At 45.6% G+C, this 54403-nt stretch overlaps 5 protein-coding genes and 1 long non-coding RNA gene across 6 annotated transcripts; 1 reads left to right on the top strand and 5 right to left on the bottom strand.

The window, feature by feature from the left end:
* Positions 1–2197: 2197 nt before the first annotated feature.
* LOC112558127 (neural cell adhesion molecule 2-like) lies at positions 2198–4099 on the bottom strand. Its single transcript, XM_025228344.1, has 5 exons — positions 4090–4099; positions 3553–3753; positions 3205–3333; positions 2842–2957; positions 2198–2347 (listed from the first exon to the last, which is right to left on the bottom strand). The coding sequence occupies exons 1-5, from the start codon at positions 4097–4099 to the stop codon at positions 2198–2200; spliced, it is 606 nt and encodes a 201-aa protein (XP_025084129.1).
* On the bottom strand, positions 3532–9229 carry LOC112556582 (collagen alpha-1(III) chain-like). The gene is made up of 10 exons (XM_025225730.1): positions 9091–9229; positions 8730–8918; positions 8179–8394; positions 7710–7761; positions 7234–7368; positions 6836–6952; positions 5178–5903; positions 4603–4761; positions 3943–4202; positions 3532–3753 (listed from the first exon to the last, which is right to left on the bottom strand). The coding sequence occupies exons 1-9, from the start codon at positions 9094–9096 to the stop codon at positions 4138–4140; spliced, it is 1665 nt and encodes a 554-aa protein (XP_025081515.1). The 5' UTR covers positions 9097–9229; the 3' UTR covers positions 3532–3753; positions 3943–4137.
* A 2936-nt stretch (positions 9230–12165) lies between these two features.
* On the top strand, positions 12166–13218 carry LOC112558116. Its single transcript, XM_025228326.1, is given in 4 exon segments — positions 12166–12289; positions 12292–12377; positions 12379–12402; positions 13022–13218. Coding segments are annotated over 4 exon segments (402 nt in total). The 3' UTR covers positions 13190–13218.
* A 23-nt stretch (positions 13219–13241) lies between these two features.
* On the bottom strand, positions 13242–16148 carry LOC112556593. Its single transcript, XM_025225744.1, has 6 exons — positions 15926–16148; positions 15315–15461; positions 14948–15119; positions 14527–14600; positions 14046–14132; positions 13242–13733 (listed from the first exon to the last, which is right to left on the bottom strand). The coding sequence occupies exons 3-6, from the start codon at positions 15002–15004 to the stop codon at positions 13637–13639; spliced, it is 315 nt and encodes a 104-aa protein (XP_025081529.1). The 5' UTR covers positions 15005–15119; positions 15315–15461; positions 15926–16148; the 3' UTR covers positions 13242–13636.
* An 8800-nt stretch (positions 16149–24948) lies between these two features.
* On the bottom strand, positions 24949–25781 carry LOC112556594. Its single transcript, XR_003097779.1, has 2 exons — positions 25516–25781; positions 24949–25311 (listed from the first exon to the last, which is right to left on the bottom strand). It is a non-coding gene; the product is annotated as an uncharacterized LOC112556594 (long non-coding RNA).
* Positions 25782–35489: 9708 nt separating this feature from the next.
* Positions 35490–43571, bottom strand: LOC112558115 (putative uncharacterized protein FLJ46204; the record flags this gene model as incomplete). The annotated part of the gene is made up of 4 exons (XM_025228325.1): positions 35490–35549; positions 35886–36017; positions 40774–40838; positions 43499–43571. Coding segments are annotated over 4 exons (330 nt in total), but the record flags the coding sequence as incomplete, so codon positions are not given.
* Positions 43572–54403: the final 10832 nt, after the last annotated feature.

The following is a 54403-nucleotide window of genomic DNA, read 5'->3' as shown; positions in this document are numbered from 1 at the left end:
CAAAACTCATGAATGCAACAGAAGCAGAGAGTTTTCGTCTTTAGTGGTTCTGAGACATGGGCTTCACAGGCAGCATCCGTCTGGAGTTATAAGCGGGTACTTTTATGAGTTAAGGTCATTCTATCTACAGCTCTGATCAGTAAGAGTTGTACATATGTAGCAGACATGTGCTGTACATTCACAGACTGGCTTCTGCCAGCAGCACGAGGTCAGCATGAGGTCAGGTAACATGCGAGATGGAAAACAAGAAAGTGGAAGAACTCACGACACTGTAGAACTTGTTTCCGTAGACAGACTCATCGCTTGTAGTACAGTTGTCTGGACAGGTGGCGCTGTAATGACATGCCATGGTATAAGAAAAAGACTATTATAAGACTATTATAAGTATGGAAATATTACGTGGCACATAAGCCCATGATCGCACTAAATCCTTTCTTACAAAGTCCATTTACTTCATCAGGGCAATGGAATCAACTTGTTGACGGAGATGTTCCCCACAGCGCGCATATATGTACAGAAGAAATCCGCATTTATTGCGTTTACGCATAGTGTGAACGGTTTATTGCGTTTATCTAAAGGAGAAATGCATACTTGTGTAAGACCAGACACACAGAAAACCCTTATTGTGTTAGACAGGTGCTGTGCGTTTCTTTCCACTTCAAAACAGTGATTTGGTTTTGTTTTTTAGGAATCGTCAGTGGTTGAAGCTTAAACATCTTCCACCAAATCTGGCTAGCTGAAGGTACATGATAAAAGTACTTCCCTCACCATGACGGTGTAGAGGAGTGAAGTTGACGTGAGATGTTCGAGTCCTCACTTTCTCATTTCTATCTTCTCTAAGGGCGGCACCCATCTTCTCCAGTCGCTGCCTTTACCTCCCTCAACGCTGTACCCGACTAGCGTGCTACCTTCTAAAGTCGCTGTAACCCTCGCCTTATACAAGCAGCTAATCATGTGACAAAGTAAGCTTGTACCTACTGACAGGACTTACCCACAAACGCTGACTGTGCACACAGAGAAGGTGGCGTTGCACGTGACTGTCCCCAAGTTCTTGTACACTGGTGACGAAAATAACAGCCGGAACTAATCATCGACTTGCATTGTTTCCACATTTTAATGATTGTTTCTTGCTAACGTGAAACATAAGTTACCCAGGCATGTGTCTTAAGAAAAATATACACTCGCATCCACACACAGTTTACATGTGATTCAACAAACAAAACCGTTGATGTACCCGAGGTGTCCTGAGACATACTCGCAGCTCTCACCGTAAGTGGCGTCCTCTTGGCTCCCCAAGTAATTAGAGGCCTGACAGCTGTACACCCCGACATCACTTTCACTGGTGGAGGGTATCAGCAGGCGGTGTGAGCCGCTGCTCTCATCCGGGATACGCACGTACTTGCTCACCCTGGAGAAGTCCAATGGAACGCCGTCTTTTGCCCACGTGACATTCAGAGGCTCGTCGCCACGCACGGAACAGTCAAAAAATAACACCGGCGTCAGCGGCGTCAGGTCGGGGACCAGGGTAGACGTGGGGGGCACTGAGAGGGCAAAGATCGGACAGAACGAAGTGGGAGTTAACATCTATTATCTGATTCAACCTTCTAAAGAAAAGCACGAAAATATAGTGTAGGTGTGCACAGTTTTGTTTTGAAAATAACAAAATATATGTGCTGCTCCTTGTTTTCAGTTCTAAACATCTGCATCAAACTTTTCCAAATATTGTGTGAAAGCAATTAAATTTTATTAGAAGACAATAAAAACTGAGTTGTTATAAAATAAAAGTAGCGTTTTGAAAAATTCCATGCAGACACACCTTTCGCTTTTCAACATACATTAATGTAGTCAATTCTATAATTATTTACAACACAGACAATAATGGAGTCATAATTAGCACATACAATGCTGCATTATCTACATGATTGTTTTACACAAATGCCACAGACAAGCCTGAAACTCAGACACGCCATACTAATGAACTCTACGAACATGTAAGTTTCAAGTCTGACAATTAACGATGAAGTCTGTAATTAAAAAAATAATATCAATCCAAGACTGGAAAAAAACGCGTGTGCAATAGTTTGGTGAGCAAATCTCAACACAAATGGTTTGAAGCGAGTTTGTGTGATGTGGTTTTGAGATGTTGAAATCACATGAAGATGCGAGAGATAAGTACGAGTGTGTGTCGGACAAGACATTAATCACCCTGCACGTTGACATGGAGTGTGACCGACGTGTGGCCGAACTTATTGGAGGCGGTACAAGTGTAGTCGCCGCCGTCAACTTTTCTGATGTCCTCGATCTGAAGCTCCTCTCGGCTGTCTTCATACACGTGAGAGTCAATTCTCTAGAATCAGATGAATAATGAAAAATAGTCGAGGGTCATTCAGGACAGTTGTAAACACCAGTTTTATACTGAATTGGGAGAACAGAAGGCGGACAAGAGGTAACAGAACAGGCATTCTTAACGCTGTTGATTATAAATTATATAAATAGTTGCGTTTGTCTAAATCTAGCCAAGGTTATACAGAAACTGGCTTCAGCGGCTGAAGAATACAAAATGGTACCTCATATATAAAATTCTTGCGTAGTTCTGCAGAATGTCCGCTAAGTGGAGGAGATAATGCGAACAAAAGATGATTTAAAGGAGGCGTACAGTGCTTATTGCAACGTGTACAATGTATGAGTAACGAGACAGTATTAACATTTGTTTTTCATCTCTTTTAAGATATAACAAAAGAAATGTTGCTGAGTTTTAAGTTTTCGTTTTGACACAGCTTTAAAGTGCAGCAGCGTGAATTCTATGACATCTATTGAATGGACGAATGAAAAGCTACCTACGTTGTACGCCCAGTGGATCTGGGGCTGGGGAAGGCTGTTGCTACGACACATTAAGGTCACGTTTTGGCCCTCCAGGACCGTGATGTTTCCTGAAGTCTCGGTGATGTAAGGTTTAGCTAAAAACAAAATGGAGCACGGCACGAGAGAGATGAAAGACGAATAAAGTTTAAGTCTGAAACAATGCAAGATTATCTGGAATAGCAGACTCTCTCGATTTATTTCTGTATGGAGTCAGGTCAGCTTTGATGGCAGGCACATATCGTTCACCTAAAAATAGTTTTCGTTTGTCTGTCCTTCCCTGATGATACTGACATAACTGTAATAGTAAACAGTTTTATTTATCTCCCTTCCATCTTTATTTACGTCCCTTTCCACGTCCTTCAGCATGCGTCAATTCGGCTGACGTCATCTTCCCAGTGACGTCACTTTTAATGACGTCGGCTGAACTCTGACCTACTACTACAGAAATGTCACTGATGACAATGTTACAGACTAGTGACAGAAATGAGACTATGACCACTGAAACAGAACTGTCACTGGTGACACTGACACAGAGCTGACACTGATGACACTGACACAAAACAGAGACTGATGACACTGACAAAAGAACTAAGACTGGTGACACTCACACAAAACTGTCAGCTGCTCTTCATACGTCTCCGTCTCAATGCCGTTAGTGCCCTCGCAGATGTACTTCCCGGCATCGCCCACCCGCGCCTTGTCCTTGTCGAGGATAGAAAGACCGCTTGTCTCCCGTCACCCCTGACGTCACGACCTGGCGTATGCCGTTGTTAGACACGTAGTACCAGGTGATGGATGGTGGCGGATCGCTGCTGAAGCGACATTCCAGTCGGAAAGGACTTCCCTCTATCACCGTCAGGTTCTTGGGCGCTGAGGCGATGATCAGGTGCTCTGCAGAAAATAGAAACAAGTCTCTCAGAGCACTGGCGAGGTTCTGCTTGAAATGATGAGATGCTGCAGTCTGTCGATGTGTGGATGCACAACTGTAAAGAATATATACACTGCACATACAATGAAGTCATGAGAGATGATGTACAAAGTACACGCAGACTAAATAAAGTGTTAGTGTGGTTGGCTTACGCAGTACTCGCAAGTTGAAGGTTTTGGTCGTGGCGCCCAGACGTTGGTTGCAGTGCACGTTACGACACGTGCATCACTCAGTGTGACGTCAGAAATGAGCAGTTGGTTTGTCTGGACAACGAAGCGTGGATCGTTAATAACATCAACCGGTTGCCATGACACTGTGGCAGGAGGGAAGCCGTCAGGTGCGCAGCTTCAAGGCCACGGACTGACCTCCGCCACCTTCACGTCCACGGACAAAGGACTCAGTTCGGGTTTGCCTGTTGGTGGATGAAGCAGACGACAAACTAGTAAACAATGACACATACAAACATATTCATAAAATGCTAAGTATCGTCTGCATTTTGTTGTTATTTAACAGCAGAACAGCAGTAGGAACAGGGTAACATTAGTGTCAACATGATAACAGGACAGAGGACAGGTAGTGTCCAGCAGAACCTGAAATGTCTTGGACCGAAGTGGAGAGAAATGATCACGAGAAGCTTGAAAGTCCACAAGGAGATCGAAAGACTGGTTCTGATCAGGTGGAGTTTCGTAAAATGTGTAATAAAGTATCTGCTTCGTTCCTTCGTATCACAGATAGCCTTACAGTATTGCCGCAGACATGAAAAAGCAGTTTGTTTTTGTACTCAAGATAAGAATGTTGCTTAAGTCACTCACGCAGCGAGGTGCAGCAGCTTTGCATGCCTGGAGACCACACCCCTGCCTCTCCTTTTTCTCCTTTGATACCTGCAGGACCAGGTGGGCCATCCTTTCCCTGAGAACCGGCAACTCCTGGAGTACCGTCTGAACCTTTCTCACCTTTTTCACCGGGATCACCTGATGGCCATAACACATACTTAGTCTGGTTGACTCGAACTGTACTTACTGTCACATACTTACACAACACAGAAATAAGATTGCTGAATACTATTTTTATTTCTCATCACCTAATCAAGTATCCCTTACTTTTGCGTTGATTGGGCATATACTAAATTCTTAAATTCAAATACAGAAACAAACAAGCAACGAGTAAGCGTGTGAGTAAAGGATGTTACAATTACAAAGTCTCTTTACCGCTTTCACCTTCATAATGACAACAATGCTAGTTTTAACTGTTACTGTTAATAAAGATGTTCAAGAAAATTATAATAATATTGTTTACAACTGCATAATTTTAATAACTGACGGATGCACATACATTTACTTCATCTTAATTATAAAAAAAAAGAAATCGTAGCACCAATGCTTCTCACCTGTACTGCCCTTTGCACCCGGGATTCCCACATCGCCCGTTTCTCCCTTTGCACCTGCAGGACCAGATGGTCCCATTGGACCAACATCTCCCCGTTCACCTTTCTGTCCAGCAAGTCCATCGGCGCCAGTCTCTCCTTTAGCTCCTGCAGGTCCATCTGGGCCAATAGGTCCCGCACTACCGGGATCACCTTTTGCCTGCAGTGCCGGGATTTCCCCTGTCTCCTTTTCACCTGTCGGTCCGACTTGGCCTGTAGGACCTGCTTCTCCAGGATCACCTTTCTGTCCTTGGGTTCCATCAGCGCCCTTATCTCCATTGTCACCAGATGGCCCCTGGGGACCTGTTTGTCCGACGTCACCTTTCTGCCCTTCGATACCAGCTTTTCCCTCTTCTCCCTTTGGACCAGAGGGTCCAACTGGTCCCAGAGGGCCTGTTTCACCACGGTCCCCTTTCTCTCCTGGAGTTCCATTGGCTCCTGCGTCTCCTTTAAGCCCGGAAGGACCTGTGGGTCCCGAAGGGCCCACTTCGCCAGGCACACCTTTCTGCCCTGTAGGTCCATCAGCCCCATCGCTCCCTTTTGCACCCGATGGACCAGTTTGCCCTTGTGGGCCTGTTTGTCCCGTGTCACCTTTTTGTCCTGTTGGTCCATCAGCACCTCTCTCTCCCTTTGGACCAAGAGGGCCCACTTGACCCTGGGGACCTATTGGCCCAATGTCGCCTTTTACACCTGTTGCAGATTGGATAACAGTAAGTATAAAAAACAAATGAATCACGCATTTTCCGAAGTAGGCTCAGTACACTTTACACAACTATAAACATAACACGAACATAACAGATAAACATAAACCTTTGGACAAAACATAACAAGAAAAATACAAAGGACATAACAACATAACATCAAAGTGTAGAAGATCTTGCAATCAATGAGTGTCCAAAAGTACAGTAGACATCATCTACACGCAAAAAGCACATGGTCCTTGGGTTGGACAAAGTGAAGATTGCGTGGTCAGTACAGCAATCACAGAAAACTTAAATTTTCTGTAAATTGGAGATAGTAAACCCCGAGAAACTTTAGCCAAGATGAAGGAGGTTGCATAGACGAAGATCGTGTGGAGCAGGAATAGAACAGTCTGGAAAGCTGGTAAGCGACGCAGCAAACAACAACAAATGACAAAAGAGATCAAAAGTCGATTGAGATTCACGACTGAGACGAAATGATAGTCACTCTAATGTGAAATTATACTGATTATGCAGCATTCTTCTGTCTCTCTCACCCTCCTCTCTTTCATCATTGTGTATTCTCTGTTTATATTATCCTTTTGACGGCCCCACGGTCATGGTGTGACGCAGCAGACAAAATGAAGCGGGTCCCTAAAGCTACATCTCTGATTGCCTTTGTTCTTTTCCAAAGTATCTTGTTTCGACACTGGTTGTGAATGGCATTTTAGATATGATCACAACTGATTTACTTTTCAATGTTAGATTCACTTGACCTCAAGGGAAAACGATAATGCTAGTCTTACTGCGATGTCTGTAAACAGATTGGTACAGGTACACAGACTGTATTTTTATATCATGATTTAGGAAAAGGGAAGATAATAACATGAAAAATAATGCAAAGTATATTTATTAAAACAAAACAGAAGTGATAAATCTCACCATTAGATCCAGCATCTCCCTTGTCGCCACGTTCACCTTTCTCACCCCCAGCCCCTTTGCTGCCAGCTTCGCCTGGCACTCCTTTCTCCCCTTGCTGTCCAGCATCCCCTTTGATACCTGTAAGGGTGTACATGTGCTTCAGCAGTTTAGTGCCTCCTTATAACTACACTTACTGTTGTAGATTTACAACTAATGGCCAGTTAACGAGAAGGGCTCTCTGCATCCTTTATTAATTGAAGGAAAGCATATGGTCGCACCACAAACCGTGTGATTATATGTTATCCGTCTAAATAGTAGATAACGTGGATAACAATTTTGTCCACGTTTGTAGAGAGTAAGACTGCATCTGCAACAAGAATAAGGGTTAGTTTGAAGGCAACACACAAGATTTTAATTACCCTGTGGCCCAGCGATGCCAGCCTCGCCTTTGCTTCCATCTGAACCTCGAGGACCGATGTCACCTTTTAAACCTTGACCTCCGGCTGCACCTTTTATACCTTGAGCTCCGGGATCACCTTTTTGACCTTGTGGACCTTACAGTCATAGGAAAAAGAGACAACTGATATGTTCCAACAGAAATAATTTACCTTTACTAAATAGCTGAATTAGTATTTAAGCACGTTGACCTCATTGTCTGACATTTTCAAAGTACTGTCTAGCACATCCCTGCATTTTTGTCATAGTTCTTTCTATTATTCTTAAATTTATTAATTTGTATTACGTTCCTGAATGTGTCTTTTCTTGAACAGCAAAACGTTGTTTTGGTATAATTTTAGTATAATTAACTAACGGAGAAACGTAAATGAGGGATCATTGTGAAAGATTTGCCTTACAAATAGATATAATTTACTGTCAGACCGCAGGAGATACTAACCTGGCAAACAAATCTTGCTGGCATTTCCGCAGTATCGGTCAAATATTGCAAGCTGTTGTAAACACAAAGATTATACTTGAGCTTTAAACTGTAGTTCACATATGGTCGCATTAAGGTATATTCGTGTCTGATTGATTGCGGGTATTTGAGTATATTTTGTTCATGGCTGAGGTCATGAACGGGCATCTCTCTATTTTTCTCTCTTTTTGGCAGTTAATACATTCTTAGTAAATACAATTCTTATTGGAAGTGATGTTGACATTCTGTACACCCACATAAGTAAAGTTGAAATACTTGGCGAGGAAGAGGAAAAAATAGGAAGACTTCATGGTCTGTAGATGACAGAGAGTTACAAGGGCAAAGAGATGGAAGCAGCTTGGCTCAGGTACAAAACGATTGAACACCAGGAGATGCGGCGCAACAAACTCACGAGGCAACAGTCACACCAGGTTTTCTTACAGACATTTACCTCTTTCTGTGCCATTTCGTCAAAGATAGATCCAAGTTCATCGCCAGGGCTCTGTCTTTTTGACCGTTGTCGAGTGCTTTGACCGTCAGGGGGCGCAGCCCACGCATGTAACTGCAAGTATAACTCCTGTCGTCTGGTGTCATTAACCATGCCATCACTTAGTCTCGTGAGAATATCAGCCAGTTCCTCCACGACAGCATTTCTTACAGTGGTCCGCTAGATAGAAATGGAAACTTGGCGTTTGACTAGAAATGAGTAGTTCAAAATGTTTACTATGATTTACTATTAAAGCCGTTAAATTGTCTTGATACTAATTAACAAAACGATGCTTTTTGACTCAAGATACCGTACATGGTAGGAATTGTTAGATATTCTTGAACATCCTGTCACAATGTCATTTCATGTCACACACAACCACCAACACCACCACCAACTGCAAAACGTGTTTTAATTACGATATCAACAGTACACATATAAAACTTTCAGTGTTTGACGGCAGTTGAGACATTGGGTAAATAAAGTATAAGAGAGGTATAAAACTCCGGACTTACAAACACATGCTCGTTTGTTGTCTCTAGGATCTGTATTCTGTTGTTGGTATAGACCGATAGGCCGATAAAGGCTGCTGTGTGAAGCACTGTCACGACAAGCAAGACTGGTAACAGCCCCCTTGGTCTCTCCTGGCGTCCCTTGTGCGTCACTTCCTCTTTGGTTGGAATCTTCGAGGGACGCACTCTCGACTGTGAGAAGAAGAGATTCGAAGCTTTAGTTGTTTGTTGTTTTTTGTTGCTGTTTTTTTTTAAGCAAGGAGACTGTGTGGCTAAATAAATGCCTTGATCTTCTGTTTCCAGACATCAAGCTTTTCATCAGATAGCCAGACGTACAAACGGACAAATATGAAACTGTACAAACCTCCATTCTGCCGTTTGCTTGCTGTGGTCAATGTGGATGGTGGTCAGCCGCTTGCTGTTGTCAACGGCAGACAAGGAACGTCAGGAACTGAACGTCAGGAACTACCCAACAGTGCGTACTCGGTGTTATCTGCACCATACTGGAAATGAAAAAAACGGCAAAGATAAAAGTGAAATACTTAGCTGCATAGTCGGGTCAGTAGATAACGAAGTTAGCCGCAGGTGTCGAGAACGAAGGACTGCTGGCAGTGACAGGCAGCACTGTGGAAAGTCTGACATAATGATATGCAAATTTCTGCATGTCATGAATGTTCTACTGCAATCATTCTTTAATGACATGACAATGTCATATGACATTTGTAGGCCGAAAAGGCATTTATCTGATCTTATAATCAGTTTACTTAGCTATCATGACTTTGAATTTTCATCACGATTTTGTGATCGTGTCTTAAAAGTCCGATGAGCTAAACGTTGATAACAATGCATCTATCAATTGTAGTTTAAAGATTGTTGACAAATGGTGAAGTTATCATTGCATATACAAAGGAATTCCACATTTCAAAGATTTTTCTGCTGAACAAATTAACTTTAGTTCTACAATATGTCTTTCCAATTTTAAGGAAAGACTTCTCGCGACTCTTTGTGCAGGTATGGAAGGATTCCAGGCACCAAACCTTCAGTACAGAGTGAGGCAAGGAACGTAGGAACCTCACGGGAATAATTCGTGCAAGAGAGATCGCGGAAAAAAATAAAATATTTCTGTGCACTAGAAACTTCTATAAAGTCAGACATCATTAAGCAAATTTTCTTCTTTAATCTAAACGATCTGTTGAAAATTATGATGAAGACTTAAGCAACTGTGAAAAAAATATACCAACTAAAACAAAGATCCATTTGAAGTAAAATCCCTCGAGAAGAGGTAAGTAGAGCTTTGAGACATGCAAAAATATAAAAAAAACTTGGAAGCGTGGGATTTATTACGACCCTCTTAAAAAAAGATTACCAATTAGATTTTATGAGTTTTGCAAGCTTTGTAGAGGCAACAAAACCAATAAACCATTTTAAAGTGCGAAACTGATCAGGGCTTCTGCAAAGATACTTAATTAATATATAACAGAAGGGTGCATAAAAACTGGGCAAATGAAGTTTAGTATCTTCTTGGTTTGCCCTGGAAGTTCAGTCCAGACGTCATATTTGAGTTGAGTTCACTGCTTGCAAAGCCATAATCTGATTTTGTACAATGACCCAGAGGGTCAAGTATTCGGTTGTCAAAATTTTGAATAAAAAAAATGTAAAAACAGGAAAAAAATCAGTTTAACTATAGAAAAGCAATGTCAAAATGAACTTAGAATGGCTTCTTATCGTTCAGGTTAAGTTTTATATAGTCATATTGTATTGTACATTGCCACTCCTAGTACATGCTCTCATATTTTTATCCTGGCTTTATTTTTTGTTCCTTTTCGTCATGACACAACGCTGATAATGTAAGTTTTGTGTCAATAAGCCCCGTTATTTAAAAATTTTGTGTGTTGTAATGGGATCTCACCTCTGACCTATCTGTAGGTCGTGTTTCAGTTCACTCCAGGGACCGTAGTCACGAAGCAGTGGCAAATACTGATGAGCCTTCCCTCCTTCACATTGGCGGCAAGACTTAGTGTGTCAAGATAAATATAAACATGCAAATGCGTGGGGTTAGTGTATGTCACTATGACATCATTATTTTTCTTTTACGTCATAGCTGTTAACCCTTGACACTGTCGTTATGGCTACAAAGCTTTCCGCATGAGTAGTCCTAGTCGGAGACAATGATCGTCCACATTGTGTTCGTGGTCTTGTCGTCCTTTTGTATCTGTGAGTGCACATTACACCATAACCAATAATGTCAACTAGTTAATGAAAGAAATCGATGTTTTATGTCTTAAAATGGTAGTGTAGTACATTAACATTGCGGACATCATAAGCCAAACATTGCAAACAGCATAAGTGGCAGAGGTGGGTGGGTAAAAACAGGTTGTTAAACATTTAATTTGCATGCAACGCGAAACAAAGATATGTGTATTGTAAATCACCATCGTTGTCATCAGTATCTCTTATAATCGATCACTACAGTCATTCTCTGATAACTGCAAATTAACAAATAAGATGATAGATTAAAAGCCATCTTTACATAGACTATGTGGCTTGATTAGATGTATGCTGATTGGATAGGTATAAAGTAAACAAAGGGAAAGATTAATGAATAAAGTTGTGTCCACAGGTGTAGCTCGTGATAACAGCAGTGGTCAAGATGAGGACACCACTGCACTACCAAATGTCACCCCCCAGTGACGTTTCATGCTAAGGGGCGTCAGCGAAAGATAAGGGGAAATACTCTCAAGCTTCTCGTGAAAAGGGAAGCTACTGTTGCAAATGTCAGCAAAGAAAGTGCATTAAATGAAAGCAAGGTTTCTAAAGAGGATGAGGACTTTGAGGTACCTAGAAAATACACGTTAACTCTTACATGTTAGCTGGAGTTCTGTTTTAATTGCAACAATCACATTTGTCTCTTGTTCTTGATTTAGACAGTAAAAGTTTCCTAGACTAAAATCATCAAAACTAGGGGAGTTAAGCGCCGTGTGATAAATCACATGTTTGTCCCCGCTGCAGTGACAAGGAGAAGGTTAGGGTTCAGTTCTCGTCTCGGAACACTTTGGACGTAAAACCCGTTTACATTACTCTCCCTTAGGGTTTCTTGTCTGGTTCTGCCTCCTTTATCCCTTTCTGTCATTGCGCACAATCGCCTTCAGGTGCAAGCGCTTGTCAATTAATCCTGTCAGACATCGTCCTTGTCTCCGTCTTTTATCTCAAGAAGCACGCTGCTTTTATTTTTGCAAATAATAAAAAAATGATGATTCTATAAGCGTTCATGATAATGATGATGTTAAGACCACAGTTACTCAAATGACTGAAGACATTGATTATACAACATGAATACAGAAAACACAAGCACAAACCGCAAACATTTGCATAGTATGTGGACCGAAGATATTTGCCTCCCTCTCTTTAGATATATATTATATGCTCTTTTGAAAAGTCTATGGCTGACAAAGCTGCATGCTGTCACGTGTCTGACGACTCACAGGTAATCACGGAGGAGGAGAGGTCTGCTGCCGACCAGGCCATTCTCAAGGAAACCCTCACCTACGCGGGCTACACCTCCTTGTCGCCCTCGCCTTTATCGTCGTTACCATTTGCTTCGTGACTGACCCGAGGACCTGCATCATCGCCTTCGGGTCAGGGAGTCCGTGCTTGTCTGCTGTGTCCCTGTTACAGGGTCAGTACAGGTCACCACTGATGTGAAAAGTAGGGTTAGGTGACTGGGGAAACACGTGTTCAAATTCAAGCGGCCGAAATACTCTAGGTGTTTGAAAAAAAAATGTCTGCATGCACACCCGACATGATTCAGGCAAAATTGCTGTCTACAAAACCAGTTGCTGCCATAGACAGTTTATTTAGAGTTTCTGCAGTTTTGACACGAACACATCTTTCACACATGCACGTGCGCGAGCACACACACACTTATGCACAATAATGACAATTTACACCAAAAGTGAAATTCATTAAAATATTTATGTTCAACAGGACTGACTCAATTAGTAGTAAATAAATAAAGAATCATGACTTAGGAAACAAAACTTTAAGGCTTTTCATGGCTTTCATCAATTATTTCCTTCACTGTTGAGTATTTATAGTATTAATGTACATTTTCACTGGGTTTTCATAGAGTTAGATGGCTCTATTAAATATCTGTAAATTTAAACAAGTAATTTTGAATTTTAATGTATATCCATGCATGTATGTGCATGCATTTATTATCAATAATCTCTTTGCTGGATGATTTACATATAACCAGAAATCCATGGGTTGTTCTCTGTTTTCGCCGTCTGTTGCAGAACCTGATGAAGTACACAGACCCCGCTAAGCTAGTCAAGGCTAACGTGAATCTCTATGTCCCTGGTATTTACATAGAGAAGGGGGGTCGACTGAGACAATATCCACCCTCACCAGAAGAATTGGAATGTCTATATGACCTGGTCTCGGAGTTCATGACTATAGAATAATACGTGTTTCACGGCGAAATAAAGTTTCAATGTTGTCAAAGTCATGTTGACTTGAATAATACACAGGTCGAGAGCCCTAGTGTCACATTGCCGGTTTCATCGATGAAGTATTATTTGTATATCTACATGAATCGCGCACACACACACATATAGAAATGCATAAAGCGGGTGGTCATGACGGATGAATAGTCTTTTAGTGGCGATTTTGTGTTTGTCAGGGTGTGAGTGTGTTCACAAACCTTTAAATTATTTACAATATCAATCTGTGCCACCCTAAGCTGAATGTTGATTCCTATTCTATATTATAACCAGTCCCTGTTGTATATCATACACACTCCCTATTCTATAAAGTTCACATCACTCCTGTTATGCGTGGCTCTTCGTGCATCGCGTCGGCAGCAATTTCGTTTTCTTCCCCAGCTCGTCCCTTCTGTGGACAACCCGGGGTCAGAAGGTCGTCAGGCCACGTGTCTCGGTGCCGATGCTGTCCGCGTACTCAGTCTCCGAGTCAGACGACAGTCGACCTCTCGGGATACGGCTGAAGCTGCGGAAAGCAGACGACAGACCAAGTAAACCGTCAGTCGACATTCACATCACTGCATCAAAACATGTGGATAGGTAATGGGAGGAAATTCAGGGCTTATACAAAATGAAAAATATCTCATCTTTCCGCAAAACCCGTTTTCAAACAGCGTACGTATCAATTGCTAGTGAACCTCGTCGCCTACGAATGAACTTGTAAACGTACTATCTAAGGGCAAGTAAATCTTGAAATAAGTCAAACTTTGCAAGTTACTTCATTTCGACAAAAAAAGTTCATTGTCCTGTAAGGTACACTAATGGCACAGTTTCTCACTTCTTGTAGTCGTAGTTGTCGTGGGCTCGCAGACTGAGTGTGCTCCACTTTATCTCAGGGTTGTCGGACTGGTCATACAGACGACGGCTGAACGAGAACAATTGTATAGAGTATAGTATATAGTGTATAGTGAAGGCTTCAGGAGTAAAACACGATGGGAGACAAGCGTTTAGCTTGTGACTTGTCACAAAAATTGTGCGAGCTGATAGTCGGATGATTGTTGGATGCTGGGCTGACCTCAGTCATTCTGTGGATGTGGTGACGCGAGTCATCACCGAACGTTCGTATAGGCAAAGAGGATGAACGCACTGCACGTGCGCAGTTTCACGTTTGCTCTCGGCTCGAGACAACATTATGTCATGCATATCACATCTCTAGTCAGAAATTATGAAATGTATGACCGAGTTCACGAAATGTGCATTAAAATGAGAGCTGTATAAAATAATGTACATCGCATGTACTCGCTGGGAGTTCAGCTCACCTGTACTGCCATGGAGCGTCATAGGGGCTGTCTTGTAGAGCTTGCTCATCCATCCTCCACCGTGTATAGGCATCCTGTGTGTCAGACAGTGTTTGTGAGAGTGAAACAGTGGAAAGCGAGAATAGGAGACGGAGGGTCTCCAATGCCTCGTCATAACTGACATCACTAACCTGACAACACTGTCATAACTAACATCACTAGCAGATGATTGCAGCCTTTTATAACATCCACTAGCAGATGATGGCAGCCTTGTCATAACTGACATCACAGGCAAATATAATTTTATTAGGAAACAATTTTTCTTTACCAACAAATGGTGATTATACAAGACGGATACGGGTAAAGGTGGATAAATTGATAACCAGAAATAGGTAGATAGGCAGATAAGATAGAAAGACATATATGACAAACAGTATACAACCTCGTAGAAGACGGGGTTGATGAAGGTGCTGTAAATCTGCGGCCTGCCAGCTGTCATATCAGGCTTGGCATAATGGAGTCTGGTCACATCACTGGACTGATAATGGGCTTCTGTCAGTGCCTTGGGCTCATCGTAGTGGTCGTCTGACGACTCCGTTTGCTGTCTCGGCAACCTGTCCGAACCAAGGTGTGTATGTGTCGAGAAGTGTATAGTGCTAAACCACATTCACTTCATTAGCTTCTTTAAAGGGATTAAAAATTCGTTTGTTTGTGTCAATTAGTTGTTTGTATACTGTCTTAACTTTTTTCTTAAGAAGGTTAATCTTAATGACTAGTGCTGAACATTCTTCCCGTTCCACTTGTCTCACCTGTCCTCAGTATGTGTTCTTGCACTCTTTCTGTTACACAGCAGACGACAGCAGATGACGCAGACAACAAAGAAGACGAGGGCTCCGCACCCTGTGAACACGGCTGTGAGGATGTGGTTGGACGAGTCAGGCCCAGCCAGGAGCTGTCTACACATCGACATCACAAGATTTTAATAATATCCCACTTCTTAGTCCCTTTGTAAAAACAAGATCAGTCCTATAACATTATATAACATTAGTTCCGGAAGTGTATGACAAAGAAGCAATATGGCTGCCGCGTACATGTTTATGAACTTGAATATATGTATAAAACCATCGCACCGAAGATCTGTTAGTCACTGTAAATTTTTACTCCTCTCTTTTTGTGAAAATGTTGCATTTATGTCATTAAAACATTCATTAAAAACCTAGATCGTACCCCTTTAGTACTCATACAGATGTGAATTTAAGAAATATGTACACTACATATACATACAACAAATATGTACACTCTACTTACACAAATTAATATGTCAGTATTAAAGAAAATGCAAAGGGATGTAACATGTTTTATAAACAATAAATAAATAAAAAGTAAATTGAAGAATGGACCAGACATGATTTCAGTCTACCTGAACTGCAGGCTGGTTTCGTGGTGTTCCAGGATCCCGAAGCATCACACAGAAGATAAGCAGGTTGGACATGTTGCCAGGACCCTGGACATGTTGCCACCACGACAGTTCCAGCCCGGGTATTGTTGGTACTTAGGATTAGGTTTTCCTTTTGAAGACCATTCTTCATGACCAGAGGAGGGCACGAGTGTGGTGATGTGAGCACTGCTGAAGTAAGTTAAGATTAATCAAGAACCAATGTGTAAGAGTGTGGAACTTCTCCCCCCCCCCTTTACCTCCTAAAAAAAAAAACAACAGGAAAACCATTGTTGATACACGGTATAAGGAAGGTTGTCTTGATATCAGAAGAAACGATTTTAGTCATGTAATTAATGGAAAACTATCTAGAAATAAATCATTTGTTGTGGCAGACAAATTGAGCTGAGAATGTTCTATATAGTGGGAGTGATCAAAAGGGTAATAAGCAAACCCACCCAAAGTTAAATCAGTTGCCTACCTACTCTAAATTACATCAGTCACAGCTGAACCCTACCTATCTTGTCACATCGGTCCTTTAATCATATCTGTACCCAGTAAAGCCGTTCATCACAAACGTTTGACAGTCTGTTTCTACTTCCTGTCCATGTTGACGAGCTCCACTTACCTATCTACCTACATGCATGAATGTCAGCTTAATGAGATCTTTGATTTATGATATACCTACATGATCAATATTATATATTCCAGAAAACTGAAAGAAGAAGGGTGGAAAAAAAGTATCTAAAGAATTAGCCTGTCACGATTTGATGACTAGTACGATGCACATGAGATGTAATGTAATAATCTGTATGATGTAACACCATGTAATAATATATACTGATTACATAACATGATAATCAGCATGGTTACATACCATGAGTGTTATTTGAAGATAATGATGGTGACTCTGACGGTGAGACTGGTGTCACTTTTATTGTTGATGCCCCAGACTGTTCTGGAGTCTCAGGCACTTTGTTTAAGGCCGTTAGTGAAGGCACAGCAGGTGATACTCCCGACATTTCTTGAGCACTACAATAACAGCTTTCAGGACGTGTTTTTTTTTTTTTTTGTCCAGCTAAACACTGGGATATATTTATTACAGCAACACAAATAACCTGCACACCAGGCAGGCAGTGAAGACACCGCCACCACTAATGACTCGGTGGATTACTTCACATATTCACACATCACTCCATCATCACTGCTAGCCATCGCTCTGCCCGACTTGTCCAACTTGTGCATCTCCTCTTAGTGTTCAGCAGTCATGCTTACCTTTCTCGCCAAAAGGGGAAGGGGCAATTCATGCTGATCTGTAGGCCATTTACAAGCCCTGTGTAGCAATACCAGTGCGGTCTTCAAATCAATCAAATGATATTACAAGTCAGGTGAGGTGTGACAGCAACTCACGTTTGACATATGGGTTGGTTCAGAAGAAATCAGGCGCAAAGATTTTATCGCTGGATAAGGCAAAGCAAATCTTGTCAGTATACGAAAACGTTAGAGAAAGAGAGAAGACTTTTAATCACAAAACAGACTAAGCAGCAGCAACAACGACAACAACAACGAATTCCCAATTTTTCTTTTCTTCCGCATAATATCACACACCTCTTTATTAACTAAACTTTGTGCTGCTGTATACCTGTCTGCTCACCTGCAGCTGCCTGCACACAGTTTGTATCTCTTGCGGTATGGGACTGAGATTAGAGGCAGTGATAGCAGACTTGATGCCCTGTCACCAACTCTCGTGTTTCGATCATCCAAATCTTCGAACTTTGATGTGGTGAAAAAAAAGTTAAATCGAAAACCTATGTAATTAGTGGTTATGTGGGTACTGATCAGTGCTTATGTGGGCTATGTAATAAATATTTGTGTGGGCTAAATACTCAGTATTTGTGTGGGCTATGTAATCAGTATTTGTGTGGGCTATGTAATCAGTATTTGTGTGGGCTATGTAATCAGTATTCATGAGACTATGTAATCATCAATTGTGTGGGCTATATAATCAGTGCTTAGTGCCTGTTTATCGTGACATAGCGGAATGCTCGCGATGTCACTGAGCGTTGAGACCCTCCCAACTGACGCCAGTGACTCCCCACTTCCTCTTCCCATTGTTTGATTGATCGCTCACCTGCCGGCAATCTCGTTTGCTGCTTTGATTCAGGTGTAACGGACCGTAACGGTTTGTAAACTTGTCCCCACAACTCTCGCATCACCCCAGTCCGCCGCAGGTAACATCCGTTATGATGATACCACACGCAGTGGCTACAGCATCACCCACCCTGGATCCACTCTGCACAGTTCTCATCCGGGTACTTGTCGTTGTCTCGATCAAATGTACTGAACGCTATGAAAGGTCAGACAGTTGTCTGAAATATTTAGAAAGAAACACAGACTTTGCCATTATAATGACTAAGTTCCGCCTCGGCTACAAACAAACCTATCGCTCATGAGATATTTACATCTGAAAATCAGAAGGTTGAGAGCCAAGGACTACCTACCTGTCAATTAGAAAAACAGTTAGTCGCTCAATGGTCCGAAACACACAAAACACACAGTGTATATATATATTTAAACATACAAATTTACAAGAGCAAAACGATTAATAAGAAACAGTGTGATCAAGATGACTTAACTGCTGCTTAACAGTGAGCAAAGATTAGCATGCGTTGCGTCCCTTGCTGGAGCACCATGAGTCTAGGAGGCAGGTGTGATGAGGCCTGTGTTTCCATGTTGACAATTTGTCAGCACTACACAGCACGGGCAGTGCTACCGTTACAGTATGTGAGGTCTACTCTGAAACTATCGTTTTGACTGGTGGTCAGTAAGTGTACTTTAGACAGACCAAAGAATAAACAAAGCAATCAGAATATATGTACATCATTAGCAATAGCACTAGCTATGTGCGGGGAGGAGAACGCTAACCACATTCAAATTTTATGTGGTTTGTAGATAAAACAGCTTCCCACAAGAATGTGGTGTAGATGGACGAAGAAGGTACCGGATCAAGAGAACATATTAATGTTGTTTGCGGAAATGCCTGGAGCACTAAAAGCACTTCAGACTGGTGCACAGAGGAGGTAAAGTGAGGTAACAATGTAAAGGAAGTCACTTACGAGCCAAAAGCTTCCTGTCAGCAATCCAGGTCTGTGTCTGTAGTCCTGCCAGTTCCTGCGGAAATTCCTCTCGCTTGCAGGACGTCTTTGAATTACCTGCAAAAACATGCTGCTGTACAAAACAACAATCACTCAGAGCTACTTTCAGCTCAGCTGTGCTTCATGTTCACACAGTGGCGACTGTTTTTATAAAAGAGGTGAAAGGTAAACGGCCCAAAGCCTGGAGGTTGCAGTGACCGAGAACTGTAAGTCGTTCACCGTGCGAAAGTAACATCTCGTAACAGAGAGGGCCTGGCACTTTTCTTGTTCACTACCTTCTGTGATAAATCAGGAAACCTGGTTGCTTCTCCTTCAAGGCCTGTAGGGGGCTTGATCTTTAGTATTATCTCTTTGTGTTCTTTCATCACGAGGCTGCTGCGCTTTCCTTCCTTCTGTCTTGACCTCAGATTGGTCGTGATTGCTAGAATGTACAATACGATCAGGCCTGACGAGAGGGGGGGGGGGCAGGGGTCTGGTGTACCCGGGCCCGCGGCTGTCAAGGGGGCCCGGCCTTGGTCAGTGGATTTTTTTTTTCTTCTTCTCCTTTTCTTTTTCTTTTAAAGAAAGGTCTAAGGACAGAACACCCAAGCATTACACACACAGAAGTTGAGTTTGAGTGTAGATATTGAGATTCGAATTGTAAACATACATTATATACTGGGAAAATAATTTACGATTACAAGTACAAGGGGCCCGGAGAGGTCTGTCCCGGGGCCCGGGTGGCTCTCGGCGGCCCTGCTTACAGTTTAAAATAACAGGCTGACAGTTGGCTCTCCATGGAATACTGTACTTCTTGGAAGTAAAATCTAGTGTAACATCGTCTTCAGTGTGATTTACATGAGCAGTCTCTTTTCTTCCATGCAGCTACTGTAGAATAGTGCACAAAGGAACTAACACCCATCAAGGTAGATAATATAGGGATAATCTATCATCCCAGGAATATTACTGTTTACAGGAAGACGAAATAAAGTACAGTATTATTGCAGGGTCAGAAAATGAACACGAAGCTGAAGTGTCCTGCTTCATTGGGATTTCTGGTCTGTTTCTTTATTGTCCACGTGGTGCAAGGTGTGACCTCGGGCAATGTGACTGGTACTGAGTGCACTGTACAGGAGTCGTAAGTATCCAGATGTGTTTTATTGTCAGCATTTCAAACGCACGTGGCCTAATGAAAGCTCTTGTCAAATTTCGTGATAAAGTTGATATTAAAAAAAAAATCAGATTTCTTGCCTCCTTTCATTCTACTCGCTTCTGAAATATTTTTCTTGATATTTTAATACACAGTTTATGTCAAGGTTTACACATACATATCTCACGGCCGTTGCCCTAGCCTAAAGGTTTAGTCGAGTGCATGATAGTCAAACTGTAATATAATAAAGCAAATGGTATTTTGTGAAATGTGCCTTCGTGGGAAATAACATTTTTTAGATTAGATGTCCCAGTCTGTTGTTTTTGTGTAACGGCTTCTTTAAACTCCCACCGAATACCTGGCGCACACAGGCAGTGAGTTGTGTCTAAGTATTTGTGTGTAACTGTTTTTCTAAACTCTCACAGGTACCTGATGTACAAAACTGTTCTGACTCAGCACGCGCACGAAGTCTGCACTAACACGTGGTGTTGGCATTTTCCTCCGCGATGTAGGAGATGCAGGTGAGCAAAACAACAACACGTGTGAGTATGATGACGTGTGGCCTGGGTGACGTGTGGGACCTGTAACATAACGCGTGCGACTTGTGACGTGTGGGACCTGTAACATAACGCGTGTGACATGTGACGTGTGGGACCTGTAACATAACGCGTGTGACATGTGACGTGTGGGTCCTGTAACATAACGCGTGTGACATGTGACGTGTGGGACCTGTAACATAACGCGTTCCTGTGTAAGAATTATGGTGTGTGGCATGTAACAGACTTGCGATGTATGAAATGTATGAGACAAGTACTGTGTAAGGTTCAGCCTCATCTTAATTAAACACGTCATCTTCAACATACACCTGTCTGTCATCAATAGAGCAATGGTGTCAGTTTTGAAATGAATCGAGAAGTCTGCAATCCCAGTCTTGCATTTTTCCATCTCTATTTAGTCCAGTCAAATGGGTTTGGTTTCGCTGATCATTGGAAAATAAATCTTCTAAGCCACCATGTTCACCATCTTGATGTGCACTTTCTTTCAGCACTGAAGCAAAATAAAGCAATACAAGTGTAGAAAAAATAATGAAACAAAAGTAACATATTTTATCCTCTCTCTAATTTCTCATGGTCATGCAAGTCTTGTTTTGACCAAAAAATCAATAGAAATAAAATGGATAATAATTTCCCCAGGGAATTCAAATGGAATCGTTGTTAACGAGCATCGCTTGCTGTAGGCCTAGTGTCTTTTCTCAAACGATGGGCAAAAATCGCAAAAAGACTCACAACGGTCTCTCGGCAGCGCTGTACACCGGCAACGGCTGAAGGGATTCGGGAGGGTCTGGTGGCTAGGGAGGGCCTGAACGGCTCGCGCCCGGTTAGAAATTTGGAGAGGGGCGTGGCACAAGGCAGGGATGGTTAGGGTTGGCGCTATATATACATGGGGGGGGGGAATTGGTGTTTTACGCCGTGTCAGCAGCTAAGGCTATATTACGGCAAGCAGCCAGCCCTGTAAACAGATGCCACGTGCAGAGAAAGATCAGCGAGCCCGAGACGAGAAATGAACTCAGGGCAGCCAACCTTCACTGTATTGGTGACAGGCGCTAACAGCGCTAACCGTTGCGCCACCGGACCGCTCTATATACATGGGGAGCAGGCGTCCTGAAAGGTGCGCGAAAGGGACCGTGGCTATAAAGGTTTCTATATATGAAATGCTCACCCAGTTTTGTATTTTTATTCGTAATAAATGAACTAACATTGTAAAACAGAGATAAAAACATAACTGTCATCAAAGTTAGAAAGCAGTGCATACTCTTTGATGTCTGTGACATCACGACTGTCCTTTATCTAGAGTTCTCGCGAGACTTGGTGAAAGATGAAAAGAAAACCTCGCGTGTATTGTCACGTGGACACTGCACTCACAGTGGTTTGTCTGAACACGTTTGTGGTCATGTCCCCTGAAGTCAAAGCAAAATTTGGATAATTGTATCAAATATTCCAGAGATGTCCTCCCCAGTTATTTTTATTATTTCGCTCGCGTTTAGCGCGGACAGTTTTTACTTTTGAATTTGTATGCCGCTGCTGATAAAGATTCACGCTTTTTTTTAAGGTCAATTAAAGTTTGGAAAAACTTCAGGGTGTCCTGAAAATTGTATTGACAGACAAATCTGACAGATTGTTTTCTTTCATGTGTCCCACAATTTTTCTGCTAGATTAGTTTTTGGCATTTAATTCCAATCCTAATGCCCAGGGTTGTCCATGGGACATATTTTTCTATCCCGTCCCATCCCGTCCCATGGCAATTTATGCCTGTCCCATCCCGTCCCATCCCACGGGATGTTTCCCATGGGATTCCCATGGTATTAACAATCCTATGGACAACACTGAAAACCACTTTTCGGCTTTTGTTCTATAATTCCTGCTACTTCACATACAATAGATGATTCAGAGGAAAGATTTAAATCCTTGATGAATGAAATAACAGTAAATTATTTTGCAATATCAAGTATCGACTACCATGGGAAATACAAATGTGTGCTGTCCCATCCCATCCCATCCTATGGGACGTTTCCCATGGGATTCCCATGGGATTCCCATTCCTATGGACAACACTGCTAATGCCTAAAAATAAATTCTACCAGAGGAAATCTACTTACTATTACTAATGTTAATATAAATAATTTAAAAAAAAAATAATAATGGGATTCATATAACACATAATCCTCTTTGCCGCAGTTCTTATGCAATTTTCTAAAAGACTGCCAAGAACACCAAACACATAATAATATCAACCTTGTACAACAAGATTTCACATTGCGCTTGCAATACTGAACATATAGTTTTTATCGTGAAATGCAGTAGCCAGAACTGCAAACCTCTAGAATATCTGGAAGAAAACGTGGGCCATTAGGACCCCAAATACTTGTTTAAGAAGAGCTCGGTGGTGGGGGACCCACAGCAAGCAGGAGAATAGCGGACAAAATTGAGAAATCCTGGGGAGCAGGAAGCAAGATGACACATTATGGGACAATAGCACGTAAGAGATAATGAAGTCAACAACTTTTTTTCAAAGTTCCATCGCTATCTTAATAATGATTTAGTTTATTCGATGAAAGCGGGGCCTGCTTTAAGCAAAACAGCAATAATGTTGGCCCCCATCTCAGCTCGTTTGGACAGTTTCGCTTAGCTTTACTTCCAAACACCATCACCCTGGCTTACTTTTCTGAATCGCTTCTTCTGGAAGAACTTAATCTCCATACTATGCCTATACAGGACTACGAAAATAGACTTTGCAGCTCTACCAGCGGCAGTTTGGGGTGATACTGAGTGATGGCTGTCCTCTACTTCAGATGTTTGTTCTTAACTAAACCAAGAGGCTTCGTTATTAACTGCCTGCAATTCAGTGTAGGCAAATTATGCCGAGGCAAATTGCGCGGCGGACCTGAAGAGCCGCCTCCTGCTGCAGGTTTTTTCCCCGTGGTTGTGGCTGCTGTTGCCGGCAGTTAATAAAACCTAAATGTCACAGGTGATAACCAACACTTTCTTGTGTAGGACAGGGATAGAATGTTGATATAAGTTCGCAGAGAAATTTGCCTGCAACCAAAAATGTTTATACACAAATCTGTACCATCATCACCACTGTCGTCATTATTATCATCATCACTGTCATCAATATTACCTTCATCTCTTATCACAAGAAACGTAGAAAATAAGTTGAAGTGAATTTTCATTTTTATTTATCAGTAATTTCCATCAAGGAATCTCTCTATGTATATATTTATCTACCCATGCTTTTTTCTCTCTCTCTCTCTCTGTCTCATATAATCTATTCTCCAGTCTGCAATGTGACCAGAGGATTATGATCAATGTAACGTAAGGAAGTTTGAAACGTTCGATAATTTACATACAGTATATTACCTCTTAACTCAGTCTTCCAGCCAATCGTGAAAGAATTTATCCTAGAGGCAGAAGCCTGATTTCTTTTTTTCTTTTTAGCCCGTCCTCCTGCCTCTTACCGGCTATTCTGGGATGTCTCCAACTCACTGGGGCCCCAATCTTGACGACCGGCTTTTAATGCTTGAATAAAACTCGACAGGAAAATATGCTCTTACGTGAAACTGCGACAGCAAGGTACATGCAGCACTGAGTAATTAGTCACGATTCTCTACCCAGACTCACACCAAAAGCACGGTAACTTCCCTTCTCCACGGGAAATGACGAAACGGGAGAGAGAGGTGGGGAGAGGAATAGAGGATATAGATAAAAAAGAGAGGCAGAGAGAAAAATAGACAGACCGACAGAAAAAGAGATATAGGGAACAAAGAATGGAGAGAGGAAGAGAGAAAAAGAGAGACAGAGAGATAGAAAGAGGGACATGGGGAACACAGAACAGAGAGAGGTAGGGAGAGAGATGAGAGAAAAAGAGAGCAGAAAGACTTTTATCTGAACATACTGTCATGGTCAGGACTGAATGTATTTTCCACAAACAAACAAAACTAGAATATATAAAGGAGAGAAGGATGAACAGCGCAAATAACACAAACAAAGACAATGAAATTTTCAAACTTTATTTTTATTGCTTTTTTGTCTTTCTTTTTATCTCCCCTTTCTTTCCTCATACACCACTGTTAGTTTGGCTCTAGTATGGTTTGTTTCATTTTGGACAACCCAACGAAAAGGAGTAAGACAGGGAAAAAGAGTAACAACAATAATAACAACAAATTATAGTTTGCAACTGAAACTCATTTAATTTATTTGCACAGTTTTAAAACCTTCCCCCTTCATCTCACGATTCACGTAACATTACAAGAAATTCAAAGTTTCTTATTTGCAGGTGAAGTACAGGTATACAAACAAAATCAGTGGCTGAAGGCACTGTCATTCACATTGATATATAACAAAGTAATATCACCAGTACAACAATGGAAACACAAAATTTAACACTGGCACTGGTCCTACAGTTGATATCTGAAAGCTGGGCCATAGAAACATTGGAACCCTGATCTTTCAGCAAATTACTAACAATCTGAAGTTGAGTGTTGTTTGCCTTTAGCTTCTTTAAGAGATGTTGGGCAATCTTCTGGCCATCTGTACAACAAAATAATAGTTGATGCATTTATTCAACAGCAGTTCCTTTGGTTGAAGAGAAAACAATGAACTACACCATTATCACACTTGACTAAGTACCATTCTTAAGATGTTTATTCTTTGTGTTCAATAATTTCATCAGACTTTGTCTCAGACTGTGTGACTCCCCATGAATAATCAATAACATTTTAATGAATAAAATACCTTATAAGCAGATAAGAAGATCTTGAGAGAATATATTGCATATGGTCCTTAATGTTTTGTGGGGTTGCAGAGATGTATTATTCACTTCCACTTGCTTTCATGCTCCGATGACATTCTTGGATTTTGCCTGCCTTTCCCTTCCCTTCTTAAGTCTCAAATACAGTATCTCAGCTGCGGAAAATACAATCAGAAGACACCATTGAGTGAGTGAGAGAGAGTGAGTGAGAGTGTGTGAGAGAGTGAGTGAGTGAGTGTGAGAGTGAGAGAGTGAGTGAGAGTGTGTGAGTGTGAGTGTGAGTGAGTGTGAGAGAGAGTGAGTGAGAGTGAGTGTGTGAGAGAGTGAGTGTGAGTGAGTGAGAGTGAGTGTGAGAGTGATTGAGTGAGTGAGAGTGAGAGTGAGTGTGAGAGAGTGTGAGTGAGAGTGAGTGTGAGAGAGTGAGTGAGAGAGTGAGTGTGAGTGAGAGTGTGTGAGTGTGAGTGTGAGAGTGTGAGTGAGATGAGTGAGTGAGAGTGTGAGTGTGAGAGAGTAGAGTGAGTGAGAGTGTGTGAGTGTGAGAGAGTGTGAGAGTGAGTGTGAGTGTGTGAGTGAGTGAGTGGTGAGAGTGAGTGTGAGAGAGTGAGTGAGTGAGTGTGAGTGAGTGAGTGAGTGAGAGTGAGTGTGAGAAGTGAGTGAGAGTGTGAGTGAGTGTGAGAGAGAGAGTGAGTGAGTGAGTGTGAGAGTGAGAGAGAGTGTGAGAGTGAGTGAGTGAGTGAGTGTGAGTGAGTGAGAGAGTGAGTGAGTGAGTGTGAGAGAGTGAGTGTGTGAGTGTGAGAGTGAGTGAAGGTGAGAGTGAGTGAGTGTGAGAGTGTGAGTGAGTGAGTGAGTGAGTGAGTGAGTGAGTGTGAGAGTGAGTGAGTGTGAGTGAGAGTGAGAGTGAGTGAGTGAGAGTGAGTGTGAGAGTGAGAGTGAGTGTGAGTGGAGTGTGAGAGAGTGAGTGAGTGAGTGAGAGTGAGAGTGAGTGTGAGAGGTGATGAGTGAGTGAGTGTGAGTGAGTGTGAGAGAGTGAGTGAGTGAGAGTGAGTGTGAGAGTGAGTGAGTGTGAGTGAGTGTGTGAGTGAGTGAGTGAGAGTGAGTGTGAGAGTGAGTGAGAGTGTGGAGTGCAGGTGAGTGAGAGGTGAGTGAGAGTGAGTGAGAAGTGTGAGAGTGGTGAGTGAGTGTGTGAGAGTGTGAGAGTAGAGTGTGTGTGAGAGAGTGAGTGAGAAGAGTGAGTGTGAGAGTGAGTGAGAGTGAGTGAGAGTGAGTGTGAGTGTGAGGTGAGAGTGTGAGTGAGTGAGTGAGAGTGAGTGTGAGTGAGTGAGTGTGAGTGTGAGTGTGAGAGTGAGTGAGTGTGTGGGAGAAGTGAGTGAGTTGAGTGAGTGTGAGTGTGAGAGAGTGAGTGAGTGAGAGAGTGAGTGTGAGTGTGAGTGAGTGAGAGTGAGTGTGAGAGAGTGAAGTGAGAGTGAGTGAGTGTGAGAGTGAGTGTGAGTGAGAGTGAGATGTGAGTGAGAGATGTGAGTGTGTGAGTCAGTGCGTGAGTGAGAGTGAGTGTGAGAGTGTGAGAGTGAGAGTGTGAGTGAGTGTGAGATGTGAGTGAGTGTGAGTGAGTGAGTGAAGTGAGTGAGTGAGTGTGAGAGTGAGTGAGTGAGAGTGAGTGAGAGTGTGAGTGAGAGTGAGTGTGAGTGAGTGTGAGAGAGTGAGTGAGTGAGTGTGAGAGTGAGTGTGAGTGTGAGTGAGTGAGTGTGTGAGTGAGTGAGTGAGTGTGAGAGTGAGAGAGTGTGTGTGGAGAGTGAGTGTGAGTGAGTGAGAGTGAGTGAGAGTGAGAGTGAGTGTGAGAGAGAGTGAGTGAGAGTGAGTGAGTGAGAGTGAGTGTGAGAGAGTGAGTGTGAGTGTGAGATGAGTGAGTGAGTGAGTGAGTGAGTGAGTGTGAGAGAGTGAGTGAGTGTGAGTGAGTGAGTGAGTGAGAGTGTGTGAGAGTGTGAGTGTCGAGAGTGAGTGAGTGAGTGTGAGTGAGTGAGTGAGTGAGTGAGTGAGTGAGAGAGTGTGAGTGAGTGAGTGAGAGAGTGAGTGTGAGAGTGAGTGAGTGAGGTGTGAGAGTGAGTGAGTGAGAGGTGAGTGAGTGGTGAGGTGAGTGTGAGTGTGAAGAGTGAGTGAGTGAGTGTGAGAGAGTGAGTGAGTGCTTGAGAGTGAGTGAGGTGAGTGAGTGTGAGAGTGAGTTGAGTGAGTGTGAGAGTGAGTGAGAGAGTGAGTGAGTGAGAGTGAGTGTGAGTGAGAGTGAGTGTGAGAGTGAGAGTGTGAGTGTGAGAGAGGTGAGTGCAGAGTGTGAGAGAGAGTGAGTGTGAGTGAGTGTGAGTGAGTGAGAGTGAGCTGTTGAGAGTGTGGAGTGAGTGAGAGAGTGAGTGAGAGTGAGAGTGAGTGAGTGAGAGTGAGTGTGAGAGTGGAGTGTGAGTGAGTGAGTGAGAGTGTGAGAGAGAGTGAGTGAGTGTGAGAGAGTGAGTGAGTGAGTGTGAGAGTGAGTGAGAGTGAAGTGAGGTGAGAGGAGTGAGTGAGTGAGTGTGAGAGAGTGAGTGAGTGAGAGTGAGTGAGTGTGAGAGTGAGTGTGAGTGAGAGTGACTGAGAGAGTGAGTGTGTGAGTGTGAGTGTGTGAGAGAGTGAGTGAGTGAGAGAGTGAGTGATGAGTGAGATGAGTGAGTGTGAGAGTGAGTGAGTGTGAGAGTGAGGAGAGTGAGTGTGAGTGAGTGTGAGAGTGAGTGAGAACGTGAGTGAGAGGTGAGTGTGAGTGAGTGAGTGAGAGTGAGAAATGAGTGAGAAGTGAGTGAGAAGTGAGTGTGAGTGAGTGATGTGATGTGAGTGGTGAGAGTGAGTGAGTGAGTGAGTGAGAAGTGAGTGAGTGAGTGAGTGAGAGAAGTGAGTAGGAGTGAGTGTTGAAGTTGAGTGTGTGAGAGTGAGTGAGAGTGAGTGAGGTGAGAGTGAGTGTGAGGAGTGAGTGAGTGAGAGTGAGTGAGTGTGAGAAGTGAGTGTGTGAGTGAGTGATGAGTGAGTGAGTGAGTGAGAGGTGAGTGAGTGAGTGAGTGAGTGGTGAGAGTGAGTGAGAGTGAGTGAGTGTGAGAGAGTGAGAGTGAGTGTGGAGAGAGTGAGTGTGAGTGAGTGTGTGAGAGAGTGTGAGAGTGAGTGAGTGAGTGAGAGTGAGTGAGAGTGAGTGTGAGAGTGAGTGAAGTGCTTGAGAGTGAGTGAGTGAGAGTGAGAGTGCAGTGTGAGAGTGAGTGTGAGAGTGAGTGAGTGAGGAGTGAGTGGTGAGTGAGAGTGTGAGTGAGTGAGATGAGAGTGAGTGAGTGTGAGTGTGTGAGAGAGTGAGTGTGAGAGTTGAGAGTGAGTGAGAGTGTGAGTGAGAGTGTGAGTGAGTGTGAGAGAGTGAGTGAGAGTTGAGTGAGTGTGAGAAGTGAGTGTGTGAGTGAGTGTGAGCGGTGAGTGAGTGGAGAGTGAGAGAGTGAGTGAGTGTGAGTGAGTGTTGAGTGAGTGTGTGAGAGTGAGTGTGAGAGTGAGTGGAGTGTTGAGTGAGTGAGTGTGAGAGTGAGTGTGAGTGAGTGAGTGAGTGAGTGAGTGAGTGAGTGAGAGTGAGTGAGTGGAGAGGTGAGTGTGAGAGAGTGAGTGAGTGAGAGTGTGAGTGAGTGTGAGTGAGTGAGTGAGTGTGAGAGGAGAGTGAGTGAGTGAGTGAGTGAGTGAGAGTGAGTGAGGAAAGTGTGAGTGAGTGTGTGAGAGAGTGAGTGAGTGAGAGTGAGTGAGTGTGAGAGTGAGTGGAGTGTGAGTGAGTGTGAGTGAGTGAGTGAGTGAGTGAGTGTGAGTGAGTGAGTGAGTGTGAGTGAGTGAGTGAGGGAGAGTGTGAGTGAGTGAGTGAGTGAGTGAGAGAGTGAGTGAGTGTGAGTGAGTGAGTGTGAGAGTGAGTGAGTGAGAGAGTGTGAGAGTGAGAGTGCGTGAGTGAGTGAGTGAGTGAGTTGAGTGAGTGTGAGTGAGTGAGAGTGAGTGAGTGAGTGAGTGAGTGAGTGTGAAGAGTGAGTGAGTGAGTGAGTGAGGTGAGTGAGTGAGTGTGAGAGTGAGTGTGAGTTGAGTGAGTGAGAGAGTGTGAGTGAGTGGAGTGAGTGAGTGTGAGTGAGTGAGTGTGATGAGTGAGAGTGAGTGAGAGTGTGAGTGAGTGAGTGAGTGAGAGTGTGAGTGTGAGAGAGTGAGTGAGAGAGTGAGTGAGTGAGAGTGAGAGTTGAGTGTGAGAGTGAGTGAGTGTGAGAGTGAGTGAGTGTGAGTGAGAGTGAGTGAGAGTGAGTGAGTGTGAGAGTGAGTGAAGTGTGAGAGTGGTGAGTGGAGTGAGTGAGAGTGAGTGTGAGTGAGTGAGTGGTGGTGAGTGTGAGAGTGAGTGAGTGAGTGTGAGAGTGAGTGAGTGAGTGTGAGAGTGAGTGTGAGAGTGTGAGTGTGTGTGAGTGAGTGAGTGAGAGTGAGTGAGTGAGAGTGGTGAGAGTGAGTGAGTGTGAGTGAGTGAGTGAGAGTGAGTGAGTGAGAGTGAGTGTGTGAGAGTTGAGTGAGTGAGGTGAGTGAGTGAGTGGAGTGTGAGTGAGTGTGAGTGGTGAGTGAGTGTGAGTGAGTGAGTGTGAGTGAGTGTGAGTGAGTGTGAGAGGAGTGAGTGAGAGTGAGTGAGTGAGTGAGAGTGAGTGAGTGAGAGGAGTGTGAGAGTGAGTGAGAGTGAGTGAGTGTGAGAGTGAGTGTGAGTGAGAGTGAGTGAGTGAGTGAGAGTGAGTGAGAGTGAGTGAGAGTGTGAGAGTGAGTGAGAGTGGAGTGTGAGTGAGTAGTGAGTGTGAGAGTGAGTGAGTGAGTGAGTGAGAGTGAGTGTGAGTGAGTGAGAGTGAGTGAGAGAGTGAGTGAGTGAGTGAGTGAGTGTGAGTGAGTGAGTGGAGAGTGAGTGTGAGAGTGAGTGAGTGAGTGAGATGAGTGAGTGAGTGTGAGAGTGAGAGTGAGTGTGAGTGTGAGAGTGAGGTGAGTGAGAGTGAGTGAGTGAGAGTGAGTGTGAGTGAGAGTGAGTGTGAGTGAGAGTGAGTGAGAGTGAGAGTGAGTGAGTGTGTTGAGAGTGAGTGAGTGAGTGTGAGAGAGTGAGTGAGTGAGTGAGTGAGAGTGTGAGTGAGTGTGAGAGTGAGAGAGTGTGAGAGTGTGAGTGAGAGTGAGTGAGAGTGAGTGTGAGAGTGAGTGTGAGAGTGAGTGAAGTGAGTGAGAGTGAGTGAGTGTGAGTGTGAGAGAGTGAGTGAGTGTGAGAGTGAAGTGAGTGAGTGTGAGAGTGAGTGTGAGTGAGTGAGTGAGAGTGAGAGTGTGAGTGAGTGTGAGAGTGAGTGAGAGTGTGAGTGGAGTGTGAGAGTGAGTGAGTGAGTGAGTGAGAGTGAGTGAGTGAGAGTGAGTAGTGAGTGTGAGTGAGTGAGAGAGTGAGTGTGGAGAGTGAGTGAGTGAGAGTGTGAGAGGTGAGTGAGAGAGTGAGTGAGAGTGAGTGAGTGAGAGTGAGTGAGAGTGTGAGTGAGTGAGAGTGAGTGTGAGTGTGAGTGAGTGAGTGAGTGTGAGAGAGTGAGTGAGAGTGAGTGAGTGAGAGTGAGTGAGAGTGAGTGTGAGAGTGTGAGAGTGAGTGAGAGTGAGTGAGAGTGAGTGAGTGAGTGAGTGTGAGAGTGAGAGTGAGTGAGTGAGTGGTGAGTGTGAGAGTGAGTGAAGTGAGAGTGAGTGTGAGAGTGAGTGAGAGTGAGTGTAGTAGAGTGAGTGAGTGTGAGAGTGAGTGTGAGGAGAGTGAGAGTGAGTGAGTGAGTGAGTGAGAGTGAGTGTGAGTGAGAGTGAGTGAGTGAGTGAGTGAGTGAGTGAGTGTGAGAGTGAGTGTGAGTGAGTGAGTGAGTGAGTGTGAGTGAGTGAGTGAGAGTGAGTGTGAGTGAGTGAGAGTGAGTGAGAGTGAGTGTGAGAGTGAGTGTGAGTGAGTGAGAGTGAGTGAGTGAGTGTGAGAGAGTGAGTGAGTGAGTGAGTGAGTGTGTGGTGAGAGTGAGTGAGAGTGAGTGAGTGAGTGTGAGAGAGTGAGTGAGTGAGTGAGAGTGAGTGAGTGTGAGAGTGAGTGAGAGTGAGTGAGTGTGAGAGTGAGTGAGTGAGAGTGAGAGAGTGAGTGGAGTGAGAGTGAGTGTGAGAGTGAGTGAGTGAGTGAGTGAGTGAGAGTGTGAGAGTGAGTGAGTGATGAGAGTGAGAGTGCGTGAGTGTGAGAGTGAGTGAGTGTGAGTGAGTGAGTGAGTGTGAGAGTGAGTGTGTGAGCTGAGTGTGTGAGAGTGAGTGAGAGTGAGAGTGTGTGAGTGAGTGAGTGAGAGTGAGAGAGTGAGTGTGAGTGAGTGAGTGAGTGAGAGTGAGTGAGTGTGAGAGAGTGAGTGTGAGGTGAGTGAGAGTGAGTGTGAGTGTGTGAGTGAGAGTGAGAGTGAGTGAGAGTGAGTGAGAGTGAGAGTGAGTGTGAGAGTGAGTGTGAGTGAGTGAGAGTGAGTGAGTGAGAGTGAGTGAGTGAGAGTGAGTGGAGTGAGTGTGAGAGTGAGTGAGTGAGAGTGAGTGAGTGAGTGAGTGAGAGTGAGAGTGTGAGTGAGAGTGAGTGAGTGTGAGTGAGTGTGAGTGAGTGTGTGAGTGAGTGAGTGAGTGGAGAGTGAGTGGGAGTGTGTAGATGTGAGTGAGTGAGAGTGAGTGAGAGTGTGAGTGAGTGAGTGTGAGAGTGAGTGAGAGTGTGAGAGTGAGTGTGAGAGAGTGAGTGAGTGTTAGAGAGTGAGTGTGAGTGAGTGTGAGAGTGAGTGAGTGTGAGTGAGTGAGTGAGTGAGTGAGTGTGTGAGTGAGTGAGTGAGTGAGTGAGTGAGTGAGTGAGAGTGAGTGAGAGTGAGTGAAAAGTGAGTGAGTGGTGGAGTGAGTGTGAGAGTGTGAGTGAGTGAGTGTGAGTGAGTGAGTGAGTGTGAGTGTGAGTGAGTGTGGAGAGGTGAGTGGAGTGTGAGTGAGTGAGTGTTGAGTGAGTGAGAGTGAGTGAGTGAGTGAGAGTGAGTGTGAGTGTGAGAGTGAGTGAGGTGTGAGTGAGTGTGAGAGTGAGTGAGTGAGTGAGTGAGTGAGTGAGTGAGTGAGTGAGTGAGAGAGTGAGTGAGTGAGGAGTGAGTGAGTGAGAGTGAGTGAGTGAGTGTGAGTGAGAGTGAGTGAGTGAGTGAGAGTGAGTGAGTGAGTGAGTGAGTGAGAGTGAGTGAGAGTGAGTGGAGAGTTAGTGAGTGTGAGTGAGTGTGAGTGTGAGTGAGGTGAGTGAGAGTGAGTGAGAGTGAGTGAGTGTGAGTGTGTGAGAGTGAGTGAGTGAGTGAGTGAGAGTGGTGAGAGTGAGTGAGTGAGTGAGTGAGAGTGTGAGTGAGTGAGTGAGTGTGATGAGAGTGAGTGAGAGAGTGAGTGAGAGTGAGTGAATGAGTGAGTGAGTGTGAGAGTGAGTGAGAGAGTGAGTGTGAGAGTGAGTGTGAGTGTGAGTGATGAGAGTGAGTGAGTGAGTGAGTGAGTGTGAGTGTGAGAGTGAGTGTGAGAGAGTGAGTGAAGTGAGTGAGTGAGTGTGAGAGAGTGTGAGTGAGAGTGAGTGAGTGAGTGTGAGAGAGTGAGTGAGAGTGAGTGAGTGAGTGAGAGTGAGTGAGAGTGAGTGAGTGAGGTTGAGAGTGAGTGAGTGAGAGTGAGTGAGTGTGAGTGAGAGTGAGTGTGAGAGTGTGAGTGTGAGAGTGAGTGAGTGAGAGTGAGTGAGAGTGAGTGAGAGTGAGTGTGAGAGTGAGTGTGAGTGTGAGAGTGAGTGTGAGTGAGTGAGTGAGAGTGAGTGAGTGAGTGAGTGAGTGTGAGAGAGTGAGTGTGAGAGTGAGTGTGAGAGAGTGAGTGAGAGTGAGTGAGTGAGAGTGAGTGAGGTGAGTGTGAGTGAGTGTGAGAGTGAGTGAGAGTGAGGTGGAGTGAGTGAGAGTGTGAGAGTGAGTGAGTGAGTGAACTGAGTGTGTGAGTGAGTGAGAGTGAGAGTGAGTGAGTGAGAGTGAGTGAGAGTGAGTGAGTGTGAGAGTGAGTGTGAGAGTGAGAGTGAGTGTGTGAGTGTGAGTGAGTGGTGAGTGAGTGAGAGAGTGAGTGTGAGTGGTGAGTGAGTGAGTGAGAGTGAGTGAGTGAGTGAGAGTGAGTGAGTGTGAGAGTGAGTGAGAGTGAGTGTGAGTGAGTGAGTGAGTGAGTGTGAGTGAGTGTGAGTGAGTGTGAGAGTGAGTGAGTGTGTGAGTGGAGTGAGTGTGAGAGTGAGAGTGAGTGAGAGTGAGTGTGAGAGTGAGTGAGTGAGTGAGAGAGTGAGAGTGAGTGAGAGTGAGTGAGTGAGAGTGAGAGTGTGAGAGTGAGTGAGAGTGAGTGAGTGAGAGTGAGTGAGTGAGTGAGTGAGGAGTGAGTGGAGTGAGTGAGTGAGTGAGTGTGAGAGTGAGAGTGAGAGTGAGTGAGTGAGTGTGAGAGTGAGTGAGTGAGTGAGTGAGTGAGAGTGAGTGAGAGTGAGTGTTAGTGAGTGAGAGTGAGTGAGTGAGTGTGTGAGTGAGAGTGGTGAGTGAGTGAGTGAGTGTGAGAGTGAGTGAGTGGTGAGAGAGTGAGTGAGTGAGTGAGTGAAGTGAGAGTGAGTGAGTGTGAGTGAGTGAGAGTGAGTGGGAGAGTGTGAGTGAGTGAGTGAGAGTGAGTGAGAGTGAGCTGAGTGTTGAGTGTGTGAGTGAGAGTGAGTGTGAGTTGAGGTGAGTGAGTGAGTGAGAGTGAGTGAGTGAGTGTGAGAGTGTGGAGTGAGTGAGTGAGTGAGTGTGAGAGAGTGAGTGAGTGAGAGAGTGAGTGAGTGTGAGAGTGAGTGTGTGAGTGAGTGAGTGAGTGAGAGTGAGTGAGTGAGTGAGTGAGTGAGAGTGAGTGTGAGAGTGAGTGAGTGAGAGTGTGAGAGTGAGTGTGGTGAGAGTGAGTGAGTGAGAGTGAGTGAGAGAGTGTGAGTGGGAGTGTGAGATGGGAGTGAGTGAGTGAGTGAGTGTGAGAGTGAGTGAGTGAGTGAGTGAGTGTGAGAGTGAGTGTGTGAGTGTGAGAGGTGAGTGAGTGTGAGTGTTGAGTGAGTGTGAGAGAGTGAGTGAGAGTGAGTGTGTGAGTGTGAGTGAGTGGAGTGAGTGTGAGAGTGAGTGGAGTGTGAGTGAGTGTGAGAGTGAGTGAGATGAGTGAGCTGAGTGAGTGAGTGAGTGAGTGAGTGTGAGAGTGAGTGAGTGAGAGTGTGTAGAGTGAGTGTGAGTGAGTGAGAGTGTGAGAGTGAGTGTGAGAGTGAGTGAGTGAGTGAGTGAGTGTGAGAGTGAGTGTGAGTGAGTGAGAGTGAGTGTGAGTGAGTGAGAGTGAGAGTGTGGAGAGTGAGTGTGAGTGTGAGTGAGTGAGTGAGTGAGAGTGAGAGTGAGTGAGTGAGTGAGAGTGAGTGAGAGTGGTGTGAGAGTGAGTGAGTGTGAGTGAGAGTGAGAGTGAGTGTGAGAGTGAGTGTGAGAGTGAGTGAGAGTGAGAGTGAGTGTGAGAGTGTGAGTGAGTGTGAGAGTGAGTGAGAGTGAGTGAGTGTGAGGTGAGTGAGTGAGTGAGTGAGAGTGAGTGGAGTGTGAGAGTGAGTGAGTGAGTGAGAGTGAGTGAGAGAGAGTGTGAGTGAGTGAGTGAGTGAGTGAGAGTGAGTGAGAGTGAGTGAGTGTGAGTGAGTGAGTGAGTGAGTGAGAGTGAGAGTGAGTGTGGAGTGAGTGAGAGAGTGAGTGAGTGAGTGAGAGTGAGTGAGTGAGTGAGAGTGAGTGAGAGTGAGTGTGAGTGAGAGTGAGTGAGTGAGTGAGTGAGTGAGAGTGAGTGAGAGTGAGTGGAGAGTGAGTGAGAGTGAGTGAGTGAGTGGTGAGTGTGAGAGTGAGTGAGTGAGAGGTGAGAGTGAGTGAGTGTGAGTGAGAGTGAGTGAGTGTGAGAGTGAGAGTGTGAGTGAGAGTGAGTGAGTGTGAGTGTGAGAGTGAGTGGAGTGTGAGTGTGAGTGAGTGAGAGTGAGTGAGAGTGAGAGAGTGAGTGAGAGTGAGTGTGAGAGTGAGTGAGTGTGAGTGAGTGAGAGAGTGAGTGTGAGTGAGTGAGTGAGTGTGAGTGAGTGGAGTGAGAGTGAGTGAGAGTGAGTGAGAGTGAGTGAGTGAGTGAGTGAGTGAGTGAGTGTGAGTGGTGAGAGTGAGTGAGTGAGTGAGAGTGAGTGAGTGGAGTGTGAGAGTGAGTGAGAGTGAGTGAGAGTGAGAGAGAGTGAGTGAGTGTGAGAGAGTGTGAGTGAGAGAGTGAGTGAGTGTGAGTGAGTGTGAGTGAGTGAGTGAGTGAGAGAGTGAGTGAGTGAGAGTGAGTGGTGAGTGAGTGTGAGTGAGTGAGTGAGAGTGAGAGAGTGAGTGAGAGTGAGTGAGTGAGAGTGAGTGAGTGAGTGAGAGTGAGTGAGTGAGTGTGAGAGAGTGAGTGAGTGAGAGTGAGTGTGAGAGTGAGTGAGTGAGTGAGTGAGTGTGAGAGTGAGAGTGAGTGAGTGAGTGAGAGTGAGTGAGTGAGTGAGTGAGTGAGTGAGTGAGTGTGAGAGTGAGTGAGAGTGTGAGTGAGTGAGAGTGAGTGAGTGTGAGAGTGAGTGAGTGAGTGAGTGTGAGTGAGTGAGTGAGAGTGAGTGAGTGTAGTGTGAGTGAGTGAGAGTGAGTGTGAGAGTGAGTGAGTGAGTGAGAGTGAGTGAGTGAGTGAGAGTGAGAGTGAGTGAGTGAGTGAGAGTGTGAGTGAGTGAGTGTGTGAGAGAGTGAGTGAGTGAGAGTGAGTGTGAGTGTGAGAGTGAGTGTGAGTGAGTGAGAGTGAGAGTGAGTGTGAGAGTGAGTGTGAGTGAGTGATGTGAGAGTGAGTGAGTGAGAGTGTGAGAGAGTGAGTGAGAGTGAGTGAGTGAGTGTGAGAGAGTGAGTGAGTGAGTGAGAGTGAGTGAGAGTGAGTGAGTGAGTGTGAGTGAGTGAGTGGTGAGAGAGTGAGTGAGTGAGTGAGAGTGAGTGAGTGAGTGTGAGAGTGAGTGAGTGAGTGAGTGAGAGAGTGAGTGAGTGTGAGAGTGAGTGAGTGGTGAGAGTGAGTGAGTGAGTGAGTGAGTGAGTGAGAGTGTGAGTGAGTGAGAGTGAGTGAGTGTGAGTGAGAGTGAGTGAGAGTGAGTGAGTGAGAGTGAGTGAGTGAGTGAGAGAGTGAGTGAGTGAGAGTGTGAGTGTGAGTGAGGTGAGTGAGAGTGAGTGAGTGTGAGAGTGAGGAGTGAGTGTGAGAGTGAGTGAGAGTGAGTGAGAGTGAGTGTGGAGTGAGTGAGTGAGTGAGGAGTGGAGTGTGTGAGTGAGTGAGTGAGTGAGTGAGAGAGTGAGTGAGAGTGTGAGTGAGTGGAGTGAGTGAGAGTGAGTGAGAGTGAGTGAGAGTGTGAGAGTGAGTGAGTGTGAGTGTGAGAGTGAGTGTGAGGAGAGTGAGTGAGAGTGAGTGAGTGAGTGAGTGAGAGTGAGTGAGTGAGTGAGTGTGAGTGAGAGAGTGAGTGAGAGTGAGTGAGTGAGTGAGTGAGTGAGAGTGAGTGAGAGTGAGTGAGTGAGAGTGAGTGTGAGTGAGTGAGTGAGTGTGAGAGTGAGTGAAGTGAGAGTGAGTGTGTGGAGTGAGTGAGAGAGTGAGTGAGTGAGTGAGTGAGTGAGAGTGAGTGAGTGAGAGAGTGAGTGAGTGAGTGAGAGTGAGTGAGAGTGAGTGAGAGTGAGTGAGTGAGTGAGTGTGAGTGAGTGAGTGAGTGAGTGAGAGTGAGAGTGAGTGAGTGTGAGAGTGAGTGAGTGAGAGTGAGAGTGAGTGTGAGAGTGGTGAGTGGAGTGAGTGCGTGAGAGTGAGTGAGAGTGAGTGTGAGAGTGTGAGTGAGAGTGTGAGTGAGTGAGAGTGAGTGAGTGAGTGAGAGTGAGTGAGTGAGAGTGAGTGTGAGTGAGTGTGAGAGAGTGAGAGTGAGTGAGTGAGAGTGAGTGAGTGAGTGAGTGAGTGAGTGAGTGAGTGAGAGAGTGAGAGTGAGTGTGAGAGTGAGGAGTGGATGAGAGAGTGAGTGTGAGAGTGTGAGAGAGTGAGTGAGTGAGTGAGATGGAGTGTGAGAGTGAGTGAGTGTGAGTGAGTGAGTGAGTGTGAGTGAGTGAGAGTGAGTGTGAGTGAGTGAGAGTGAGAGAGTGAGTGTGAGTGATGAGTGTGAGAGAGTGTGAGTGAGTGAGTGAGTGTGAGTGAGTGAGTGAGAGTGAGTGAGTGTGAGAGAGTGAGTGAAGTGTGAGAGTGAGTGTGAGAGTGAGTGAGAGTGAGTGGAGTGAGTGAGTGAGTGAGAGTGAGTGAGTGAGTGAGTGAGTGATGAGAGTGAGTGTGAGAGTGAGTGTAGTGTGAGTGAGAGTGAGTGAGTGAGTGGAGTGTGAGTGTGAGTGAGTGTGAGTGAGTGAGTGTGAGAGTGTGAGGAGTGAGAGTGAGAGTGAGAGTGAGTGTGAGTGAGTGAGAGTGTGAGAGTGTGAGTGAGTGAGTGGTGAGAGAGTGAGTGAGTGAGAGTGAGTGAGTGAGAGTGAGTGTGAGTGAGAGTGTGAGTGAGTGAGTGAGTGAGTGAGAGTGTGAGTGTGAGAGAGTGAGTGAGATGAGTGAGTGAGTGAGTGTTGAGTAGTGAGAGATGAGTGAGAGTGAGTGAGTGTGTGAGAGTGAGTGTGAGTGAGTGACGTGAGTGTGAGTGAGTGAGTGGGTGATAGTGAGAGAGTGAGTGAGTGAGATGTGAGTGAGTGAGTGAGAGTGAGTGAGTGTGAGTGTGAGAGTGAGTGTGAGAGTGAGTGTGAGAGTGAGTGAGTGAGTGAGTGAGTGAGTGAGTGTGTGACGAGTGGTGTGAGTGAGTGAGTGTGAGTGAGGTGAGTGAGTGAGAGTGAGTGAGTGAGTGAGTGTGAGTGTGAGTGAGTGTGAGAGTGAGTGAGTGTGAGAGAGTGAGTGTGAGTGAGTGAGTGAGAGTGAGTGAGTGAGTGAGAGAGTGAGTGAGAGTGTGTGAGTGTGAGAGAGTGAGTGAGTGTGAGTGTGAGTGAGTGAGTGAGAGTGAGTGAGAGTGAGTGAGAGTGAGTGTGAGGTGAGTGAGTGAGTGAGTGAGAGTGTGGAGAGTGAGTGAGAGTGAGTGAGTGAGTGAGTGTGTGAGAGTGAGTGAGTGTGAGTGAGTGAGTGTGAGAGTGAGAGTGTGGAGTGTGAGAGTGAGAGAGTGAGTGAGTGAGTGAGTGAGTGAGTGTGAGTGTGAGAGTGAGTGAGTGAGTGAGAGTGAGTGAGAGTGAGTGAGTGAGTGAGTGAGTGTGTGAGAGTGAGTGAGTGAGAGTGTGTGAGTGTGAGTGAGAGTGAGTGAGAGTGAGTGTGAGTGTGAGAGGTGAGTGAGAGTGTGAGGAGTGAGAGTGAGTGTGAGTGAGAGAGTGAGAGTGTGAGAGTGAGTGAGTGATGAGTGAGTGAGTGAGTGAGTGAGTGAGTGAGAGTGAGTGAGTGTGAGTGAGTGAGAGTGAGTGAGTGAGAGTGAGAGAGTGAGTGAGTGAGAGTGAGGAGTGAGTGAGTGAGTGAGAGTGAGAGAGATGAGTGAGTGAGAGTGTGAGAGTGAGTGAGTGAGTGTGAGTGAGTGAGTGAGAGTGAGTGGTGAGAGTGTGAGTGTGAGAGTGAGTGGAGTGAGTGAGTGTAGAGTGAGAGTGAGTGAGTGAGAGTGAGTGTGAGAGAGTGTGTGCAGAGTGGTGAGAGTGTGAGTGTGAGTGAGTGAGAGTGATTGAGTTGAGTGAGTGTGAGTGTGAGTGAGTGAGAGTGTGAGGAGTGAGTGAGACGTGTGTGAGAGTGAGTGAGTGAGTGAGTGAGAGTGAGACGTGAGTGAGAGTGAGTGTGAGAGAGTGAGAGGTGAGGTGTGAGAGTAGTGAGAGTGAGTGAGTGAGTGAGTGAGTGTGAGAGAGTGAGAGTGAGTGAGGAGTGAGTGAGAGTGAGTGTGAGAGAGAGTGAGTGAGTGAGAGTGAGAGTGAGTGAGTGTGAGAGTGAGTGAGTGTGAGTGAGTGAGTGTGAGGAGTGTGAGAGTGAGTGTGAGAGTGTGAGGAGAGTGTGTGAGAGTGATGTTTGAGTGAGTGTAGAGTGAGTGGTTTGAGTGAGTGAGTGTTGAGTGAGTGAGAGTGAGTGTGGAGTGTGAGAGAGTGAGTGAGAGTGAGTGAGTGGAGTGAGTGAGAGTGAGTGAGAGTGTGAGTGAGTGTGAGAGAGTGAGTGTGAGAGTTATGAGGTTAGTGAGTGAGTGAGTTAGTGAGTGTGAGCGATGAGTGAGATGAGTGTGAGAGTGAGTGAGTGAGTGAGTGATGTTAGAGTGAGTGAGTGATGAGAGTGAGTGTGAGAGTGAGTGAGGAGTGTGAGTGTGGAGTGAGTTGTGAGAGTGAGTGTGAGGTGAGTGAGTGTGAGTGAGTGAGAGTGAGAGAGTGAGTGTGAGAGAGTGAGTGGAGTGAGTGAGAGTGAGTGTGTGTGACTGAGTGAAGTGAAGAGTGAGTGAGAGGGTGACTAATAAGTGAGTGAGAGTGTGAGTGGAGATGTGAGAGTGTTGAGCGTGGTGTGAGTGAGTGAGAGTGAGTGTTAGAGTGAGTGTGAGAGTGAGTGTGAGTGAGTCGTGAGAGTGAGAGTGAGTGTGAGAGTGAGTGTGTGAGAGGGAGTGGCGTGAGAGAGTTGGCGATCATTTTTATTTTGTGGTGAGAGAGTGAAGTGTGAGAGTGAGTGAGTGAGAGTGATGCTGAGTGTGAGTCTTAGATGAGTGAGAGAGATGAGCAGTGAAGAGTGAGACTGTGAGACAGAGAGTTAGTTATGAGTGAGAGAGTGGGTCTTACCTAGAACATGAGTGTGAATAGTTTCTGCTATTAGTGAGAGGTGATCTGAGATGTGATTTTGTATTATTTAAAAGATACAGTTGTGTAGTGAGTGAGTGTGAGTGGAGTGAGTGTGTGAAGTGTGAGTGAGTGAGTTGGTGAGTGAGTGAGTGAGTGAGTGGAGTGAACGTGTGAGTAGAGTGTGAGAGTGAGTGAGTGAGTGAGACTGTGAGTGAGAGTGAGTGAGTGAGAGTGAGTGAGAGTGAGTGTGAGAGTGAGTGTGAGTTGGTGTGAAAGAGTGGTGAGTGAGTGTGAGTGAGTGTGAGAGTGAGTGAGTGAAACGAGTGAGTGTGAGTGAGTGAAGAGTGGTGAGGTGAGTGTGAGAGTGAGTGAGAGAGTGATGAGTGTGAGTGATGTGCTTATTGTGAGAGTGTGGTCTAGTGTGAGAGTGATTGAGTGTGTGTGAGAGAGTGAGTGTGAGACGTGTTGAGTGAGTGAGTGAGTGTGATAAAGAGACGTAGAGTGAGTGAGGACACTTAGTGTGGTGAGTGTGAGTGAGTGTGGGAGTGTGGAGTGAGTGAGTGAGTGTGGAGAGTATAAGAGAATGTGAGTGAGTGGTGAGTGAGTGTTTAGTGGTGAGTGAGATGAGTGAGTGAGTGAGTGTGAGAGAGTGAGTGAGAGTGAGTGAAAATGAGTGAGTGGTGTGAGAGTGAATGCGGAAGTGAGTGAGTGAGAGTGATGAGGTGAGAGTGAGTGAGTGTCAGATGTGTCAGTGAGTGTCAGAGTGTGAGAGAGTTGAGTGTGGAGTGAGTGAGAGGGAGTGAAGTGTGAGGTGAGTGAAGTGTGAGTGAGTAGTGTGATGAGTGATGTGGAGAGGAGTGTTTAGAGTGAAGAGAGTGGTGGAGTGTGAGTGGTGTGGAGAGAGTATGATTGAGAGAGTGTGTGAGAGTGTGAAGAATGTTAAGGAGGGGTGAGTGTGAGAGTGGAGCGAGATGAGTGTTAGAGTGCGTGAAGTTTGATGTAGGAGAGTTGAGAGGCGAGTGTTGAAGAGTAGTGAGTTGGAGTGAGTGGACAAGTTGTGTGAGAGTGATTTGTTTGCAAGTGTGAGTGAGTGGTTGAGAGCGTGGTGAGAGAGTGAGAGAGTGATGAGTGTGAAATGTGAGGAGTGAGTGAGGAGTGAGTTGCAGATGTGAGAGTGTAAGTTGAGTTGTTTAGAAGGAAGTAAGAGTGAGTTGTGGAGTGTGAGAGTGAGTTGAGAGTGTGTGGAAAGTGTGAGAGATGAGTGAGAGTGAGGAAAATGAGGATGCGAGGGTGAAGTGAGAGAGTGAGTGAGGTGATGGAGAGTGTGAGTGAGTGAAGAGTGAGTGAGAAAAGTGAGAGAAGTTTGAGTGTGCAGTGTGAGGAGTTGTGGGAGTGGAGTGGGAGTGTTGGAGAAGTGAGGGAGTGTGAGAGAGAAAAGTTGTGGGAGTGGGGAGTGAGTTTTGAAGGGTTGGAAGTTGGGGAGTGTTTGAAGGGTGAGTTTGTGGGAGTTGGAGTTTTGGAGGGGTGGGTTGTGGGAGCTGAGTGTGTGAGTGTGAGAGTGAGTAGAGTGAGACGTGAGTGTGAGAGTGTGAGTGAGTTTGGGGGGGAGAGTGAGAGTGTTGAAGTGTGAGAGAGTGAGTGAGAGTTAGTGAAAATGAGTGTTTGAGTGTGAGAGTGGTGAGTGAGTGTAGTGTGGAGAGTGAGTGAGTAGAAGTGGTGAGTGAGTGTTGAGTGAGTGCAAGGAGTGTGAGAGAGTTTAGTGTGTGTGAGGATTAGTGAGTGGAGAGAGTGAGTGTGAGTGAAGTTGTGGAGTGTGAGAGAGTGAGAGTGAGTGTGTGAGTGAGAGAGTGAGTGAGATGTGAGTGAGAGTGATGTGGAGTGAGTGAGTTGTGTGAGGAGTGAGTGAGAGTGAGTGAAGTGAGTAGTGAGATAGTGAGTGGTGAGTGAGTGTAGTGAGTGAGAGTGGGAGTGAGTGAGATGCAGTGAGTGAACGAGGTGAGTGAGTGTGAGAGGAGTGAAGAGAGTGAGTGTTAGTGAGTGAGAGTGAGTGTGTGAGAGTGAAGTGTGTGTGAGATGAGTGAGTGTGAGTGAGTGAGTGAGTGTGAGAGTGAGTGAGTGAGTAGTGAGTGTTGAGTGTGAAGAGTGAGTGAAGTGGTGAGAGTGAAGTGTGAGAGTGAGTGAGTGTGTGAGAGTGAGTGAATGAGTGAGTGTGAGAGTGAGTGAGTGTGAGAGAGTGAGTTGAGTGAGTGTGAGTGAGTGTTAGAGTGGAGTGTTAGAGTGAAGTTGTGAGAGTAGAAGTGTGAGAGTGAGTGTGAGAGTGAGTGGAGTGGAGCATGTGAGTGTGAGGTGTTGAGTGAGTGTGAGTGAGAGTCGTGTGGTGTGAGAGGTGAGTGAGTGAAATAGTGGAGTGAGTGTGAGAGTGAGTGAGGGTTGAGGTGAGAGTGATAGTGAGTGAGTGTGAGAGAGTTAGTGAGTAGTGGGTGAGTGTGAGAGGAGTGAGTGTGAGTGAGTGTGAGTGAGTGGAAGTGTGAGAGAGTGATGGAGTGAGTGTAGAGTGAGTGGTGATGAGTGTGAGAGAGTGAGTGAGTGTGAGTGAGTGAGAGTGGTGAGAGATGAGTGTGAGTGAGAGTGAGTGGTGTGAGTGAGGTGAGTGAGGAGTGAGTGTGAGAGTGTGAGTGATGAGAGTGTGGGTGAGTGTGAGAGAGTGAGTGAGAGTGGTGAAATGTGGGTGAGTGTGAGAGTGAAGTGAGAGGAGTAATAATTAGTGAGTGAGTGTGAGAGTGGAGTGAGTGAGGATGGAGGAGTGAGGAGTGTGAAGTGAGTGTGAGTGTGATGTGAGAGTGAGTGAAGTGAGTGTGAGAGAGTGGGTGAGTGTGAGTGAGTGGAGTGGAGGTGTTAAGTGAGTGAGTGAGAGTGGTGTGAGAGTGTGATGAAGAGAGAGTGGTGAGTGTGAGAGAGTGAGTGGAGGTGAGTGAGTGAGAGTGAGTGAGTTGAGAGTGAGTGTGAGAGTGAGTGTGAGAGTGGTGAGTGTGAGGAGTGAGTGAGTGTGAGTGAGTGTGAAGGAGTGTGAGAGAGTTAGTGAGAGTGAGTGGAGTGGGTGGAGTGGTGAGTGTGGTGATGTGGTGAGTTGTGAGGAGTGTGCGTGTGAGAGAGTAGTGTGAGTGAGTGTGAGAGAGTGGTGAGGTGTGGTGAGTGTGAGAGGTGAGTGGAGTGAGAGAGTGAGTGGAGTGAGTGAGAGTGAGTGTTGGAGTGAGTGATGGTGAGGTGAGTGTGTGAGTGTGAAGTGGAGTGGTGAGAGTGAGAGGTGAGTGTGAGTGTTGAGATGAGTGAGTGTGAGAGTGAGTGGTGTGAGTGTGAGTGAGTGAGAGTGGAGTGGGTGGAGTGTGAGTGAGTGTGAGTGAGAGTGTGTGGTGTGAGAGAGGAGTAAGAGTGAGTGAAAAGAGTGAGTGAGTGGGTGAGAGTGAGTGAGAGGGTGACCTGAGAGTGGTGAGAGTGTATGAGTGTGAGAGTGAGTGAGTTGAGTGTGAGAGTGTCAGTGGTGTCAGAGTGTGAGAGATTAGTGAGTGTGAGTGAGAGAGTTAGTGGAGATGTGAGTTGAGTGAGTGAGTGGTGCAGAGTGGTGAGTGTGAGTGAGTGAGTGTGAGTGAGTGTCAGAGAGTGGAGAGAGTTAGGTGAGTGTGGGAGTTGAGTGAGTGTGATAGAGTGAGTGAGGATGTGAGTGAGTGTGAGAGTGAGTGAGTGTGAGTGAGTGAGTGTAAGTGAGTGAGTTTGGAGAGTCGAGTTGATGAGTGAGTGTGAGTGAGTAGTGTGGTGAGTTGGATAGAGAGTGATTGGAGGTGTGAGTGTAGAGGTGAGTGGAGAGAGTGAGTGTTAGTGAGTGAGAGTGGGTGTGAGAGAGTGAGTGTCGTGTGAGAGTGGTGAGTGGTGAGTGAGTGAGTGAGAGTGTGAGAGTGAGTAAGTGTGTGAGTGTGAGTAGTGAGTGAGAGTGAGTTGAAAATGAGTGAGTGAGTGTGAGAGGATGTGAGTGAGAGTGAGTGGAGTGAGGTGAGTGAGTGTGAGTGTGGGTGGAGTGAGTGAATGGTGAGAGAGTGGTGAGTGTGAGTGAGTGTGAGTGTTAGAGTGATTGATGTGAGAGTGAGTGTTGAGTGTGAGAGTGAGTGAGTGAGTGGAGAGAGTGAGTGTGAGTGAGTGATGAGTGTTAGAGTGGAGGTGAGAGTGAGTGTGTGAGTGTGAGAGTGAGTGAGTGAGATTGAGTGTGAGAGTGGAGTGAGTGAAGTGAGAGTGTGTGAGTGTGAGAGAGCGAGTAAGGAGGAGTGAAAGATGTAGTGAGTGAGTTTGAGAGTGGTGGAGTGAAGTGACTGACAGAGTGATGAGTGATGAGTGGAGAGGTGTGAAGTGAGTGAGTGAGTGTGAGAGTGTCAGTGAGTGTAGAGTGTGAAGAGTTAGGTGAGTGTGAGTGAGTGGTGAGAGTGAGTGATGTGAGAGTGAGTGAGTGTGAGTGAGTGTAGAGAGTTTGAGAAGATAGTGAGTGTGAGAGTTAGTGAGTGTGAAGGTGAGTGAAGAGTGAGTGAGGTGTGAGAGTGAGTGAGTGAGAGTAGTGAGTGTGAGTGAGTGAGTGTGAGAGTGAGTGTAGTGAGTGAGTGAGAGTGTGGTGAGTGTGAGTGAGTTGTAGAGAAGTGTGAGTGAGTGTGAGGAGGGGATTTTTGAGTGTGTGAGTGGTGAGAGAGTGAGTGAGAGTGGTGAGTGTGAGAGTGAGTGAAGAGAGTGAGTGTTAGTGAGTAGAGTGATGTGAGAATGAGTGTGTTGTGAGAGTGAGTGAGTGTGAGTGATGGAGTGAGAGTGTGAGAGTGGTGAGTGTGTGAGGGTGATGAGTGAGTGAGTGGTGAAGTGAGTGAAATGGTGAGTGAGTGTGAGAGTGGTGAGAGAGTGGAGTGAGTGAGAGTGGAGTGAGTGACGTGTGAGTGGTGAGAGGTGAGATGAGTGAATGTGAAGAGTGAGTGAGTGTAGTGAGTTTGAGTGTTAGAGTAGTGATTGAGAGTGAGTGTGTGAGTTGTGAGAGTGAGTGAGTGAGTGTGGAGAGTGAGTGTGAGTGAGTGGAGTGGTGTTAGATGAGGTAGTGAGTGTGTGAGTGTGAGAGTGAGTGAGTGAGAGTGAGGTGTGGAGAGTGTGAGGAGTGGAGTGAGAGTGTGTGAGTGTGAGAGAGGAGTAAGAGTGAGTGAAATGAGTGAGTGAGTGTGGAGTGAGTGAGAGTGAGTGACTGAGAGTGAGTGAGTGAGAGTGAGTGTGAGGTGTGAGAGTGAGATGAGTGAAGTGTTGAGAGTGTAGTCGAGTGTCAGCGTGTGAGAGAGTTATGAGTGTGATGAGTGAGTGAGAGTGAGTGGTGTGAGAGTGCGTGAGAGAGAGTGAGTGTTAGTGAGTGAGAGTGAGTGTGAGGAGTGAGTGTGTGTGAGAGTGAATGAGTGTGAGTGAGTGAGTGGAGGGTGAGAGTGAGTGATGTGCTGAGTGTGAGTGAGTGAGTGAGAGAGTGAGTGAGTGTGAGTGGTGTGAGAGTGAGTGAGTGGAGTGGTGAGAGTGTAGTGGTGAGGTGAGAGTGATGTTGAGGTGAGTGATGTGAGAGTGAGTGTGTGGTGTGAGAGTGAGTGAGTGAGAGTGTTGAGTGTGAGAGAGTGAGTGAGAGTGAGTTGAAATGAGTGACGTGAGTGTGAGAGTGAGTGATTGAGAGTGAGTGAGTGAGGTGAGTGAGTGTGAGTGTGAGAGTGAGTGAAGTGATGTGGGGAGTGAGTGAGTGGATAGTGAGTGTGGTGTTTAGATGAGTGAGTGTGAGAGTGATGTGGAGTGGAGAGTGGAGTGAGTGAGTGTGAGTAGAGTGAGTGGTGAGTGAGTGAGTGAGTGTTAGAGTGATGTGATGAGAGTGAGTGTGTGAGTGTGATGAGTGAGTGAAGTGAAGTGAGTGTGAGAGTGTAGTGAGTGCCGAGTGAGGAGTGTGGTGAGTGTAGACGAGGAGTGAGCGTGAGTTGAAATGGAGTGTGTCGAGTGTGAGAGTGAGTGGAAAGTGAGAGTGAGTGTGAGTGAGTGAGTGTGAGTGAGTGTAGTGGGTGTCAGAGGTGTGAGAGAGTTATGAGTTGTGAGTGAGTGATTGAGTGAGAGTGATGAGTGTGAAGTGAGTGAGTGTGAGTGTCAGAGAGTGTGAGAGATTAGGTGTGTGAGAGTTTAGTGAGTGTGAGAGGTGAGTGAGAGTGGTGAGCTTGTTGCGAGTGAGTGATGTGTGAGTGAGTGTGAGTGATGTGAGTGAGTGTGAGTGTGAGAGAGTGAGTGTGCGTGAGTGTGAGAGAGTGAGGGAGAGTGTGTGAGTGTGAGAGGTGAGAGTGAGTGATGTGAGAGTGAGTGAGTAGACAGTGGAGTGTTCTAGTGAGTGAGAGTGATGTGAGAGAGTGAGGGTGTGAGAGAGTGAGTGAGGTGTGAAGTGAGTCGATGAGTGTGAGAGTGAGTGAGTGAGAGGTGAGTGTGTGATTGTGAGGAGTGAGTGAAGTGAGTGAGAGGTGAGTGGAGAGTGAGTGGTGTGTGAGTAGTGAGAGTGAGTGAGTGAGTGTGAGAGAGTGGAGTGTGAGGTGAGTGTGAAAGTGAGTGAGGTGAGTGAGTGAGGTGAGTGAGTGTGAAGTGAGTGAGGAGAGTGAGTGTTAGTGAGTGAGAGTGAGTGTGAAGTGACTGAGTGTGTCAGAGTGAGTGAGAGTGAGGTGATGTGAGAGTGGTGAGTGGTGAGAGAGTGGTGTGAGTGCGTGTGGTGAGTGAGAGTGTGTGAGAGTGAGTGTGTGTGAGAGTGAGAGTGGAGTGAGGTGTGGTGAGAGGTGAGTGAGTGAGTGTGAGAGTGAGTGAGGAGAGTGAGTGTGAGAGAGTGAGATGTGAGTGAGTGTGAGTATGAGTTGAGTGAGTGAGTGAGTGTGAGAGTGAGTGAGAGTAGATGTGAGTGAGTGAGAGTGAGTGTGTGATTAGTGAGTGAGGAGAGTGAGTGTGAGAGAGTGAGTGTGTGTGAGAGTGTGAAGTGGTGTGAGGGAGGTGGGTGAGAGTGAGTGTGTGAGTGTGAGAGAGGGGTGTAGTGAGTGAGAGTGAGAGAGTGTGAGAAGTGAGTGAGAGTGAGAGTGAGAGTGAGTGGGTGAGAGTGTGTGAAGAGGGTGAGTGAGTGAGAGTGGTGAGATGTGAGAGAGTGAGTGGAGAGAGGTGAGGTGAGTGTGAGAGTGGAGTGTGGAGAGTGAGTGAGTGAAGTGGTGAGAGTGAGTGAGAGGTGAGAGAGAGAGAAAAAAGTGACCGGAATAGAAGGCTATACATCCCTGGTTGAGCGTTGTTTGTCGCGTAGTCGTGTCTTCAAGACAGCTGTTGTTGGGTCGATGTGATGATAGTCGTAGTCAGAGATCATAAGTGACAGTTGATGGAGTGGTGGTCATGAGTTCTTTATCACGTCTACAATTAGTCGAGGATCGTTGTGGAGTAACGACAGAATGTAAAAACAGTGTTGTAAAACAATAAGAATCTTTAAGAAAAACAATAAGGGAATACCATATATAATGTCATTGTATCATAACAATTTTAGTGTAAGTTGCAATTGTTTTTTTATCTTTTGCCTGCTAAAAGAAAAGATTGATTAAGGGAGGAGAAAATAAACATTTATTTTGTAAACAAGATGCGATGTATCCTGTAAGTAATATGGTGCTTCTGTTGTTAATCGGCGTGGTCACACGTGCCGCCATAACGTGCAGAGTGATGTTGATGTCGTTGGTGGACAGTCGCTGTCACTCTAGCCAATTTGTTGGTCGTCAGTTGACAGTCGTAGTTCAGTGCGCATTAGGTGGCGAAGGTGGTAGTGTTACAATCAGTAAAGATCTTGTCTTATCCAGTGACTTAGTCAAGAACAATTTGGTCGGTGTAACGAACCGGAAACACCTGTTAAATGAAGTAAGCCGGTGTGTCGAAATATAGAATTCTTTAGTCGAAATGACTTTGTTAAAAAAATAATCGGATGCCCAATGATATAATATGTATGCCGAGTGTTTCTTTATCGAAAACTGAAGTGGGTTCATTATGTGGTATTCTCGATTAACGAAGGGTGGGAAATATTTTTTTGAAATTTAACACGATTGCAGGTGTACTTGATTAATAAACTTTTGGTAGCCCGTGTTGACTTTGGCGTGGTACTGAGCGCAGTTAACGACGTTGTGTTGGTCGGTGTGTTGGGCTTGTTTTTTTCTTCTGGTTATTTGGTTGTTTGAGGTCGATGGTGTGGTAGCGTAGTAATGAGCCCTAAACGACGATGGTAGATGTTCTCTGGCTGTTTTTCAAAGACTAGTCAGAAGAGATAGTGGAAGTGGAGTAGGCGGGGGAGAGACTGGGGAAAGGAGAGTGAAAAGGGAAGAGAAACGAGAAGATACGGAAAAAGAATGACTTAGGTAGGATAAGGGGTGCAGTGATATGGTGGGAGAATGAAAGAGGGTGTCCAGAATGAGACATGGAGGCAGGGGGAGATAGTATGTAAGGACAGGAGATTATGATGGAAGGAGTGATGCAAAGATCGAATGAGAGAGAGAGAAGAATGGAATAAGAATAGAGGAAAGAAAAAGAGGATGACCAGAAAATTGGTGATGAAGTAGAGTGCTTGGCATAAGGTGTGAAAAAATGGTACGTCCTTATAGGCGGAATGCCTGTATCGACCTAAAGCGACTAAAAGGACACGCCCATTATCTCAGCATGGAGCTCTGTGTCTGGACAGACCAACTGCTGTGAGAGGTAGAGTGCTCCTGGCATAACATGTACCAACATGTCTCTATTGTCCTATAAGGCGCGGATGCTGTCTCGAGCCCTTCATGCGAGTAAAGGCACAACATTTACCAGCTCCGAGCTCCTGTGTCCATGCGAAACAGAAACTGCTGATGATGAAGGTGAGGCTCTGGCCTAACAGTGTGAAAAATATGTCTCTATGTCACTATAGGCCTGCTGTCTAGAATCTTAACAGCCGCCTAACAAGGACGAAGAGATTAGTCTCAGCTCGAGATCTGTGTCTGAGATCCAGACAATGCTGATGATGAAGGTAAGTGCTACTGGCTAAATGTGGCACAACAGTCTCTCTCGACTATAGGCCGGACCTGCGTTCGATGCTTCACAGGCGTCTATCAAGGAAGAACGCTTACTACCAGTCCGAGCTCCATGTGTCCTGCGAACAGACAACCTGTGAGTGATAGAAGTAAGAGTGATCCTGGCCACATAACGTGTGCAACATGTTCTCTGCATATAGGCCGCATGCTGGTCTGATTCAGCTAACCGGGACTAGACCTTATCTACCAGATAACGAGATCTTGTGTCTGGACCAGAAAAAATCTGATGTGACGCGCTACAGTTGTCTGGTGAGTTTGCACATGTCTCTTCGTCATATAGGCGAAACCTGCTGTCGATATTAACAGCGCCTAACAAGGAACAATTTTTATCTACCAGCCTAGAGTCTGTGTCCTGCCGACAAGAACAACATGCCTGATGTGAAGCGTAGAGTGTATGTGCCACTAAAATGTGCACATATGTTTCTCTCGTCCTTAGCAGACTGTGTTTTGTCTTAAAAACGCCTAACAGCAACGCCTTTCCTACAGCCTCGAGATCTGTGGTCTGCCGAACCAGACAATGCTGATGAATGAAGCGTAGAGTGCTCTGGAAACTCAAACGTTGCACACATGTTCATCAGTAACTATAGAGAAACTGCTGTTTCGGTGAAACACGCGCTAACAAGGACAAACGTTATCTACAGATACGAGCTCACTGTGTGTGCGACAGACAAATCTGTGATAAAGCGTAGAGTGTGCACTGGCCACTAAATGTCCAACCATGTTATCACGTCATTAATAGGAACTGGACTGCGTTCGAGCCCATTCACAGCGCCTTCAAGGACCCACGTTATTCAAGCATCGAGCTCATGTGTCTGGACAGACAATGTGATGATGAAGCCGTAGCAGTGTCTGGACCTAAACGTGTGATACAAGATGTCCTCTTCGTCCTATAGGCCGACTGTGTCTCCGATTTAACAAAGAGGCCTAACAGGACACCACGTTTACTAACAGTACCGAGCTCTGTGCTGCCGAAGAACAACCTGTGAGATGAAGGTAAGTGCTCTGAATAAATGTGCAACCATGTTTTTGGTATATAGCTTGGGACCTGTTTCGAGCTTCAAAGCGTATCAAGGACAATGGCCTTATCTACCAGATCCGAGCTCTGTGTACTGCGACAGACAACTGTTCTGCTGAGTGCAGCGTAGAGTGCTCTGGATAACCCGTGTGCAAATGTTTCATCGTCTATAGGGGATGCATGTACTCGATCTTACAGGAACTAACAGAGGACCGAAGGCTTATCCCGTACCAGCTTTGAGATTGTGTCTGCGACCAGAGACAAATTGGCTGATGATGAAGGCGTAGGTGTCTGGCAAATAACAGTTGCAGCCATGGTTCTCTCGTGGGGGGAATGCCTGTCTGAGCAATTTATACAGAGGACTAACCAAGGACCAGAACGATTAGTTTAAAGAGACGAGAGTTGTGTCTGCAAGAAAGATGGCTGATGGATGAGCTAGATGCATTGGCAATAGTGTGCAAACATTGTTCTCGTCTATAGGCCGCAACATGCTGTCTCGATCTTAAACAGGCTAACAAGGACCAACACTTATCTAAAGCCTGAGCTATGTGTCTGGGATCCAGACACTGCTTATAGATAAGGTAGAGTTCTGGCACTAACTATGTGCAACCATGTTCCTTACGTCTATAGGCGATGATGTCGAGCCCTTCACAGCGCCTATCCCCAGGACCAACGGTTATTACCCAGGCTCGAGTCTTTGTGTATGCGAACCAGAAACAATGTGATGAAGAAGCGTAGAGTGCTCTGGAATAACATGTGCAACATGTCTTCGTACCTATCGGGTAAGCAATGCTGTCCTGTTTAACAGGAACCTACAAGGAAGTTATTACCATCAATTGTGTCTGGACCAGACCAACATGCGTGATATGAAGGCGCTGCTGGTCTAACGTTAACATGTCTCTCGTACTATAGGCCTGCCTGTCTGCGACTATTAACAGCGTAACAAGGACCAACCTTTTTTATAGCTCGAGTCTGTGGTCTGCCAAACCAGACCACTGCTGATGATGGAAGCGTAGAGTGTAACTGGACTGAACATGTCAACATGTTTTCCAAGTATAGGCGACCTTGCTGATCTCGATTTAAAGCGTACAAGGACACGTTATCTGACTCAGTCGAGGATCTTGGCTGCGACCAGAACATGCTGATGATGAAAGCCGTAGAGTCTCTGGTAAGTTGACACCATGTTTACTCGTCTATAGGCCCGAACTGCTGTTAGATATAAACCAGCGCCCTAACCCAAGGAAACCGCTTATTACACTGAGCTCCTCGTGTCTGCCGACAGACCCAACTGCCGATGATGAAGCGATAGAGTGCTCCTGGCACATAACATGTATACACATGTTATCTGTCATATAGGCCAGGATGGCTGTCTCCGAGCTTCACACCAGCGCCTTTAAGGACAAGAATACTACCAGCTCGAGCTTGTGTTGCCGATAGAACTGCTGATGATGAAGTGTAGAGTGATTCCTGGACTAAACGTGTGCCAAATGTCTCTACCTCGTCTATAGGCCGACTGCTGTCTCGATCCTTAACCAGCGCTGGCAAGGCCCGTTTATCTACCAGCTCGATCTGTGATTGTCGACAACAAACATGTGATGTGAGCCGTAGAGTGCTTTACTAACATGTGCAAAATGTCCTCTCGCTAAGCGACTGCTGTCTCGAGCTTTCAACCCAGGCTATAAGGACCACGTTACTACCAGTCGACTACTGTGTCTGCAAACCAGAAAACTGCGATGATGAAGCACGTAACGTGTCCTGGCAATAAGTTGACTGTTTAGTCCTATAGGCCGATGCCTGTCTCCGATCCTTAAGCAGGCTAGCAAAGGACAAACGCTGTATCCTAAGCCTGGCCTGTGTTGCGACCAGACACGTGCCTGATATGAAGCGGAAGTGTATGGTAAAAGTTGACACCAATGTCTCTTCCGTTCTAAGGCGGACCTGCTTTCGAGCATTCCAACAGCGGATATCAAAGGAAACAAGCTTATCCTACACAGCATCGGCTTGTGTATGCCGACGCCAGACCACTGCCTGATGATGAAGCTAGAGTGTTGGCAACCTACGTGTGCCACCAATGATAACTCTGTCTATAGGCGCACCCTGCTGTCTTCGATGTTTAAAAGGCACTACAAGTACCAAAGACCTTTACACAGCTCGAGCCTAATGTGTTGCACCAGACAATGTGATGATATGATGCGTAGAGGCGTCACCCTGGCACTAACATGTGCCACATGTCTTTACATGTCCTTAGGGACTGCTGTCTCGATCTAACAGCGCTAAGAACGCTTATTCTCACAGCCTGGAGTTGTGTCCTGGTGACAGAAACTGTGACGATTGAAGCCGAGAGTGCCTCATGCACTAAATGTGACACACAGTACTCGTTCCTAATAGGCCGGACTGCTCCTTGAGTTCCGCGACTATAAAGGATCAACGTTATTTAGCCATATCAGAGCTTGTGTCTGGACAGAACCACCGTGATAGATGAAGGTAGAGGCTCTGCCTGAACCGTGTCAAATGACCCTTGTCCTTGGCCGCACTGCTGTCCTCGATTAAAGGCCGTCAAGAAAGCTATCTACCAACGAGATCTGTGCTGCAGACCAGACAACCTGCCTGATGATAGAAGCGTAGAGTGCTCTGCACCTAAAACGTTGCCCACATGTTTTGGCCTAATAGGCGATCTGCCATGTTCTGATTTCACAGGCCTAAAAGGACACGCTTTCTACCAGCCTCGAGCCCTGTGTCTGCCGACAGACCAATGCCTGATTGATGACGTGAGTGCCCCGCACTAAACGTGTGCACACATGTTCTCTCGTCTCTATGGCCGTGACTGCTGGTTCGAGTTCAAGCGGCTATAAGGACAACGTTATCTACCAGCCCGAGCTCTGTGTTGGCGACCGACAACTGCTGATGGAATAAGGTAAAGTGTTTGGCACTACGTGTGCACATGTCTCTCTCGTCTATAGGCCCGCACTGCTGTCTCGCTTTTAACAGTGCCTACAAGGACAACGCTTATCTACCAGCCTCAGAGAACTGGTGTCTGCGACAGACAACTGCTGATTGATGAAGCGTAGAGCTGCTCTGGCACTTTAACGTTGCACACATGTTCTCTCGTCATCTAGGCCGACTGTCTGTTCTCGGGACTTAACTAGCGTCTAACAAGGACAACGTTATCTACACCTCGAGCTCTGTGTTGGACCAGACCAACGCTGAGGATGAGCGTAGAGTGCTCTGGACTGAACATGTCACCATGTCACTCGTCCTATAGCCGGACTGCTTGCTCGAGCTTCACAGGCCTAAGCTAATACAACGCTATTACACACTCGAGAATCTGTGTCTGGACAGACAACTGCTGATGATGAAGCGTAAGAGTGCTCTGCACTTAACGTGTGCCACACCCATGTTCTTCTCTCGTCTATAAGGCGACTGCCTGTCCTGCGAGCTTTAAACAGCGCCTAAAAGGACAACGCTTATTTACCAGCTCGAGCTCTGTGTCTGCAATGAGACACTGTGATGATGAAGCGTAGAGTGCTCTGGCAGAAGTGTGCACATGTGTCTTCGTCTATAGGCCGGAATGCTGGTCTCGGTACAGGCTAACAAGGACCACATTAGCCAGCCTCGAGATCTGTGTCTGCGACCAGTACATGCTGATGATGAAGCGTAGAGTGCTCTGGCACTAACATGGTGCCCCCATGTACTCTCTCCTATAGGCGCGTCCTTGTGACGTTGGTGTTGGTTCCTTAAGGGTGTGTCCTAGAAAGACCCATTTCTCCGCAGGATTTCCTCTTTCTATAGGCTGTTTTGTTTGTTCTCTGGCCAGTCATTCAGCTGC

This window comes from Pomacea canaliculata, linkage group LG2 (genome assembly GCF_003073045.1).
Source record: "Pomacea canaliculata isolate SZHN2017 linkage group LG2, ASM307304v1, whole genome shotgun sequence".
In the NCBI taxonomy this organism is placed as follows: Eukaryota; Metazoa; Mollusca; class Gastropoda; order Architaenioglossa; family Ampullariidae; genus Pomacea; species Pomacea canaliculata.
The sequence above is the reverse complement of the archived record's forward strand: the minus strand, read 5'-3'. Positions and strand labels throughout refer to the sequence as shown.

Excerpts from the sequence above, each read along its gene's own strand:
- LOC112556582 (XM_025225730.1), bottom strand. Across the intron at positions 5,904-6,835 it reads GGGAGATGCTGGATCTAATG|GTGTAAAAGGCGACATTGGG; the intron begins GTGAGATTTATC and ends AATCTGCAACAG. Across the intron at positions 4,762-5,177 it reads GGGTGCAAAGGGCAGTACAG|GTGATCCCGGTGAAAAAGGT; the intron begins GTGAGAAGCATT and ends TATGGCCATCAG.
- LOC112558127 (XM_025228344.1), bottom strand. Across the intron at positions 3,334-3,552 it reads TCGACAAGGACAAGGCGCGG|TCTGTAACATTGTCATCAGT; the intron begins GTGGGCGATGCC and ends TTCTGTCACTAG. Across the intron at positions 2,958-3,204 it reads TGAAGGACGTGGAAAGGGAC|CTAAACCTTACATCACCGAG; the intron begins GTAAATAAAGAT and ends TTTTGTTTTTAG.
- LOC112556593 (XM_025225744.1), bottom strand. The coding sequence starts at position 15,004 with ATGACAGCTGGCAGGCCGCAGATTTACAGCACCTTCATCAACCCCGTC. Across the intron at positions 14,601-14,947 it reads TCAACCCCGTCTTCTACGAG|GATGCCTATACACGGTGGAG; the intron begins GTTGTATACTGT and ends TCTGACACACAG. Across the intron at positions 13,734-14,045 it reads GACAACTACGACTACAAGAA|CTTCAGCCGTATCCCGAGAG; the intron begins GTGAGAAACTGT and ends TGCTTTCCGCAG.